The sequence below is a fragment of the Hippocampus guttulatus genome, chromosome 4 (assembly GCF_054856545.1).
Source record: "Hippocampus guttulatus isolate MCC_2025c chromosome 4, RoL_Hgut_1.0, whole genome shotgun sequence".
NCBI classification, from domain to species: Eukaryota; Metazoa; Chordata; class Actinopteri; order Syngnathiformes; family Syngnathidae; genus Hippocampus; species Hippocampus guttulatus.
The window spans coordinates 2,022,239-2,084,501 of NC_141264.1; the positions used below are offsets into that span (position 1 = coordinate 2,022,239).

At 45.1% G+C, this 62,263-nt stretch overlaps 1 protein-coding gene across 6 annotated transcripts; it reads left to right on the forward strand.

Annotated features, from left to right (window-relative positions):
* The first annotated feature begins 6,652 nt into the window (after positions 1-6,652).
* Positions 6,653-51,468, forward strand: znf276 (zinc finger protein 276). Of its 6 annotated transcripts, none has more exons than XM_086108614.1 (11): positions 6,653-7,170; positions 18,044-18,299; positions 18,564-18,861; positions 18,974-19,020; positions 19,130-19,504; positions 24,809-24,890; positions 26,545-26,655; positions 32,039-32,114; positions 33,944-34,061; positions 40,606-40,702; positions 50,907-51,468. In XM_086108614.1, the coding sequence occupies exons 2-11, from the start codon at positions 18,101-18,103 to the stop codon at positions 51,133-51,135; spliced, it is 1,632 nt and encodes a 543-aa protein (XP_085964740.1). In that variant the 5' UTR covers positions 6,653-7,170; positions 18,044-18,100; the 3' UTR covers positions 51,136-51,468. The 6 variants fall into 6 exon arrangements, with proteins under 6 accessions (XP_085964740.1, XP_085964737.1, XP_085964735.1 ...); XM_086108611.1 differs by having other exon boundaries at positions 6,655-7,170; positions 18,047-18,299; positions 40,603-40,702; XM_086108609.1 differs by having other exon boundaries at positions 6,656-7,170; positions 40,603-40,702.
* The last annotated feature ends 10,795 nt before the right edge of the window (positions 51,469-62,263 follow it).

The window sequence follows — 62,263 nt, forward strand, 5'->3', positions numbered from 1 at the left end:
AGCACCGGCTCGGGACACTTTGGCAGCACCAAGACCCTCCGACGGCTGCGCCAGGGGTTCTATTGGGGTCAGCATCGACGGGACGTAGAGGACTTCTGCCGGCGCTGTGATGAGTGTGCGGCCTACAAGGGACCTCAAGACCAATCGCACGCACCGCTTCAGCAACAGAGGGTTGGGGCGCCCATGGAGAGGGTTGCTGTGGACATTATGGGCCCTTTCCCCGTGACGGACAGAGGGAACCGTTACGTGCTATGTGCGATGGACTATTTTACTAAGTGGCCTGAGGCATACGCACTGCCAGACCAAGAGGCAGAGACAGTGGCGGATGCGCTACTGGAGGGCATGTTCTGTCGGTTTGGGACTGCAGATATCCTCCACAGTGACCAAGGTAGAAATTTTGAGTCCAAAGTTTTTGCTGCTCTTTGTAAACGCCTGGACATGCAGAAAACACGCACCACACCTTTGCATCCGCAGAGCGATGGTCTTGTGGAACGATTTAACCGCACCATGCAGCAGCAGCTCGCCATCCTCACCTCCAAACACCAACGTGATTGGGACCAGCACATTCCGCTGGTACTGATGGCTTATCGTTCGGCGGTCCAAAGTTCCACGAGCTGTACTCCTGCTCTGCTGATGCTGGGCCGGGAAATTCGGACACCGACAGAGATGGCGTTTGGAAGACCTCCCGGCAGCTCAGAGGACCAGCCGGGACTGGAGTATGCCCGCAAACTGCAGGATCGGCTGGAGGCAGCGCACGCGTTCGCACGGGACGAGCTGGAGAAAGCCGGTGCACGTCAAAAGCGGAACTATGACGTGCGCAGCAAGGGGCGGAACTTCCAGATTGGGGAACTGGTTTGGGTGTATACACCTAAAAGAAAAAAAGGGCGCTGCCCCAAGCTAGACAGCCATTGGGACGGTCCATGTAGGGTACTTGAGCGGGTGGGAGAGGTAGTTTATCGGGTGGCAGTCCCCCCCAGGGGCAGAAAGGTTGCCCTACATCGGGACAGGTTGGCCCCCTACCGGGGCAGCGGTGTTCCTGTATTTGAGGTGGGGTCCGCTTCATCCACCAGTTCAGAACATGTGGTGGATCCATGTTCCCCGGATCCCACCAATGTTGTCCCAAGCCAGCCAGCTGAAGGTGGTATCGACTCAGAGCCAGGCCGACCACAGAGGCTGAGGCGACGACCACGACGGCTGGAGGACTTTTTTTGTTGAACCCTCGGGGCGAGGGTTTCATAAAGGGGAGGGCAGTGTAATATCTGTTTCTTGTATTTGTGTGATGTCATAGGGAGGGGAGGAGCCAGGTTGGGGGGAATATTGGCTCCGGGAGTTAGTCTGAGTGGGGGAGCGCATGGGCGTGAGTTGTGGCTAACAGCAACTCCTTTGAATGCGTGTGTTTACTACTTATTTTGTTATTAAAAATGATTAATAGTATCAGCGACTGCGAGCATCCTTCTCTCCGCTACTGAAGGGCATTACAATATATAGGTGATATCTTCAACCCTAACACAAAGGGCAGGAAACTTCGACGCACACCCGCGCGACATTCTGTGAACGAAAATTTGCCACCCGCCTGACCTCGCCGGAGTTTCGCCGCGCCCGTCGGTCGAACGTGGCCCGGGTTGCAAGCGAAGTGGGTGAAAAGCTCACGCCCATCCTCGCCAAATGTCGTACAATGCCGCTGCAAAACACGGCCCGGGCGCGGCTGCTCCGAGCGGATCGCAATGCAGCTCTGATCAGGGGGATCTTGCGGGAAGCCGGGAGGGGCGCGGGTGTCAAGCAACGGGCTAATAAACCTCGTCGAATACACCCGCGACGGGCCGGTATAGAAGCGATGCTGCCAGTTTGTCCCCGCCGGAGCTCCTCCAAGCCAGGCAGGCCGAAAGTGGCGCGGGTTGACAACATAGGGTCCAAAACTTCAACGCACAACCAAGCGATCGTCCGGCTTTATGCAGCCTTGTACAAACTGTTTTTTCAAATTGTTCGCCCGAAACAGTTTTGTCACTCCCACAAGACAAACAAGCTATTTTTTTCAAATGGCAGTGGAACTGATGAAGGCCTTCCCCAGACATTCCGTGCATCCATTTTAGAACATTATTTGGCGATGGAAAATAAGAGAACAAGACAATCATCAGAAATACTGACCACAGCAGGTTTATTGGATGATGATCACCCATGCAAAAAATGTTTCATTGTGGCATCCAGAAATGATGACAAAGAAATATTTTGTTTCAAACGACTTCATGAAAATGAAGTGTTGATACCAGGGATGGATTCTGAAAACGTTTAGAAAATCATTTTTTATGATTTGTACCACAACGAAAAATCTCGTGTTATTCACTGCTCTGATGAAAATAAAATGTCAAGATAAAATTTCAATTCCATATTTTCACACTGTGAATTTTAAGTTTAATGTTCACTGATATTCCGTCATGTTGTAGTATTTGTTCTCACCATGCACTGTGGCATGCTCTCAATGGCAAAACCACCTGGAAAAGGTCCTCTGACAAAACGAGTGATTTTTACAATGGAAGAACACACAATTTATCTTGCATCGACATTGTCTTCATGATGCTTTGCATGCATCGTTGAAATTGGGTTGGTTCAAGTAAGAAAAAAAATTGAATTTTAAAAGCAACTTAGAGTTATCCTGATTGAAATTTCCTAACATATAATCTTGCGATGTTAGGGTTCTCTCCCCCCGCCCCCCTTTTGACGAGACCCAGTGCGAAAGGTGGTACCATGAGCAGTGTCTTGAGAAGCATTTGCATGAATTGAGAGGCCGAAAACTGGTGTTGCTTTTGTGAGTGTTGTTCTGGAAAAAAATTAATTCTCACTAAAAAATGACAGACATGTCAGATTAAGTTGCCTACACTGGTAAAGTTTTTTTTTTTGGCCATTGGTTGTGCGTTGGTCTCAGTGGCTATATGATGTGAAAAAATTACACCCCAAAAAATTGGTTTCGAACCGGAGCTGCGCCGTGCCGACGTCCCCGCCAGAGATGGAAATCGCTTTCAGGACCAGGGGGTCGCGGCGTGCGATCAAAGGGAAGAAAAACTTGGTAATCAAACAGCACGAAGGTCCGGGACCGAACGGATGCCACCCGCTTGGCCCCGCCGGAGCAGAGGTAAGATCGGGCGGCCCGAGCCCGAGCCCTACCCGAACCCGACCGCCCTAAAATGTCCCCCAATGCTTCGGGTTCGGGGAGCACGGCACCCGTACGGCGGAGAGTATCCAGGGTTACCAGTGAAGCGGAGGAACATCTCACGCCCACCCGCGCGAAATGTTGTACCGAGTTGTTTCTGCCCACGGCACCGCCGATGCTGCGCCGTTTCGGCGTGAGGGACGCTCCAAACGAGGAGTTTGGGTCGAATGTGAATTAAAGTCTTAGGTTTCGTGAGAGATCAGCACAAGAACCACACACAGACACCAAAAACGAAGAGGGGTTTTATTGCCAGAAAGTTGGACAGGTCGAGTGGTGAACAACTGAAAGCTAGTCAAAATGATCACGTTGAGGAGTGCAGAAATGCTGGAGCGTAACGGCGTGGCAGCAGCTAGCTCGGCTGGAAGGATCGCTGACGAAGTGACAATGGGTGGCTGTTCACGCTGTCTTTTATGGTGCAAGTGGCAGATGAGATGAAGACTCGCACGTGTGTAGGGGAGGCAGGTGCACTGATTCGAGAGGCGCCCAGCCCACACTGAAAAAGACACAAACAAAGGGAGGGGGGGGGGGCACCGTGGACACACAATGGTTTCGAACGCAAAGGGCAGAAAACGGCGGCTTCCAGCCGCGCGACGTTCCGCGAACGAATACTGAATCGTATTGAGACACGTTATCCGTGGCATCATAAACTCCACGAATTTAAGTCAACATCTCTCTGCTCCCAAATAAAACAATCATCCCTATTCAGTCAACTGTAAACGAAGAAGTCAAGTATGTGATTTTGTTTATGACCCTCTAAAAATAAGCAACAACATAAAATGTCCACTCTGTGAACATGAGCTGCAATCGAATCTAAAACCAAATACATGTGAAAGCAAACAAAATCGAAATACATCAATTTAGAATTCAAAAAAACGTCGTGTCCGCATCACACTTTTTGTTTTTTTTCTTTTTTTTTTTGCATCGACACGCCTCAAAATCCGTCTGATGTGAGCGTTTTTAAAGAATCTTGGCTCTTTTGACTTTTTTGGGGGGTTCTCGGGACGGAAAAATTTGACAATGAATTGACAACATTTGCTGCTCAGAGCTGATGCCACGTTGTGTCACTCTTGTGCTTACTGAAATGCGAGAGCCCTATTTGTCCATGCACGGCCAGCACTTTACGATAGCCTCTGCTGGTGAGAGTTAGCCATTGCAGCATCCCATATGATTTCCTGTGACCCTCTAAAAATAATAAGATAAAATGTGCATTGTGTGAACATGAGCTGCACTTGAAACTAAACCCAAATACAAGGAAAAGCAAAAAACAAAAATCTAAACGCGCCAATTCAAAAGATAAATGAATGCCACGCCACCATCACACTTTTTCATGATTATTATTATTATTATTATTAATATCACTGCACAGGCAAGGCTCAACATCCGCCTCATGTGAGCGTTTTTGTAAAAGATTTTCTTAATCGTGCTACTTTGGACTGGGTTTTTTTTGGGGGGATATTGGGACAGAGAAACTTTATTATGTATTGACAGTGTTTGCTCTTCATCTCTTTTTCAACCTGGTGGATGCCCTCTCTTTGGCTGAATATGACCTGATTTGTAGTCAGACGCCTTATGCATTGCGCCACGAACTCCACGAAATCAAACCACTATTTCTCTGTTCTCCTGTGGGGGAATTTTCCGCTCCCAAAAAGTTATTGTTACCTTTTCCAGTGTGGGACGGGCGCTTCTCTAATCAGTGCACCTGCCTCCCCGACACACCTGCGAGTCTTTAGCTCATCTGCCACTTGCAGCATAAAAGCCAGCCTGAAGAGCCACCCATTGTCACTTCGTCAGAGATCCTTCCTGCCGTGTCGACTACGCCGTACCGCTCCAGGATTCCTGCACACCTCGAATTGATCATTTTGACTAACCTTTCATTGTGACCATCTCGGCCTGTCTCGCTTACTGGCAATAAAACCCTTGTGTGCTTTTTGTGTCTGCGCGTGGTTTCTCTCTTCATCTCTCACGAAGCCGAACACTTTGCTTAACACCCGCGGCGCTCCCAGCGCTCCGCCCCAACATCCTCGTCGGAACAGCCTGAGCGCCGCAGCGGAGCAACTCCGGCTCGGCCGTGGGCAAAAACGGCTCGGTCCGAAATTTCATGCATTTCATGTGCACTATTCTTTGTTGATATAGAAGCAAATCCCACCACCTTTCGATTTCCCTGATAGCTCCGTGTCGCGGTCGGCTCGGAGAAGGCGGAATCTTGGTAGATGTAGCGCGGAATCCGGGTGGCGGTCACTGAGCCAGGTTTCAGTGAAGCAGAGCGCAGCAGAACGTTCAAAGGTTTTGTTGGTCTTTGTGAGGAGAAGAAGTTCATCTTATTTTGTTCAGTGGCTATGTCGGCGCTGTTGGACAGTCGGCGTTGGTGCGGCTGGATGGATGGCTGCTGAAGTTGAGGATGAGGAGCGTTGGCGCAGAGCGCCAATGCGTATTTGGAACCGTGAGTCGCCGCTTGGAATTGAAATGTATTTCCATGGGACAGGAGAAGTGAACCAATCTCTTTTTTCGCCAATGGATGCTACAGCTTCTTGTTGACTTTGAAACTTAGCTTGTAGCCGACGTGTGCACATTTTGAGCATGACGTCTCTGATCCACTGGTTAAAGGACACTTTGATTCTCTCCTCTTTCATCTCAAACTGCTTCAAACAACAAAGCGTGTGATGGAAAAGTGGTTAGAACTGCATGACTGTCCGTGTTTTGTTATGTGTTGTGTTTATTATTTTATTTTATGTTAACTGTTTTGTTAAGCGCTTTGTTACAGCTGCCGCTGTTGTGAAAGCGATATATAAATCAGCATGTATTGTATTGTATTGTTAAGCGGTTCGGAAAATGGATGGATGGATGGTTGGATGTATCTTGTTTGGCAGAGATCGTAGATTAGCAAGATGGATCGATGGGAGCGGGGTTCGAAATCCGCGCTGCCGGACCTTGACGAGCACGCCGGCTCGCTTCCCCCTCCTCCGGCGGCGTTTCCATGCTCCGTACAGCGCAGCCGCTCCGCTCGCGATTAGCTCCGAAAAACCTTGTGGATTTTCGTGAGCCGGTTGAAATAAGACCGAGCGTAGACTCCTCAATGCGCAGCAACTTTTCCCTCGTGTAAGTAAGCCGCGCAGGGTCGCCAAAAACTAACGAAAATGACAAAAACATGGATAATACTTGGGAGCGTGTGACCGAGGCTGCTATACCTGTCGGCGCCTGATGACGTATCTATCTCCACTTGAGAATGCTTTTTTTGTGCTGACAGCCAAGAAATTACTTATTTTATACGTTTATTAATTTCTTTTAACCCGACCAAATGACGTTTATGCATGAGTGGTGGCTCTTTTATTTTGAAGGTGGCCAACCCCGCTCGCTGGCGGCACACTACCGTAATGCAGAGCACTGGCAATCGCAGTGGCGGCACACTTGACTTCAATTTTGCGAGTGGAGGCTGGCTTGACCGCAGTGTTAGAAGGGACCCCGACTTCAAAGACCAGCTTCAGTCTGACATCGCTCGGCAATGGCGACCCCAATAGAGACGCAGACCGTGAATGGCAAAACATAATTTACAAGATGATAACCATATGTCTTTATTTATTATAAAATGAATTCAGTAAAAATTCAACGAAGAAGGTTTGCTGGAGGTTAAATGGGTTCAGATGAACCAGAAGAAAAAAGATATATGCCATATTTGTTGTTAATTAGCCTCGAACACTTTGAGTTGGGAACTGGGACAATCCGAGTAGCATAAATTCGACTTCACAGTTTCGGAGAATGCAGCATTATTTTTCCCCATCCCAAATTGCGTTGACTGGTTGTTTCAATAGATGTCACTATTCTCTAAACTGGTAGCGCGAAGTGTCGAAGAAGAAAACAGAATTTCCGGAATGTAATGTTTACAACTGGCAGTGCAGGAGAGATGACATTTTAGAGTGACAACCCCGAATCTACCGAATGAGATGTTACCTGAGCTTGGATTTTCCGAGGTAAGCCTTGATACGAGATGCATACGACAATGTTTACCGAGACGCAGTCGTCAACTGGGCATAATTAGGCAGAGCACATGTGAACATTGTTGTCACGTTACTTACGATTCCGAGTCAGTCTCCAAACTTAGCCGTTAGCTTTTTAATTGAAATGTACCCCACATTCATTAGGTTTATCGAAATACATTTATTGTATCATACCACACAAACGCCGTTGTTGAAAAATCCATTCGATTGCTAGTGATGGACCTTAACGAGATCACGACCAATGATCATGATCAATGTATGAAAAGTTCGCGAACCCCTTCATATTTTGGACAAAAGTGAACTGAACGTCGTGTATTTCTGCCTGATGAACGTTCGTGTGTATTCTGGCGTTTGTTTTTTGAACGGATGTTCATTTTTGTTCAAGTTTCTTTAGACCTTTAGGAGAAACCTCGTCTTAACACTGCGGTCAGGCCAGCCTCCACATGCATAATTGAAGTAAAGCCAGCCACCACAGCAATTGTTAAGACTGTGCATTACGATATTCCGCGGCCAGCGAGCGACCTTTCTACGACTGATCGACTCATGCAAGGGTAGGGAACTCTGTTATCTCGAGAGCCATGTCCTGCCTGTTTTATATCACTCCCTGCTCCAACACGCCTGATTCATTTATTCATAATTGTCTCAGGCGCCTCCAGAGCTTGCCGATGAGCTCATCATTTGAATCAGGAATGTTGGAAAAGGGAAGGATCTAAAACAGGCAAGATACTGCTCTCGAGGAACCGGAGATCCCTACCCCTGAACTAATGCATGCTCATCAGTGGTTTGAATTTAAATTTATATCATAAAACAACTTCTGACGTCAGGACATCATGAGTTCAAACAGGAAGTCTGAGAATTGCATCTAGAAAGTGTCTGTTGAGATAGAATGAGGACTTGATGTTAGCTCTACATCAATGACTAAAATTACACCTGCGATTAAAAAAAAAAAAAAACATTCAAAAGTGATTGTTCGTTGTCCCTTAACCAGACCAGTTCTGATATACACGGGACCAACCCATGTATCTGAACAAAATACTTTAATTAAGATCGTATGTTGCATTTCACAATAAAAGACCTCTGAAAGACCTGATTTGAAAACAAAAAAATCCAAATTTTATTTTTAATTATCTAGGAACCAGATCAGATATTGGCCACACTAGGCCATCCCATACATCCAACCAAAATACTTCCATTAATATCTGATATTCCACCCATCCATCCATTTTCTAATCGGCTGATCCTCACGAGGGTCGCGTGCATGCTCTATAAATAAACCAGAATCAAAACAACAAGCGCGCTGCACAGGTCCACGCACGTTTGTTTTGCCAGCCACGGCAGCGCAAGACACCGAAAACGGATACTTAAAGAGTTTATGAATGGAAAGTTTACATTTTAAAAAGTTGCCAGATTGCTCCACTGACAAGACCAAAGTTACCTGGATCATACAGGTATATGATGTATGCCACTGACGCGATTGTTACTTGTTTGGAACTATTTTGTGTGGAAGGTTACAGTGTTCCGTGTCCATATAAATAAAGCGGGTGGAGCTTCTCTGTGTTCGTCTGACAGTGACGGTGCGCTGAGGTGGTGACATGACAACGAAAGTTCAGCGGTGCAGTGGTAGCGACCTAGCGAAAATAAAACGTCTCCAGTGTTGTCATCGAACCAAGTGTAGTCATCCGAAATGATGTCTACACAAAACCGTAGAGAGACTTCCACGCAAGAAGGACCAACAGAATCACATAGCCTGACTGCTGTGTTCAAAGCAACGTTGAGAAAAACGAAGGATGCACCCATGGCTTAAAGACCAAGTGTGAAGTAAAATTGGCCAACCATGTTTTTGAGTAATATCAATGGCTGAACATTTATAAGCATATTTCCGTTATTTTTTTAAACACAACCCTTCCAGATTCTTTGTTTAACCCTTTGCAACGCCCTTGACAAAGAAAATGCTTTTCTTCGGCAATCTTCGGAAATGACGTCACATGGAGAGATGCGAGAGAAGTCCTTCCGTTGAACGGCATTGTTGCATTGCTTGTTGGTAAGATGCCACGGCAGTGTGTGGCGATGTGTTGTTCGCAATCGACAGAAAAGTTGTGCCAGTGGCCGAAGGATAGATTAAATGGACATCTTTTATTCGCACGAAGCGAATGAATTTTACGCCATCATTGACGAGTGTTCTCTGCCGTCTCCACTTCAAAGATGACTGCTTTCTCAACCGGTCTGCTTATGATCAAGGATTTGCAAAAAAGTAAGTGTGATTTTTGGATAGATGATGATGATTTTGTCAAAGCATAGCTGCCAACTCCTGTGGAATGAACAGAAGAAGGTAGCGACGTTAGCCGAAAGCTAACTCGAGAAGCTAGCAACGTTGAACAGAAGCTAGCGACGTTAGTTTTCGGCTCGAGGCAAACGAGCTGATGATTTTTTCAAAGCATGGCTGCCAACTCTTGTGGAATGAACAGTAGAAGGTAGCGACGTTAGCCGAAAGCTAACTCGAGAAGCTAGCAACGTTGAACAGGAGAAGCTAGCGATAGCGACGTTAGTTTTCGGCTCGAGGCAAACCCCGATATATGTTATTCATATCAGCGATGAGTCAGCGATGAGTAATAATGGCAGTCAGACAAATTGTTCTGGAAGTATATTTCAATAGGTTGGCAGCGCTGCTTTGTTGACGAATGAACATTGAATTGAATACAACTTTATTGTATTCATGACACATCCTCTTGGAAAACTGCCAATCATTTGTCACGCCTAATGCATTTTATGATTTATTTCATAATTTAAATATTTCATAATTAAATATTTGGTATTACTGCAGGTTATTACTCAATGCAACTGCTGTCCCAACAATTCACCTGCCTCCACCAGACCAGCAAGTTCAATATCCACCTGTCCAGCGTGCAGCAGCAGCTAAGCGAGACAGGAAGCGAACCGTAGTTGAGGCTATCAGCTCTGAGACGGCTGAGTGTGGGGGGCAGTTATTGCTGGAAGAATCCAGTTCAAACAGCCATCAAGATGATGAAGTTATACCACCACTTAGTGTGGATAAAAGTAAGTGATAATGATGATAAGGATGGCCATTAGTGATAAACATATACATACATTGATTATAAATATATTTATCTTTTCAATTTGTTCAGTGGTGCAGACATTGAAGTATTGTCCTCCATGCGAGAAATGTAAGAAGAGGGCAAATTACCGGTCCATTGGTTTGCAATGCAACTTGGGCCAACCAGAACCCAAAAGGAAAAAGGTCTGTATGCCACTGGTTGACAAACAGTTGAAGAGGAGAGTGACGTGGAAAAGGACAGTCGACACGTCCCGGACCAAGATGTGGAGTATATTGCAGGGGAAGACAGCGATGAAGATGAACCAAGTTCATCAGATAATGAAGTGACACATGTCAGCTTCGAAGAAATCTAGTAAGATTACCATAATTATTTTCATTGTAAATGCAATTAACACAAATGAACATTTACAACCACAAAACTGAAATTGGCCAAATTGACAAGAGCATATGTCATTTTAATTGCATTTTCAAGCTCTAATTACTCACATTTGTCTCATTGGTAATTGTGCATTATTGAAATATATTTGCAGGAGCAATGAAAGTGAAGACCTTCACAAGCAGCGGAAGTACTTGGTGTTCGAGTCCTCCCTGATCGCCCTCTTGGTCGTTTGTGTCCTTTGCAAAGGCAGAAGCGCCTGCTTCCGCTATGACAAAGGGACACTGGTGAAGATCCAGGCTGTTTGCACTGTTTGTGGAAACAAGCATCAGTGGTAAAGAAAACTGATATGCATGAAATGTAGACTATAGTGAAATGAGGGAACTTTGAGATATAAAGTTATTTCAACACAATTTGACAACTTTTCTAAAATAAGATAAGGCATTTTTTGTTCTATTCCAGAATAATTCTTGCTGCTATGCATTATAATGAAAATGCTGGCAGACCACAAAAAGTGACAAAGGAAGGAATACACTCCTACTGTATCGTTTATCCCAAATATAAGAGTGGTGGGTATTCTCTGAGAAAGATACTGGTGGATGCAACTTATGGTAAGTTATGAAATAAAAAGCAATTCCAGGCAAATGCATGACATACTGACTATAACCCATATGTCGTCAAAGTATTTATCATCCCAATATGTTTGTTTGTTTGTTTTTAGACTATGAGAATGACTGCCATTCAAAATAAGTCCAGAACTGGTGATGTGTGTGCCGACCCGCAATTCCTGACAGCAGCAGTGATTAGGCCGGACAAGTCAACTGTTATTGCCGAGCACCAGACTAGATTCCTCAGGAAATAAAAAAACTACATTCCCTGTATTCAGTTGTCCTCATTTGTTTATTTTTATTACAGTATTTTGTTATGATAGACACCATGTCCACATTAACCACTCTAAAACCAGTCCAAATCATAGTTCTGGAACATTTCTCTGTGAAACACAAACCCCTTTGAATATAACTGACTCCTCTCCTCCTGGTGGTGGAGAATGTGCCCTGATACAAGACACGGCGCATGCTGGGAGCACAACACGGTTGTCCTGACCAAGAAACTTCCAGCACCAGCGCACCAATTGTCTGTAGGCAATGTGCCTATACTTGGCATCCTGTGGCCCATCAAATGCCTTGCCTTTGTACTGCTGCTTGGAGGTCATCCATGCCTCCTGCAATCCATATGGGTCTAGGCACACAGCATTGAGTCCAGGATGGTCAGTGATGCAGTCCAGCACCTGATTGAAGTGTTCCTCGTCGACGTACAGTCACTAGTTCTTGAATTTCATGGCAGCAAACACATTCAACTGCTGTAGGCATTTGCTGGCATTTACCACAAGTACACCTGAAAAAGTACGGTTTCAGGAAGGGAAGGTCTTGCGCCGAACAGATCTTTACCCTTCGAAACATCATAGAGCAGTGCCAAGAACTTCAGATACCACTCATGATCAACTATATCGATTTCAAGAAAGCCTTTGACAGCATCCACCGGGAGTCACTGTGGCAGATTGTCCAGCTGTATGGTGTACCCCTCAAGTACATCAATATCTTCAGGTCATTGTACCACAACTCAACCTGTTGTGTCAAAACCAACAGTGGCACAACTGATGATTTTGACATTGTCACTGGTGTAAGACAGGGTTGCATTCTGTCACCCCTACTCATCATCATCATAATTGACTTTGTGGTGATGAAGTCCATCACAGGGGCAAAAGTTGGTATCAAGTGGGGAGGGAGCAGACTAGCTGACCTGGAATTTGCAGATGATTTGGCTCTGTTAAGTCACACCCAGCCCGCACTCCAGTAGTTGACCAACAATCTGCATGAGCACGGAGTTAAGGTCGGTTTACGAATTAGCCAGGAAAAGACCAAGGCCATGGCCGTCGGACAGCACCAACACCTTCAACCACTCACTCTACACCAACATGACAGAGTACATTGACAGCTTCACATATCTTGGGAGTAACATCTCAAATACAGGTGGTGTGGAGAAAGACGTCAACAGTTTGTAAACACTTTGTAAAGCTGCGGGAGTGTTCCAACGCCTCCACAACATCTGGTCATCGAAAGCCATCATTACGACCACCAAGCTACGCCTCTATATGTCAGTGGTTATCCAAACAGCGATTTGTGCCTGTGAGACATGGATGAAGACAGCCAACATTACCAACAAGTTAGATGTCTTCCATCGGCGTTGCCTGAGATCCATCCTGAGGATCTCATGGAGAGACCACATCACCAACGAGGAGGTGATGAAGAGGGCAGGATTGGCTGAACTGTCAGACATTGTCTCTGAAAGGAGAAGGAAAATGATCGGCCACGTACTCCGACTGCCAAGAGAGAGACCGGCAAGTGTGGCCATGGACTGGATGCCAGAGGGTGGAAAGAGGAAGAGAGGTAGGCCAAAGAAGACCTCAGTGAGATGGGTGTCAGCTGGCATGGAGCAAGAAGGGTGGCCAGTGACCGGAACAAATGGAGGAGACTCGTCACCCAATGTTCCAAATAGGAGCGGGTGGAACTAACTAACTAACTAACACCTGAAAAAAAAAAAAAAGTAAAATACTGAGCGATGACACCATGAGCATAAATTTTATTGAACAAGTGTATTGCTCACAGCTGTCACTGGGTGGTGCCACCGCACAATGGTTCACTTACATTACGGAATGTCCTGTCATACTTATTTTTCCATACTTATTTGTCATGTCCTTGTTTATGATGATACAAATGCAGCGTGTTATACCGGATACAAATTCCTTGTGTCTTCTACATACTTGGCCAATAAAGACGATTCTGATTCTATACCCATCAAACAATAATTCTGTTGTTTATGAAACCATTTCATTCAAAATATACAAATATATGGATGGAATACTGTACAAAAGTTCAAGAAAGTCATTAAAAAAAATCTCTCAACTGCAAGTCAAAAAATGATCTGCTAAAAAGAATACTCAAGTACAGAGTAGGCTAACTGCTTGAATCAAATACGGCCAGGGCTGAGTATGCATAGTTAGCAATTCAATGGACACCAAGAGTAGCCCAAGTGGAATTTGCAAATTTTGGGAGAGGGAGTGGGGGATGGAGCAGAACTGGAAAAAGCCAGGAGTCTAAGTTTAAACAATGTCATCAGATAGACAAAAACATAAAATTATGTGCACATGCCTGCATCTTCGAATCATAAAAATAATACCAGCCTATATCTTACCAATCTTGTAATCTCGATGGGTCTTGTCTCCATTCCATGTCAGGTCGTCTGGGCACATTGTTTGCATCCTGATTAGCATCTGGCTCGTACATGTAAGGTCCAACATGTAAAATTCCAACTTCCTCTTCTTCCTCCAACTCTTCAAAAACTTGGAAATCCTCACTTGAGCTCGATCGATCGCTTGTATCGCTGTTTGAATCATTGTTTGAAATGCTTTGCATTTCGGCCGTATGGAGACTTGCCATCACCGTTCTCCATGTGACTTATCACTTCCAGGTTCCGCCCCTTTCAGGCTGGAACTTCGGAAAATCGATAATTTTGTCAAATATACAACATATAAATGATTTTTTCATGCTTTATTTGGTGGACAATGTTTAAGTACTTTCATTGTGACCCTATTTGGCATTTCATGAAATTACCGGTACTTCACACTTGGCCTTTAATCCACTTGAGGCTGAGGACAAGTTTACCTTAGATGTGAACTTTATAATGTTATATTGCTCTGTTTTGATTCCATAAAAAGAGCTATTAAAGCAGTTGTTGTGTGACAAAATATTTTTTTCACTGTTGTTGATGGACAGAATATTGTGTGAGAGATTATGTGTGAATAACTGCTTCAAGTGAAAAATGTTCATGTAAAATTGAAAATCGAAATTGTTATTTCAGTAAATATTTGCATTTTGCACATAGAAAACTGATTCATGATTCCATATTGATGAGAGCATTAAAATGGGGAAAAATAGGACCAAAAAATATCAAAGGAAATTCAGAAACGACCAAAAATGCGCGAGTAATCACGATTAATTTTTAGTTCATTTGAGTTAATTATGACAGTTGCGTTTTTAATTAGATGAAATATTTACATCATTTGACAGCTCTAATATATACAGTATATAGATTAGAGCTGCTAAACGATTTAAATGTTTTGACAATTTTTTTTGTAAAATTTAAAAATTTACATCAAGTAATCGCCAAGACAGGCTATGGATACCGCCTCAGAAATGGAGCTACAATCAGTCACCTCCTCTACATGGATGACTTAAAGCTGTATGCTAAGAGCGAAAGGGACATAGACTCCTTGATCCACACAACCAGGATCTACAGCAGTGATATCGGGATGTCATTCGGGCTTGAGAAATGTAGTCGGATGGTGACTAAGTGAGGTAAGGTAATCCGCACTGAAGGGGTCTCACTCCCTGAAGGAACAATAGCAGACATTGAGGACAGCCACAAGTACGCCAACTTTTTAACCCTCGCACTGCTAGTCGTTTCTCTGTTGCCTTTAATAACCTTTGCGTACCCTTGTCGAACACAGAGGAACTCACCTCTTGGTTCAACTCATCATGCCGTGCCATCCTGGATTTGGTGGCTCCTTCAAAAACTGTGCTCCCAAAACCTAAACCCGAGCCATGGTTTAACGGCATTACCCGCGCAGTTAGGCAGGGGTGTCGCAAAGCCGAGCGCAAGTGGAAAAAAGACAAATTGCATGTCTCTTATCAAATTTGGAAAGACTGCTGGCGAAACTACCAGCTCACAGTAAAAGAGGCCAAAAGAGAATATCTGTCGGACTTTATTCGAGCTAACCGTCACAACCCACGCGCACTATTTAAAACGATAGATTCTGTACTCAAACCCCCTCTGCCTACTTGCTCGGATTCTTCACCCGAGATGTGCAACAGATTCCTTCAGTTTTTCATTGATAAGGTCTCTACAGCTAGGACTCCGGTCTCAAATACCGCATCTGACCCCTCTGTCCATGTTCCATGTTCAGCTGTGCTAAATTCTTTTGAAACTGTGTCCTTGGCGCTTTTGGAGGATGTAGTTCGCCAGACGAAGCCATCTGGCTCCCCTTGCGACTCTCTTCCCCCGCACTTCTTTCAGGAGGTTCTCCCGAGTGTTGGCGCATCGGTCTTGGATATCATCAACAGCAGCCTCTCTTCTGGTGTAGTTCCCCAACAGTTTAAACATGCTGTGGTGCACCCCTTGATCAAGAAACCTGGTCTTGATCCAGATGTGCTGTCAAGTTTCAGGCCCATTTCCAAGCTGCCTTTCATTTCTAAAATTCTGGAAAAAGTGGTGCACATGCAGTTGAAAATTTTCTTGGATGAACATAACATCTTGGAGGTCTTCCAGTCAGGTTTCAAGTCGATGCATAGCACGGAGTCAGCCCTGTTCCGCGTTTCTAATGACATCCTCCTGTCAAATGACTCTGGAGACCACGTGTGTCTAGTTTGATTGGACTTAACTGCAGCATTTGATACAGTGGATCACAGTATTCTGCTGACTCGTTTGCAGCACTTGGTGGGCATTGGCGGGAGTGCTCTTGAGTGGTTTAGGTCCTATTTAGCTGACAGAACCTTTTGTGTCAGCCTTGGCTGCTCTGAGTCACGCACTGCTCCCCTTTCATGTGGTGTTCCACAGGGCTCAATTCTGGGGCCTCTGCTGTTCTCACTGTATCTGCTCCCATTGGGTTCCATCTTACGGAAGCATGGTATTCCCTTCCACTGCTATGCAGATGACTGCCAGATCTATGTCCCACTGAGCAAGAAGGACACCTTCTCATTAAGGCCACTCCTATCCTGTTTGGAAGAAATCAAAACCTGGATGGCACAAAATTTCTTGAAATTCAATGAAAAGGAGACAGAGGTGATATTGTTTGGTCCCAGTGGCCCTTGTACATTCCATCCTGTAGACTTGGGCCCCCTGTCTCCTTATCTTAAGTCAACAGTCTCAAACTTGGGCCTTAAACTGGACAGTGATTTCAAACTCGATCGGCAAATTGGTGCCGTTGTTAAATCCAGCTTCTTTCACCTTAGACAGCTGGCCAAAATAAAACCTCTCCTCTCACATGAACACTTTGAGACAGTAATTCATGCCTTTGTCACATCCCGGCTCGATTACTGCAATGCCCTTTACTTTGGAGTCAGCCAGTCCTCCATTTAGCGCCTTCAGCTGGTCCAGAATGCCGCTGCTCGCCTCTCGACTGGTACTCGTAAGAGGGAGCACATAACTCCTATTCTGGCATCCCTTCACTGGCTCCCCATTCATTTTAGAGTTATTTTCAAGATCCTCTTATTTGTTTTCAAATCTCTGAATAATCTCGCGCCACTTTACCTCTCTGAGCTCATCCGCCCCTACACACCTGCCCGGCGCCTCAGGTCTGTGGACCAGACATTATTAGAAGTACCAAGAACTAAACTGAGGCTCAGAGTGGATCGAGCCTTTTCTGTTGCTGGTCCCTCTCTCTGGAATGACCTCCCACTGAACATTCGGCAAGCCTCCTCGCTGCCCATCTTCAAAACGCTCCTCAAAACTCACTTGTATTCTTTGGCATTCGACTCAGCATGACTTAGATTTGTTCTTGGTTTTACTGTTTGGTGCTTTCTACTATTATTGGTAGTACTGTTATTACCGATTTGTCTTACTGTTTATTGTGTCATGTTAAATTGCTCCATGTATAGCACTTTGTCTGCAGCGATGGCTGTTTGAAAGTGCTCTATAAATACTGTTGACTTGACTTGTGGACTTGACTTGACCTCGGTATACCACAAGCCAATGGCAACCTCGAACTGGCAACAAGGAAAGCGGCTCCGGCCAAATACCTCCAGCGGGTGAGGCAAGTCCTAAGAAGCCAGCTCAATGGCAAGAATAAGACCCGGGCAATAAACAGCTATGCCCTGCCAGTGATCAGATACCCTGCAGGAATAATAAGGTGGCCAAAGGAAGCGATTCAGACCACGGACGTTAAGACCCGAAAGCTCCTAACCATGCATGGAGGGTTCCATCCCAAATCCAGCACCCTGAGACTGTACGCAAGCCGAAAGGAAGGAGGCCGGGGACTAGTGAGTGTGAGAGCCACTGTCCAGGATGAAACATCCAAGCTCCATGAATACATCAAGGAGAAGGCTCAGGCACAAGGAGAAATAAAACACACACACATTTATATACTCACAATCCAAACTCCTCATGAGCATTCAACCCTGTGGTCCAAGGACAACTCCCAAGAAAAGGTTCAGCATTGAACAGCCCCATCACCAAAGCCAACCTTAGGTTGGGTCCCATTCACTTGACATTTTTGTTGTTATATTTTCTTTGAACTGAATTTTCCTCTTTAGAAAATTAATCATATTGTATTTTTGTATCAGCAGGGCCATCGGTGATTCCATCATCTACATCAACTGCTGAAAGTCTTGTTGTAGACCATGAAGAAGAAAAGTAGATGCCTAAAGTCATCCGAGCTATCACAGCATTCCGGGAGAGCCTGTGAGGGAAAGAGACCATGTGGAAGTCAAAGGAAAACTCAGAGAAACAGTCATGTGACTGCAGTAACATCTGGCCTGCGTCAGAGAGATGACACAACAGATTCTACCTACACTTTGACTGACAAGCACAAGCATTCAGGTGACAAGTCAAAATCCTCCAGTGAGTGGCTGATGGATTTTTAAGTTGAAAGCATTTTTTCATACAGTTTACTGCTTGGAAAGTTCGAGTGTCTATTGAAATATGCATTGTAACTGTGAGGGATGGTGATGGTGAAAGTTAAGCAATGCTATTATGAATACTTTATAGCATATTTAAACCATGTTTTGTAATGACACTTTTCACTGAACACGAGATGAATTTTCACCATATTTTTCCAACTGATGTTTGATTTCATCCCCAAAGGAATATCCACTGACATCTGCAGATTGTGCCATGGCAAGTTTTCTCCACGGAGTCTACTGCCTGCCTTCAACAAATGGCCTCAGGATTTTCCTGATATTGTTAATGCTGTTGAGCAGTCACCACCTGTATTCCATGTTGACTTTCAGCAACTGGTTGGAGTGCAGTTGGACCCTGACCCTCGATTATCGGAATTTGTTTGCAAGAAATGTCACAGCGAGTTCTATAAGTGCCACAATATTTTGGTCAGGTTTTTGCAGATGGTTAATCACCTGCCTCTTGGGAAAGACAATTCTAACAGGTGAGACTTTGTAAGCATTATATTTGGTGTCAGAATTTACTGTCGTTACTTTGATGTGTATTTTAATTTTCATTGTAAATGTACAATAATTATTTATGCTTTTTTTTCTCAGGCACAATCCAATGTTTTCGGACTCATTGATAAACAATGGGTCAACAAGTAAGACAAATCATCACCTGTATGTCCTTATTGTTAGAACCTCAAAGTTACTTTCACAATTTGCTCCAATCTGAGACATTTTTGTTGTTATATTTTCTTTTCCTTCCAGCTTCACAAACACTTTCCTCAGACACTGCATGCCTTCACAACCTTGTGTCATGGGCTCATCATCACGGAGAGGCTTGCAAATCTTGCCCTGATCTGAAGGAGGTTCTTGAGGGGCAGTGCTGGGGCTCGGTCAAAGCAGTGTGGTGTTGTGTTGCTGGGCACAGCTACACTATAGACACACAGAGCACTACCTCTGCCAGGTTTGGTCATGTGCTCAACTCAGGAGAGAGTGGAAATGGTGCCAGAGATATTTCAGCGGAGGTAGACTGTGACGGAAGGAGCACTGCAGTTACAGCAATCTGTAAGCAGACTAAACCAGGAGTCACTCCGCTGATTCAAAGTTCAGCACTGGCTGACTGGACCTGCAGCACTCAAGGTACAGTTACATTCACAGCTTTCACAATGAAATGTACAGCATTTTTCTTCACAGGTCACATTTTCAATCAATATATGGCACACACGCGTGCAAATGTCACTATGTGGCGACTGAAAAACAGTGATAATTTTACCGTTTACAGTTTACCATCAGCGAGTCCCAGACTTAACAAGGGAGAGAGAGAGAGAGAGAGTCCCAGACTCGCTGATCAGAAAAGTACGAGTCCCGTTATACATTTCGAGAGTCTCAAATTTCGAATTCTGAAATGGTCTACTTACTCAATTCATATCATATGACAATAACACAAACAACAACATATACATACAATTATAAATAAATGCTGCAAAAATTTAAATAATTCAGGAGCAGGCCTGAGAATTTCGGAAATTCACGGTAACCGTTTTTCGGTTCTGTTGGATTACCCAATGGGAAACCACGGTAACTCATTGTGGGTTCCGTAAACGTCCATCATGGAAACCCATTTTTCTATTTTGACTGATATTCATAATCAAGAATGCTGAAACTCAAAAGTATAATGTTTCATGGGTAAATGTTTGAAAACTATGCATTAACAATGAACATTCCATCAGCAGCTGTGTACTCCAGGTTTATTCAATAAAATAAATGCATCAAAATATGTTCTACTCATATGGCATCATGAATACAACATACCACAAAATCAGAGTATTTTTTCCAGTCACACACTGCAAAGATTAATTTACTGGTAATCATTAATCCAGGCAAGTATTGATGTGGCTTGACATCCTCTTCCCAAAACGATGCATGTGTAATCAACTATCAATTTGACGAAAGAATCTAACATCATTAGTTCTACCAACAGCATTACAACACGTTGTAACGAATGTTTTATTACTAAAGTTACCATTCTACAACCAGTAAACTATAGAATAACCAATACTGTTTCATAATATTTTTCATAGCGATTAGACTATACAGTGATCCCTCGCTATTTCGTGGTTCGTTTATCGCGACTTCAGTGCATCGTGGATTTTTTCAAACATATTCATAATTGGGTTTTTTTTTGAAGTCCGCAAAAAGTCCGCAAACGGACCGCGAGGATCAGCGAAAGTCAGCAAAACAACAGTGAGTCACATAGAGCAACATATACAGTACATGTGGGGTGGGGGGTCAGGGGGGGGGGGCTGAGAAGCCACAAAGTCATGTTGATTGGCTGTGCATCTTCTTTCTGTCTTAACAGGGGAGAGAGAGAGAGAGAGAGAGAGAGAGGAGGCTTATCAGAACAAAAGCAGGTCTCTTCCATCCTTAATTGTCTAATCATCCTTCATTGACGAATCATAAACACGTCTGCTGCACGGCCAGGGATCGCTGGTGTGTGTGTGTGCGCGCGCGTGTGTGTGTTGTCGGTATTTTGTTGTTGTTTGTTTTGACTGAGAAATTTCCTTGCGTCCCAAAAACGCACATTTGGAACTGTGCGTCCTGCGGGAAAATTGTGCGTCTAGGACACGGGACGCAAAGGTAACGAGATGGCTGCGACTGAAAAATAATTACAGGTTGTACACGTACAACAATCAGAAATCTCAAGTCGAATAACCATATTGATTATAAATATTGCCGCGTGGGGGAACATTTTTTGAGAGCACACGCACCTCTGGCTGGGTCCCATTAACTTGAATGAGAGCCGCAGCTGAAGAGCCTTGGCGTTCACCTCACATAACTGTTCTGGGCCCCGCCTCGAGAGTGGCAGCTTTAAATAAAGAGCCGATTAACAACACCACAGTGTTTGTCAAGTCCAATCAAATGTATTTGTATCACCTTTAATCACAAAATCATCTCAAAGAGCTTCACATACCCACAGTTGACAAATATTAACATCCCCTGATCTTAGCCCCTAGCAGGACAATGAAAAAAACAAAACAAAACAAATAAACTTCAAAAAGAGCCTGCAGATGACAGAATCATCCTCCCAGGATGACCACACTGTCATAGATTCTGAGTGGGCAACGTTTCACATAATACATTATTGTGCTTTACAATGTTAGTTATAATGACATTAGAGTCCATTTAACAACCTAAAATGCTGCATAAAGACTCCTTCAGAGAGGAAGGTCCTCCCTAAACCCAGCCCAGTTGGGTAATGAAGAAATTTTAATAGCACCGCTATAGCAATTTATGTGATCCACCCCAGTTCTTGTTCAGATCAACCAGAGCAGAATCCGCACAGTGACAGCCAATTGGATCTTCATCACCTGTCCAGGGGGAAGGACAAACAGAAGCAGCAGCGTGTCAAACAGGCCAATAGCAGTTGAACTAAATGCAAGACAGTACAAATGAGTGGGTTTTAAACATTTCTACGAAGGTCGCGGCTCTAATATCCAGGTGTTGGGCATTCCAGAGCACTGGAGCATGAATAAGATAAGAAAACCTTTATTAGTCTCGCAATGGAGAAATTCCCAATTCACAGCAGCAAATAGAATACACTTCACAGAATAGCGAATAGAAAACACTCTCGAACAGGGGGCACCCAAACTTTTAATTGCGCCCTAGGGTAATCAAAAAGTAATACTAACGGCTAAAACTATTTCATCCATCCATCCACCCATTTTCCGAACCGCTTGATCCTCACTAGGGTCGCGGGGGGTGCTGGAGCCCATCCCAGCCGTCTTCGGGCAGTAGGCGGGGACACCCTGAATCAGTTGCCAGCCAATCGCAGTAAAACTATTTCAATCATACTTTTGTTTAATGGAACACCCAAGGTGATAATTAGACCCATAGCAACGCACTTGACAACGAAAGTTGTTTGTCAATCTCCAGCAAGTGACATCACTTGAAGAATGCCAGGTCGCCAGTCAGCCGTTGTACTGCATTGTTGATTGGCCTGTTAACTGCTCTTTGCCATTGTTATAGCATTATTAGGCGAGTTGCACGAGTGATTGTCAATTGACAAGCTTATTCCTTTTGTCATGCTGTAGGACATGAGGCCAACTCAGCTTTTCTCACTTTGATTTAATGTTTTTCAGTTTATAGGTTTATACTTTTGCAGTTTGCAGCTTTGCAGGTTGAAAACCTAAAAAAAATGAAGATATGAAATGATGAATCTTTTAAAGCTAAGTCATTTGACTTCTTGAAATGTGTGTTTTAGTCTCAGTAAAATGTATCATCTGTCATGTTATCCAAAATGATCCGGACAAAATTGGACTCTCCAAATGTGGACTCAGATAAGAATTTGACACAAACAGTTTTTATTCAAAATTGCGCGAGACCGACAAAGTGCAACAAAATTCGCTGGTTACAATAACCAGGAAAACTGGACAAATCAAAAGCACACCCTGAGCTGGTTGCCAGTCACAGGGATGAGATTTTTCCGCTTTTTGGCGAAATTACGCTTTTTTTCCAGTCAAAATGGACCTATTTGATATTGTTCCAAATCCGTAAAAATAATACGCTAATTGGAGCGCTAATGAGAGAGAAGCGCTCCAGTTAGCATAAGGTTTTTAGCCTTCGAGAGCTAACTATGGCCATCGAGGACTACGAAGCGTCCCGTGGGTGTTTTTAGCATGATAACAAGTAAAGCATTCGAGGAAACGTTCGTTTATTTGAATGTCCGTCGAGCCATAAGCAATTTACTCTGAGCAGCTAATCGGATGCTACGGATCTAGCTTCAGTATCTACACACATAGACAGTGAGGTCCCTCTTGGCCAATCGGAGGCCAGGATGATGCTCGGTAAGCCAATGGCAGAACAGCTATGAGTATGTTGAGTCCAGGAAACTCGCAGCTGTGACCAAAATAAACATTGTTCACTATGTAAACCAGTGTGGTGGTTGCTGTTGCCTTTTTTCGAGCGAAGCAGGAGAGGTCGCTGTTGGATAAGACTTCATTGTAGTGAATGTCTTCGCGAGGCTGGAGCAGAGAAAATGATTTCGTATAACGCAACAGGGGGGTTTTCGTCGTATGGGGGGCAGGAGAATGGGAATTGTGTTAATACATGAAGATTTTTTCACATAAGGGGGTATTTTCGCCCATGTAGGTTTCGTTCTCGAGGAGTTTCACTGTAGTGTGTAAATTGAATACACTTCATCTTCAGCATGTTTCCCGCCCCCCATCCCGGCCACCCGCCCTTCCGCTTTTTTCATCACTTGCCACTCTCATCCCTGCAGTCAATCGCAGGGCACACAACCATTTGCGCTCACACTCACATCTAGGGACAATTTAAAGTGGTCAATCAGCCTGCCATGCATGTTTTTGGAATGTGGGAGGAAACCGGAGTACCCGGAGAAAACCCACGCAGGCACGGGGAGAACATGAAAACTCCACACAGGGAGGCCGGAGCTGGAATCGAACCCAGTACCTCTGCACTGTGAAGCCGATGTTCTTACCACTGGACCACCATGTACAGCATATATATACAGTCATCCCTCGTTTATCGCGGTTAATGGGGACCAAAACCACCCGCGATAAACGAAAATCTGTGAAGTAGAGACCAATTAACATATACAGTACATTAAAAAAATGCCTCACGTGGGCCTTTGCACTTGAGCAGAGCGCACTAACACACACACACACAGGCCAGCGATCCCACGCTGTACAGCAGACGTGTTTATGATTCGTCAATTAAGGATGATAGACAATTAAGGATGGAAGAGACCTGCTTTTGTTCTTATAAGCCTCCTTTTCTCTCTGTCTCTCTGTCTCTCTCTCTCTCCTCCTCTCAGCCACACACACACACACACACACACACGCAAGTACACGCACACACTAGCAGCATCGTTAACAACACTTAGACACTGATTAAAGATCAAAGAGTAACCCACGTGATCAGACAGAAAGAAGATGCACAGCCAATCAACATGACTTTACATCTTATCAGCCTCACCCCACATGTACTTTATATGTTGCTCTATGTGACTCACTGTTGTTTTGCTGACTTTCACTGCTTCTCGCTGAGCGTCAACGGACTTTTTGAGGACTTCTAAAAAACATATATATATACAGTTATATATATACAGTATATATGTATATATATATATATATTATGAATATGTTTGAAAAAATCCGCGATGCACCGAAGCCGCGATAAACGAACCGCGAAATAGCGAGGGATCACTGTAAATCAATAATAAAGAACACTATTAATGGCAAGAATCGGGAAAAAAATCCAAGAAATTACTGTATGTGCTTGCTTGTTGATGATTGTCTTTGAGACTTTTATTCTACCTTTGGTATAATGCACCCAGTCGGAACCTCCAGTTTTTCTTCATTAAATCTTAATCTCTTTGCACCAATTTGCATTCCTTAAGTACATAAATTGTGACTTTGTCTCGAGAATTTGCAGAGCCTGAGGATGCAGTTTCTCCAGCTGAAGAGCAGCAAGATGACAAGCAGGCAGATCGTGATCTATTTCACAGGTATGTTACAGTTTCCCTCACTTGTATCATTATACATATTTAGAATATAAACAGGATTGCAGCAACAATGCACAGCATAAGGTTGTACACCGTTAAAAAAACAACGACAAAACTAGTTTCCTTTTTTTTTTTTGCATACTATACCTGAAGGTACTCCTACAAATGGGTGCCACTAATTGTAAATGAGATTTTTCACACACAAATCAGACGAATTTGATAGTTCTTCCCGACCGACTTTGTCCATTACTTAAAAATAACAAATCTTGAGACTGCTGAACAGCCAATTCATGAGTTGAGAAACTCGGCGTGATGCAGTTACTGGTACTCTTAATCTCATCCCACTGTGAAAGGCTCTCTCACAGACACAATGTTTGAAATATTCTGATACCAAAAGATTTACGTGATTCATTTCCAAGTATTTGTATTTCTTCTGCACATACAGCGTATATACAGAGAAATATATTGCCCTACTCTCAAATTGTTACTTTTTTTGCATACTTTTCCCACTTGTTCAAGGTAATCAAGGTACATATCGATCAAAGATAGCCAAGTAAACATCAGTGAATCAATGATTTATTTTGAATGTTTGAAAATAACAAAAACAGAAAAGAACCTTGTGGCAAGTGTCTCATATGTTTGTCTTTTTAACTCCACGAGGTTGAAAAACAAAACTTCACCATGTGTGTGCTGGGTTTTGGGCTGATGCGCTTGTGCTAGTGTGTGACTGATAAATATGAGTGAGTGTCTGTGCTAAAAGACAACCCGTCGTGCGAGCTGTCACACCAGTCTGATTTGTGCCGCACATGTAAAATAAAAGTGTTGACTTTGATTGACGTGTCTCTGATGTTTGCGACTGAGTGGTGACCAATCAATCTCAATCAAAATAATCGTGATTACTTTTTCCATAATCGTCCAGCCCTAATGTCTGATTTTCAATGGTTAATTTTCATTAAATGTGTATTTTTTCTTACGTTCGTCAGATCCAAGTTATTTCTGTAACCACTGTTTTTTTTTTTTTTTTTTAATTAACCCAGGGCCACCAACAAATTTGTCAACACAAGTATTTATTTTGTGTATATTATTTAGGTTAGGCACATTTTGGACCGAACAAGTGTTAAGTGTTGGAGTTTTTTTACCCCTCAGATTTTACCTCCAAAAGTTTTTATTACTGCTGACCCACAATTGCAGAATTCACTGGCCACTCTACACCCCATCGGTTGGCTGAATCCACATGTTGAACCTCCCTTTGCCGAGACCTCCCTGAACCCACTCAGAGGGCAGCTATGGGTTCACTGGGCATGTCAGGCAATTGTATATGGGCTGAAAGCATCCCCAACAAACTTCAAGGAAGACCCAGGATTGACCCATGTGTGACCTTTGGTGAAAAGCTCTGTAAGCTCCTTCCAGATTGCCTTCTCATTCCTCAGCCGAATTTTATCATTGGCTGCTAGGAATAGCGAGCATGTAGATTAGAACCTCGGCTCAACGGTCTCATGAGGCTTGAAGGGTTCTCCAGTTAAGCGGATTGTCCGTTTAAATTGAAACAAACTTTTTTTTTTCGTGGCAGAAAATACCTCTCAGAGTATGAGATGTTTGTTCCTGCAAAGTGACTGTCGATAGTATCGCAGGAGGTAAATCCAATTCTCCCTTGCAGAGCGACTGGGCCCAAAAAGCAACGACACATTCCAAATACCTCAGAAGAACGTAAAATAAAAAAGAAGCCTGGACCTAAACCTGGCTGGAAGAGAAAGTTCAAGCCTAAAGGGTAAATGCATCCCATGTTTTACAATTTCTTCAACACACGCACACGTGTATACACACACACACACACACACACACACACATTTATTAATATGTATACGTTTGGGTTTCACAGAATTCCAGCTTTTATTTCATCCTATTTACCGCTAGATGTGTTAAACAACTCAGGATAGAGCACTTTTTATTTGAATCCACCCACTTTTCAACTGAAAGTATTGGAACAGATATTATAAACTTAAAATGAAAAACATTTTATGTTTCGTGGCACAACCCCTCGTTGCAAATAAAGGGGTGTTCACACGGCACACATTTGCTCCGGCGCGGCACCGATGTATTTTGTTGCGATATATTTTACACCGGAGCAAATTTTGTGGAGCGTTCACACGTACAAAGCCGCTGAGCATGTCAGACCGTGTGAACTTGCGTTCACACGGCAGTTTCTGCAGCGGAGCAAAACAACAGAAAACAAATTAGCTGTTGTGTTGGTTCTTTTTAAAACTTTTACACAACTCAAGCGACTACTGTACAGGCATGTCCTTCTCCTTCTCGGTCTCCGTGCCTTCTGCTCGAGAGTGACCGCCCCCGAAAATGTAAATCAACGATGACTTCAATGACACTCAGAAAAGCAAACATGTAATGCGCCAAACAGAAAATCAAGAGAGGAAATCACAAAATAAATTATATGGGGGCAGGGGGTTGTGAACACACAACAAAGGAACAAACTACACAAACAACTCCGAGACAGTCCAGTCTCCTACAAAAGGAAAGATGACGTTTGGGGACTATCCCCCCGTTCTAGTTGAGATGGTATAACCGAAGACGTGCTTGCTACTGTTACCAGCCAAGTCTTGTGTCGTTATTAAACAAACACACAAGCAACGCATTCTCGCCGTACGTAATCAACTCTTCACGAGCATTTGCTCGGGAGCAATTTTAACCCAGTTGCGTTCACACGTGCAAATTTACATCGGTGCTGCTTTGGAAACAAGCATTTGCTCTGGAGCAAATTTTTAAACCACCTCCCTGAGGTGGATCAAATTTGCTCCGGTGTAAGCTGTTTTCCGGGGCTACGCCGGAGCTAATTTGCACATGTGGCACGTCGGCGTAGAACCGAAGCAAATATTGCCGTGTGAACACCCCTTAACTCATTGAATACCACCCCTTTTCACTGGAGCAACCCCCTCAATCCCTCACATTTTACTGAATTTTGACTGATTTGCAAGGCCCACAGAATTTTCTGTTCTATGGCTATATATACATGCAACCTGTCAAGCCTTCTTTCAGCAGAAAAAAAAGTTTGTTTCTATCTTTCTCCGTTCGTTGGCAATCAGCATTAGAAAACTGCTAAGTTTTATGGAAAAGGCAGATTTTCTGCAGAAATCCAGAGAAAATGAGGTTTTTGGAAAAGCATGCATTTCAAGCATCATTTCATGTTTTACACTCTTTTTTGCTTTTGTGACAGCTCAAATACCTCAATAATGTGTTCCTCCTACAAAAGAGCATTACAAATAATGTTTTTGTAGCAAAATAATTTATTTGCACACAAAACTATTGAACTATGAACAAAAGTGCAAATTGAACGATTAACGAAAGTGCAGCTGTGGAGAGGATGGTTTTTGGCTTCCATCCAGTTTGTCACCAAATCGATTCATCCCACTACGTCCAGATGCACGACCTATAAATTATAGAAACATAAAAAGTTGCAAATATGTCTTGCTGCAGAGTGAGGTACAATAATTTTATTTACCTTTCTTTCCACCACCAAAGCAAGGAGTCATCATCTTTTTGCTTCTGGTTGGATTATCTGTAATTTATAGAAGTATGTACAATTACCACACTTTTATTTTTCAATTTTTTTATTGTTGCTTTCCACTTACATTTCAACATCTCTCACACACACATACATGCTCGCACACTGCTATTTACACCATTCATTCCACGTTGCTCAGCATCCAATTTGAAATGAAATGAAATATGAATTTAACACTCGTGGTTTTAGCAGAGCTGAGCGGACCAAATGTGTCCTGTTTTTTTTTTTTTTTAAACCTATGGCGACATGCAAGTCAGCGCATATTTTCATCCACATCTACGAGACGCATCAACCGTACATAAATGATTAGCGTTACTGGCAACTTTATAGTACAGCGGGGAATGTAGCGGTGCATAAGAGTGACTGATGAGGCATAAGAAGTGATGAAGTTTTGAATGGTAACTTGCAAGCTAGTCAACAGTTACCTCCTCGTTCCAGCGGCTCTGCCGAGAACTCTCAGCTGCTTTCCGTTATGTCGGACAGATCGGGATCCAAATCGCTCTCCAATTCATCGTCTTCGCCGTCGTCATTACGAGACGATTCCAGCGAATCGCTGACGTGTGCCCAGCGTCGGCCATGCGAAGCAATGCGGCCTCTTTGCCGTCATCGCTGGAAGTCGCCGGGGAGACGATTTGTGGTCCCTGACGTGGAGCATGTTCATCTTCATCAGATGAACTCGAAACTCGGCGTGAGCTATGCGCGCCATGTTTGCGCAGGCTGACGTTCGTTTGACGGGTGCTGCTTTCGATTACGTGACCGAAGCGTCATCAAAACACCATCTCCTTTGTTGTTTAGTTTCGAGGATGCTTTTATACCGAAAAAAACAATCCTTTTTAATTAGTTGTTTCCTTTTCTCTGTCGTTGCTAGTTGCTAATGTTCCAATCCACTATCCATATACGCGCCTCCTCCACTATACGCCCTTTCTACTACTTCTGCGGCGTGATCCTGGTGGATTTTTGCACCACTGCCACCCGATGGCCATTTCTTTGCTATTTAACATTGCCGTCAAGCCTAATCCTTTGGTGAGAAGTTGCATCAGACTCTCTTGCACCCTCCCCCATGAAAAAACATGATTGACGTATTAATACGTCATGGGGACGGAGCGGCTATGCGCTAATTGACGTATTTATACGTCAAAGGGTGAAAATGAGTGCATCAAATCCACGGCCCATTGACTTTACGAGGCTGTTTCCTCAGCCTTCACACACGTTATTTTACACCACAATTGTAACGTTCTACTTCCACCCATCCATGTTCCAAGCCTGCTTCTCCTATTTCATGTCTTTGACGTGCTACTCCATCATTTTTCAAACAATTCTCACCATTCAAACTTCAACATTTCCAAAAATTCATGATTTTTTTTTTCATTAAAAATTGACAGTTTGGCCAAAATGTCACATTTTTCTCCCAGAAATGTACCATTCATTCCCATTTACACGTTTACATTGTTCCAATTTGAAATTCAAATCATTCCGCTCATTCAATTCACCTATACCCCCCCCCAAAAAAATCTCCATTTAAAAACAAAAAATTTAAAAGTATACAGTATATATTTTTATGTTTTCCTATTTTTTCTACTTTTTTGGACTGATTTAAACATTCTAATTTTGAACTGTTCATCTTATTGCCTAACGATGTTAAAAATTTCCACTTACCAAAAATTCAGCAATTTACAAAGTTAAATTCCCCTCCCCCAAAATGTTCCTGCTCCAATTTCTATATTTTTTGACCGTTCTAAGTTTAGACTGTTCATCTTATCCCTTTCGATGCCAAAAATGTCCACTTACCAAACATTTTCCTGATACAAATGACCACAAAATTTTCAAAAATTATTTTTTTTCTCCCCAGTCTGCATTTTTTTGACCGATTCAAACATTCCACTTTTAAAATGATCAGTTTATCCCTACCGATGCCCAAAATTCTATCTTTTCTCCCTCAAATTACACACAAAAAATTCAAACATTACATTTGGGGGCCGATTCAAACCGTTCCAACTTTAAACTGTTCAATGTATCTCTACCATCACCCAAAATTGCCGCTCACCAAAAAGTCAACCTTTTTCCCTTCACAATACTAACAAAAACAAAAAAATTGATTTTTTTTCTTCTCAAATTTTTTTTTGGACCGAGTCAAATTATTCCAACTTTAAACTGTTTCGTTTATCCCAACCAAAGCCAAAAATCCCCACTTCTAAAAATATTCATAATTTACCACTTTTTTATTTCCTCCTCTAGTTTCTACATTGTTTGACCAAGTCAACCCATTCCTAATTTAAACTGTTCATCTTCTCGTGTGCCAGCGTCCCCAGTGGAATGGCCATATGTGTCAGCTTCTGGACCGAACCGAGCCATTTTTTTTAGATTACAGAAATGCAGGCTCAGACAAAGTGCGATAAAAAAAAAATATATATTTGCAGAAAAGTGCACCGACAAAGTACAAACAAATCTTTGAAAACACTTGAAGCACTACAGCGAGCAAGGTCAATAATCCGACAAGAGACAAGGCGGCCCTTAAATACATGGCAGGCTTAATTGCTAAACGTGGAACAGGAGTGCCTGATGCAGGGAAATGCCCTTCACTCCAGCTGAGGCTGAAAACAAAACAGACAGACATGACAATATTTGTCAAAATATTAGGTACACCCCGGATTCTCCTCCTGATGCGTCCTCAATTGGGTCTCCATACTGGCCGAAATATTCGGTACATCCTCAATTTTTGTCCCTTGGCATCCCCAACAGGGCTGCCATATTGGCCAAAATATGAGACGCGCCCCGGATTCACCTCCCTCGGTGCCCCCGATGGGGCGACCATATCGGCCAAATCATTAGGCACAACCCGGATTCTCCTCCTAAATGTCTCCAATGGGGCAGCCATGTTGGCCAACATCATCATGTCCACCACGAATCGTCAACCCGAGGCGCCGCCAGTGGGATGGCTATATCAGCCAAAATATTAGGTACACCCTGGATTTTTGTCCTTAGGTGTCCCCAATGGAGTGGCCATACTGGCCAAAATATTAGGTCCACACAGAATTCTCCACCTGATTAGTTCCCAATGGGGTGGCTACTTTGGCCAAAATTTTCTGTGCATCCAGATTCTTTGCCCAGGCATCCCCAGTGGAGCGGGGGGCCATATGGGACAAAATATAAGATACACTGCAAACACTTTTGTGGAGGCATCCCCAATAGGATGGACATATTGGCCAACATATTGTATCATCATTCCTGTCATTACCACTACGACTAGTAGTACAACAACAACATACTAGTGCTTGTACTGCTGCTACTACTCCTACTCCTACTACTACAACTACTGCTGCTAAATTCAGCTTCCAACACTAAAATACGGATTATCTATGAACAAGTTACCAACAAAGCCACAGAGCCACTGTACATGAACTCTTTTAAATCATTGATATTTAGGATCTACAATGTTACTGGGAATCAAACGGCCATAAGTTCCATATTCAAGAGGTTTCCCCCTCACACCTCCGCATTTGTGAACCATTGGCAAACAACAGTTAGGTTTTTACAGTGCTATTGATTCAAACATTTTTTTTTTGTATTCGGTATGCAGGGAGGAGCTGCCTAACATCTACAAGTGTCTGTATCAAGGCTGCATTGCTGTCTATAGAGCTCCTGATGGTTTAAAGGTCAGATCCATGACTACTTCTGGCTGTCTGTCACTGAACTCTATTTCTATGCCGTTCCTCATAACCAAAAAGGAAACACATCATCTTCGTTTAACCATAAGTCAGTCATCTTTTACAATTCGAAAGTAGGAATACTTGTGAATCAGTTTCACCAGCTGCTGTGCAATGAAACAAATGTGACCCTCCGGCACAAAATCATCTAAAGTTGCTCCAGTCGTGTTTTAAGATACTGCCCTTAAAGCACTGATTATGTGAAAATTATTTTCAGATATTTGATTCAAGCATCAGAAAACTAACCAAAGATCACTTCTCAGTTGGAATTGATGTGAATATACACAATGCCTCAATGAGGCTGTGGACTAAAATTCTGGAGTCTAACTCAAAGCCAGTTGCACAGATGAATATCAAATGTGGCATCATCCAAGAAGATGCTGTGTTCCCACTGCTGTTCTGCATAGGTCTGAATCCACTCAGTCAGATCATAACCAAGAGTGGTTTTGGGTCCCGGTTCAAAAGTGGAACAACGGCCAACCATCACCTCTACATGTATGACATCAAGCTGTATGCTTAGAACGAGTGTGACATTGACCAGCTGATTCACCTCACCGTGCAACAACGTCCAACTGTGTAAGGTCTAAGTACTTTTTGCACAAATTGCTATCCTCTAACCAGGAGCATAACGTCAAAATTCACGGCAGGCAAACACCTGGTCATGGCACCAAGACGAAAACAAACAATGGATCAACAGTACCTTGCCATTATGGTGCTTCTAACAGGACATTCTCAGACCTATGTGGTTGCTAAACTTAGAGTGTCATCAGCAGGTTGCAACAAAGATAATGAGAGACTGGAAGAGGCACAGAAAGATGTGGAAGTGGAAACCGGATGATGAATGCCAATCAATTCCAGGCACATTTAAGGGAGGTGAGAGGAAGCCAAGTGTCACGGCAGACCATTCCAAACCGTTTACATCAGCGTGGTCTGCGTGCTAGAAGACCTGCAAGGATACCCGACCACACCACCGGGCACAGGCGACATCATCTTGCATGGGCCAGGGAGCATTTACGCTTGAAGAGGGACCAGTGGGCCTCAGTGCCGTTCTCTGATGAAAGTCAATTCATGTTGAGCAGAAATGATGGCCACCATCGATGTTGGAGACATCAAGGAGAGCGCTATGCATCAGTCAATGTTGTCACCAGATGAGCCCTTTGCGACTGGTATAGTGACAAGCCCATACTACCTGAATAACATTATCAATCTAGTGATTGTGCCCTTACATGAACAACACTGGCCTAATTTCATCTTCATGGACGACAATGCTCCAGCTCATTGTGTTCGCCTCATCAGGGAATGGCTATTGGAGACTGGTGTACCTCAAATGGAATGGCCTGCACTTTCTCCAGACCTGAATCCTAATGAAAACCTGTGGGATCAAGCGAATCGCCGTGTAGAAGCTCAAAACTCTGCACACCAGAACCTGCCATGCCTCAGCAGACAATAAGTCGACTTGTGAACAGCATGAGGCGTCATTGTCAAGCTGCAATTGATGCTCATGGGCACATGACGAGTTATTGAGATATTGAAGTTATCTATCTAGTTATCTCAAAAAAGTGTGTGTGCATGTGCGTGTGTGTGTATTTCAGTGCATATATAACGGCCTTCAATTATATGACAATACACAGATTATACAAAATCAAATGTGTTTTGATTTGGACCACAAGTGCTGATACAAACACTTCATTCACAGTGACGACTCTTGGAGTCACAGAGACAGTGGTCGGATTGTATATTGAAGGAAGTCTTTTTTTCACCCCGATATTGTCCTCCAGAAGCATGTCAAAGAGCATCATGAAGAGGTAAAGGAGCGACCCTGTCCGCATCCTGGATGCAATAAAGTCTTCACCATTGACCGTTACTTGCAACGACATGTAAAGCTGATCCACACAGGTATGTTTTATTACACCAATTTGGTCAACCTTCAAAAGTCTGCACAGTGGTTCACAGCAAGAATTTATGTTCATATTTTTACAGTGGAACCTCAAGTTATGAAAGACCATTTTTTACAAACTTCTCAGGTTTCACACAAATATGTTGTTGAAAAACTGCCTCAGTTTTAGTAGATACAGAGATGAGCACGTCAGTAAATTTTGCCGGTCCGTCATCCGGCAGCGGACACCCGGCTGTCAGTGCCATCATTATTTCAAGCCGAACCAAACACCTTGATTTTCAGTCAGTCACTCGGTCATCGTTACTTTAACTGTGCTTGTGTCATCGCGAAATGACAGTTCGTCACTGTCACTGTCAGCTTTTTTAGGACCAAGAGCCAGTCTGTCACTCCGTCATCATTGTTTTAACCACGCTGCCGTCAGCGCTAAATTACATATAACACACGTAGGACAGCGGCCCTTGAGGGTTGGACACCTTGATGCTGATTACAGGCTGTGCATTGTAGCAATGTCAGTCCCTCCTAAAAATAATCCTCTCCAAACCGGTGCAGATAACTTCTAACCCTGGAATGTAACCCTTAAATGTTGTTCTCACCAGTCTTCGGAGGCTGTGGTCTAGCGGGTTCCAATTATTTTTTACTTGTTATGCATTTTTCTGCTGTCTTCCTTGCTAAAATAGCCAGCACGGCTGGACAGTGTTCAGGTGTATGTTTAGTAAACGTGTCTCGAACATGCACAAGATCACTCTAATCCATCTGTCTCTTTTTCACACACTTATGAAATGCCCCTTACCAAAAAAATTTACAAAAGAACAACTACAGGAGTGTATATACGGAGGATAGAGAGTAAACACAATATATAATACCGTATTGTAAATTATTACCTCATTTAATGCTCGTGCCAACTCCATTTTCATAAGCCAACCATTTAGCAGTGTCCATGGCTTACCTCGAGAAATGTTTTTTTTAATGCACTTGCTTGAAAGACAAATGTTTGAAATAAACTTTTTGTTTTGATGAACAGAGGCATATCTTTGTCTTGATCAGTTCCATGTCTAAATAGCTATAGAAAACAATATTGTATGGGCCTTCGAAGACAGGTCAAAATTCTCCAAAATAACTGGCCTTCAGGGACTTGGCTCTGCGACAAATGGCTGGCATTAAATGGTTGACAAAATGATAAATACAAAACAAGAAACAGAATCTCCAAATCAATATACAAAATACGTATTATCCATCCATCTTCTACCGCTTATCCGGGGCCGGGTCGCGGGGGCAACAGCTTTAGCAGGGAAGCCCAGACTTCCCTCTCCCTAGCTACTTCTTCCAGCTATCCCCGGGGGATCCCGAGGCGTTCCCAGGCCAGCTTGGTGACATAGTCACTCCTGCGTGTCCTGGGTCTTCCTCGGGGTCTCCTCCCGGTGGGACATGCCCGGAACACCTCACCAGGGAGGCGTTCAGGAGGCATCCGAATCAGATGCCCAAGCCACCTCATCTGGCTCCTCTCGATGTGGAGGAGAAGAGGCTCGACTCTGAGCCCCTCCCGGATGAGCGAGCTTCTCACCTTATCTCTAAGGGAGAACCCGGACAGCCTGCGGAGAAAACTCATTTCGGCCGCTTGTATCCGGGATCTCGTTCTTTCGGTCACGACCCATAGCTCGTGACCATAGATGAGGTTTGGAACGTAGATCGACCGGTAAATTGAGAGCTTCACCCTTTGGCTCAGCTCCTTCTTCACCACGACAGACCGATACAACGTCCGCATCACAGCAGACGCTGCATCGATCTCTCGCTCCCTCCTGCCCTCACTCGTGAACAAGACCCCAAGATACTTAAACTCCTCCACTTGGGGCAAGATCTCTCCCCCGACCCGGAGGGGGCACTCCACCCTTTTCCGACTGAGGACCATGGTTTCAAATTTGGAGGTGCTGATTTTCATCCCAATCGCTTCACACTCGGCTGCAAAACGCTCCAGTGAGAGTTGGAGAGCCCTGTTTGAAGGAGCCAACAGCACCACATCATCTGCAAAAAGCAGGGATGCAATACTGAGGCCACCAAAACGGACCCCCTCAACGCTTCGGCTGCGCCTAGAAATTCTGTCCATAAAGATTATGAACAGAATCGGCGACAAAGGGCAGCCATGGCAGAGTCCTACCCCCACTGGAAACGATTCCGACTTACTGCCGGCAATGCAAACCAAACTCTGACATCGGTGGTATAGTGACCGAATAGCCCGTATCAGGGGGTTCGGTACGCCATACCCACGAAGCACCCCCCACAGAACTCCCCGAGGGACACGGTCAAACGCCTTCTCCAAGTCCACAAAACACATGTAGACTGGTTGGGCGAATTCCCACATAACCTCGAGGACCCTGCTAAGGGTGTAGAGCTGGTCCACTGTTCCACGGCCGGGACGAAAACCACACTGCTCCTCCTCAATCTGAGGCTCGACTTCCTGACGGACCCTCCTCTCCAGCACCCCTGAATAGACCTTACCAGGGAGGCTGAGGAGTGTGATCCCTCTGTAGTTGGAACACACCCTCCGGTCCCCCTTTTTAAAAAGAGGGACTACCACCCCGGTCTGCCAATCCAGAGGCACTCTCCCCGTTGACCACGCGATGTTGCAGAGGCGTGTCAACCAGGACAGACCCACAACATCCAGATCCTTGAGGAACTCCGGGCGGATCTCATCCACCCCTGGGGCCTTGCCACCGAGGAGCTTTTTAACCACATCGGTGACTTCAACCACAGAGATAGGAGAGCCCACCTCAGGGTCCTCAGACTCTGCTTCCTCCAAGGAAGACGTGTTGGTGGCTTTGAGGAGGTCTTCGAAGTACTCTGCCCACCGGTTCACAACGTCCCGAGTCGAAGTCAGCAGTGCCCCATCCCCACTGTACACAGTGTTAGTGGTGCACTGCTTCCCCCTCCTGAGACGTCGGATGGTGGACCAGAATTTCCTCGAAGCTGTCCGGAAGTCGGCTTCCATGGCCCCACCGAACTCTTCCCACGCTCGGGTTTTTGCCTCGGCGACCACCGAAGCTGCGTTCCGCTTGGCCAGTCGATACCCGTCAGCTGCCTCTGGGGTCCCACAGGCCATAAAGGCTCGATAGGACTCCTTCTTCAGCTTGACGGCATCCCTTACTGCTGGTGTCCACCAGCGAGTACGAGGGTTGCCGCCACGACAGGCACCAACCACCTTACGGCCACAACTCAGATTGGCCGCCTCAACAATAGAGGCACGGAACATGGTCCATTCGGACTCAATGTCCCCCGTCTCCCCCGGAACATGGGAAAAGCTCTGTCGGAGGTGGGAGTTGAAACTCCTTCTGACAGGGGATTCCGCCAGACGCTCCCAACAAACCCTCACAATACGTTTGGGTCTGCCAGGACGGACCGGCATCTTCCCCCACCATCGGAGCCTACTCACCACCAGGTGGTGATCAGTTGACAGCTCAGCCCCTCTCTTCACCCGAGTGTCCAAAACATGCGGCCGCAAATCCGATGATACAACCACAAGGTCGATCATCGAACTACGGCCCAGGGTGTCCTGGTGCCAAGTGCACATATGGACACCCTTATGTTTGAACAAGGTGTTCGTTATGGACAGTCCGTGACGAGCACAGAAGTCCAATAACAAAACACCACTCGAGTTCTGATCACAGGGGCCGTTCCTCCCAATCACACCCCTCCAGGTCTCACTGTCATTGCCCACGTGAGCATTGAAGTTCCCCAGTAGAACAAGGGAGTCCCCAGCAGGAGTACTCTCCAGCACATCCTCCAAGGACTCCAAAAAGGGTGGGTATGCTGAGCTGCTGTTTGGTGCATATGCACAAACAACAGTCAGGACCCGTCCCCTCACCCGAAGGCGGAGGGAAGCAACCCTCTCGTCTACCGGTGTGAACCCCAATGTACAGGCACTGAGCCGGGGGGCAATGAGCATGCCCACACCTGCTCTGCGCCTCTCACCATGAGCAACTCCAGAGTGGAAGAGAGTCCAACCCCTCTCGAGAGAACTAGTACCAGAACCCAGGCTGTGTGTGGAGGCAAGTCCGACTATATCCAGTCGGAACTTCTCTGCCTCACACACCAGCTCGGGCTCCTTCCCTGCCAGAGAGGTGACATTCCATGTCCCAAGAGCTAGCTTCTGCAGCCGAGGATCAGACCGCCAGGGTCCCCGCCTTTGGCTGCCGCCCAGCTCGCATTGCACCCGACCCCTTTGACCCCTCCCACGGGTGGTGAGACCATGAGAAGGGGGACCCACGTTGCCTCTTCGGGCTGAGCCCGACCGGGCCCCATGGGTGTAGGCCCGGCCACCAGGCGCTCGCCAACGAGCCCCACCTCCAGGCCTGGCTCCAGAGGGGGGCCCCGGTGACCCGCGTCCGGGCAAGGGAAACTGAGTGCCATCAATTTTATTTATCATAAGGGGCTTTGTGAGCCGTGCTTTGTCTGGTCCCTCACCTAGGACCTGTTTGCCATGGGTGACCCTGCCAGGGGCATAAAGCCCCAGACAACTTAGCTCCTAGGATCATTGGGACACACAAACCCCTCCACCACGGTAAGGTGACGGCTCACGGAGAGGTATTACCCAAATGCATATAAATAAATCCATCCATCCATTTTCTGATCTACTTTATCCTCACAAGGGTTGCGGGGGTGATGGAGCCTATCCCAGCTGTCTTCGGGCAGTAGGCAGGGGACACCCTAACGCGGTTGCCAGCCAATCGCAGGGCACACAGAGACGAACAACCATCCGCGCTCACACTCACACCTAGGGACAATTTAGAGTGTTCAATCAGCCTGCCATGCATGTTTTTGGAATGTGGGAGGAAACCGGAGCACCCGGAGAAAACCTATGCAGGCCTGGGGAGAACATGCAAACTCTACACAGGGAGGCCGGAGCTGGAATCGGACACGGTACCTCTGCACTGTGAGGTCGCGGTTCTAACCAACGGGCCACCTCCCTCTGAAAGAAATTATTCCAAATGTACTCAACTTGAAATACAAAAAATGATTTGAAATGGAAACAAATTAAAGGTTCCACAGCATCACGCACCATCAGCTTTGGAGTTCCACAGCAACTTTCTTTGATGTTTAAATCACATTACATTTCTATCACTGATATCCAGGTGGGTGAGCCGTTTCTTCACCATTGTAGTCTCATCTTCAACCAGCAAGCAGTCACTTTTCCAGACCAGAGCTGGAAATTAACCTCTGCACTGTGAGGTTGACACGCTAACTACTGGACCACTGGGCCGCCCATATAAATAAATGAGTACTAACTACTAATTGACTACTAAATCCTATGTTACAGTAATACACGCACCAGCTCATCTGAAAAGTTGTGAGGCATAACAATGTTATTTGACTTTAATTTCATCACACTGGAAACAAAGCATATGTTGACATTTAGGATGATAGTAATAACTGGGACACACAGACGGTGCATTTGTGTCAAGATCTTAAACGCGGATGTAATTAAAAATGTATTACTCTAATTTTCATTGACAAATAACGATAAGCGAAGATTTTGTGCCTTTACATGATTTGTTTTGATCAGTCATGATGCATATGTTGGTGATAAACTGAAGCAAATTGCATGTATTTAAGAAGTATGAGGTTGTTATTGATGTTTTGTAAAATTGCAAAAGAAAATTGTAAAATTAATTAAATAGGGTCCAGTGATTAGCGCGTCAACCTCACAATGCAGAAGTACTGGGTTCAATCCCAGCTCCGGCCTCCCAGTGTGGAGTTTGTATGTTCTCCCTGGGCCTGCGTGGGTTTTCTCCGGGGGCTCCGGTTTCCTCCCACATTCCAAAAACATGCATGGCAGGCTGATTGAACACTCCAAATTGTCCCTAGGTGTGAGTGTGAGTGTGGATGGTTGTTCCTCTCTGTGTGCTCTGCGATTGGCTGGCAACCGGTTCAGGGTGTCCCCCACCTACTGCCCGAAGACAGCTGGGATAGGCTCCAGCACCCCTCACGACCCTTATAAGAATAAAGCGGATCGGAAAATCAATTAATGAATGAATAATTAAATAGTCTATAAGCAATGTTCTAATGTACTTGTATTGCTTTGCATTCAAACAAGGGTGAGAAAACAACTTATTGTGGATGGATGGATGGTCTGAACTTGGCTGTTGATGAAACACAGTGTTTAGCACAGTGCTTCTTAACCTGGGTTCGATTGAACCCGAGATGTTCGCTGAATGAGTCTCAGGGCTTCAACGGAGCCTCTGCCATGGAGGTTAAGACACACCCGACTCAACATGTCAATTAGTTATGACATGCCTGCTTGGCCATCACTGTCTGGTTCATTTTGTGCACAATTAAAAAATGTATACAGTATGTTACTCTGACACTAATTGTGTTTACTTTTTACAGTTCTCAAAAAATGTGTTTTTCATGTCTTGAATTTGTAAAATAAAAATCACATTTTTATTTTTCACTAATGAAGGGTTCGGTGAATGCATATGAACTGGTCGGGTTTGGTACCTCTAACAAGGTTAAGAACCACTGATTTAGCGTATCTTGTCTGTTTTTCAGAAGAGAGGAACTACATCTGTGACCAGTGTGGACAAACTTTTAAACAGAGGAAACATCTTTTAGTTCACCAAATGAGACATTCAGGTGTAAAACCTCTGCAGTAAGTACCATATTGAAAATGTTGCCCTAAATATAGTCTTGGTGTTAAACACTTGCATCTCCTGAAGAAATATTACCCATTGATTGAGAATAATTAAGGTGATTATACAACTTTCTTTACTGCAGTTACACATTCACAGTCCAGATTTACCAATCATTTGCTCGATATATGATTTCCTTTAATAACTAGAGTTACCATGCTTTGAAGTTGTATTTCGGTTGGCATTTGTTGATTTGTTAGCAAGGTTATGTCAGTGTTTCACTAAAATAAAAAAGAATCTATCGATAGATATGTAGGGTCAGGCAAACTGATCGGACACATTTGTAGGTTAAATAAAAGGCAAATACAGTAAAGAAACCAAAAAAGTGTATTTATTTTCCAAATGTACATGTGGGGGCCCGGGGTAGAATAGGTCCCGGGGTAGAATAGGTCCCTGGCACCCCCTTGCTGTTCGTAAGAGGCGACAAATGGGGCGAGTCGTTTGCCGCGAGTTGCGACCCGTGGGGTGGGAGGAGCTTCTTAGTCTTGGTCGGCAATCTTCCTCCGGGAGTAAACCCAGAGGCCAAATCCGGAGTTGGAGTCCCTAAGGCGGTGCGTTGTGAAACTCTCTCAGCGTCCCGGCAACTCCTGCGACGACGTCGATGCCAAGCTGCTTGGGCCCCGCCCTTCCCTTGGACAACATCAACGGCGTGGAGAGGGGGTATCTAGCGCATGGGCAACGCCAGGTCCTCCATACACACCTGCCCAGGCTTGTGCCCTGGAGAGAAAACTCCAGCGTCATTGTGTGACGACACAACACGAGGAGTGGCAGATACCAGTGATAAGTCAGTGCTTAATTGGCGTAGAGCTAGGCGCTAGGGGTCACTCCTGACAGTGGGAGGGGGCCTCGTACCCCCACTGGGTAGCTACCGCCCGCTTCAAGCCGGGCAGCCCCCGGACAGTAAGGTGCTACCCCGCCACAGTTCACTTTCCTTACTGGGTGCGTAGGGATTAGGACAGGGAATAGTTTGAAAGGTGGACTGTAAAACCGATGCACCAGGAAACAACAAAAGAAACACAACAAGGAGCAAGCCCTTGTTAAAACTTGCAACATGGAATGTCAGGACAATGACAACCGGTCTGACGTCAGACCTAATGGACATCAGCGATGCCCACAAGACAGCAGTGATCAACAACGAGCTGCTGAGACTCAGCATTGACATTGCTGCGCTGCACGAAATCCGCCTCGCCGAAACTGGATCTCTCCGGGAGAAAGACTACACCTTCTACTGGTGCGGGAAAGCTGCCGATGAGACCAGAGAGCACGCGTTGGTTTCGCTGTCAAGAACTCCCTGCTGAGCATGATAGAGCCTGGTGGAGAAGGGACTGAGAGGATTCTCACCTTGCGACTTCACACTACAGTCTGCACTGTCACCCTGTTCAGCGTCTACGCCCCTACTCTATACTCCACGCAGGAGGCGAAAAACAAGTTTTATGACCAGCTGTCGGCAGCGATCCAGAAAGTTCCACCCACCGACCAACTTGTTCTTCTTGGGGACTTCAACGCCCGCGTTGGATCCGACCACACATCATGGCCCAGTTGCCTCGGCCCTTGGGGATTGGGTGACATGAACAACAACGGCCAACGTCTCCTGGAACTGTGCACACTTCAAGACCTGTGTGTCACCAACAGCTTCTTCCAGAGCAAACCGCAGCACAAGGTGTCGTGGCGCCACCCCCGCTCAAAGCGCTGGCACCAACTGGACCTCATCTTCACCCGCCGCAAGCAGCTAAGCAGCATTCTCACCACACGCTCCTACCACTGCGCTGACTGCGACACAGACCACTCCTTGGTCTGCTGCAAGATCCAACTCCAGCCCAAGAAGCTGCACCGAGCCAAGCCACCAAGCAAGCCCCGCATCGACACAGCCAAGGCAAACCATGTGGACACGGTGGAGGCACTCGCCCGGCACCTGAAAGATGCCCTGGAGAAGAAACCACCAGAAGGAAACGCGGAACAGAGGTGGGACCTCTCCGCAACACCATCCACGACATTGCCTATTCCATCTTCGGCAAGAGAACAAGGAAAAGCCAGGACTGGTCTGAGGCAAACGTGACGGAACTCAGTGCCGTAATGGAAGCGAAGCGCACAGCACTGAAGCATCACCAGCATCCCTCCCCGTCCACACTGCAGGCTCTCCGAGCTACCAGAAGTCAAGTCCAGGCTACAGCGAGGCGCTGCGCCAACAAGTACTGGATGGATCTCTATGACGGGATCAAGAAGGCCATAGGTCCTTCACACAGCAAGACAGCGCCCCTCAAGACGAAGACAGGCAAGACTACCACAGGCAAGAGCAAGCAGATGGAGTGGTGAGTAGAGCACTACTCAGACCTCTACAGCAAAGAAACCACCATCTCCGATGCCACCCTAGAGTCTGTTGAGCGCCTGCCCGTCATGGAGGGGCTAGACGAGTTACCAAGCCTTGAGGAGCTCAGCAAAGCCATCGACAGCCTGCCCATCGGGAAAGCTCCTGGCCTTGACGGTATCCCAGCAGAGGTGATCAAGACCGGCAAAGAACCTCTGCTGCACCACCTACACAACCTACTCTGCCAGTGCTGGGAAGACGGTGAGGTACCTCAAGACATGTGTGACTGTAACATCATCACCCTCTAGAAGAACAAAGGTGACCGCAGTGACTGCAACAACTACAGAGGCATCTCCTTACTGAACATCGTGGGGAAACTCTTCGTCCGAGTGGTCCTGAACAGACTCCAGAAGCTCGCTGACAGGGTGTACCCCGAATCACAGTGTGGCTTCAGGTCGGAACGATCCACCATCGACATGATTTTCTAGCTCCGCCAGCTCCAGGAGAAATGCAGAGAGCAGAACCAGTCATTGTATGTTGCCTTCATTGACCTGACCAAGGCCTTGGACCTTGTGAGCCGCGACGGCCTCTTCAAAGTCCTTGACAGGATTGGTTGCCCGGGGAGGCTGCTGAGCATCATTCGTTCCTTCCACTCCGGAAGGTGTCCGGAAGGGTGTCGTCCAGTTTGACGGCGTAACATCTTCCTCTTTCGAAGTGAAAAGCGGTGTTAAGCAGGGATGTGTACTTGCTCCGACCCTCTTCGGCATCTACTTCGTACATGCTCAAGCACGCTTTCGGGAACTCCACTGAGGGTGTCTACCTCCATACTCGCTCTGACGGCGGCCTCTACAACATGGCGAGGCTGAGGGCCAAGACCAAGAGCCGCAAAGTCCTGATCAGAGACATGCTGTTTGCGGACGATGCTGCTGTCACTGCCCACAAGGAAGAACATCTTCAGCATCTCATGGATCGTTTCTAGAGGGTGTGCAGCGACTTTCAGCTGACCATCAGTCTCAAGAAGACCAACATCTTGAGTCAGGACACGGAGAGCCAACCCACCATCTCCATTAACAACTACCAGCTGGATGTGGTCAAGGAGCTTACCGTATTTTCACGACTATAAGGCGCCATTAAAAGTCAAAAATTTTCTCCAAAATGGACAGGACGCCTTATGATGCGGAGCGTCTTGTCTATGCACTGAGTTCCAAAACCTGACTGACAGCCGACACGCTGTTTATATAGAGAAAAGGCGGAAGTGACTGTGGACAGGCATGCGGCAAAGAAGTCGGCCAATCAGTGAAGGGTGGGCGTGTATATATACATATATGGAGAGAAAGAGAGCGAAAATGCAGACGTGAGTGACAGGCATGCGGGGAAGCAGTCCGCCAATGTGTGAAGGGTGGGCGTGTAAGTGGACGCTAAAGGGACGCTACAAGCACACCTGTATAGAGTGTGGCTATGTGCATTGTTGCAAAACAACTTCGGTTTTGGTTTCTAAGAACCCCCGAAAATAAATTCTACAAAGAGACACGCCTACGAAGCTCAGTTCAAACTTCAAGCCATCGGTTATGCTTTTGGCATGCGTGCCCATCTCACAGCAGCGGTGAAAAACCAAGTCAAGCAAATTAACTCTGAGCTTGCCGTTATTCCCGAAGGCTTGACTAAAGAACTCCAACCGCTGGACATCGGCATCAACCGGGCGTTCAAAGTAAAGTTGCGAATGGCATGGGAACAATGAATGATCGATGGCAAACACAACTTTACAAAGAGTGAGAGGCAGCGCCGGGCGAGTTACGCCACAATTTGCGAATGGATTGTGGCTGCTTGTACGAACGTGTCTGCTTGCACTGTTGTTCGAGTTTTTGGCAAAGCCGGCATCATTTCTGTGGAGCCACATGGTAATGAGAGTGACTGACAACGAGAGGGAACACGGCGTTTTTGATGGATTACCGGTACTTGCACAATTGTTCAATTCTGATACAGAGGATGAGGACTTTGATGGATTTCTCGGTGATGATTGATCGAAAAACGTGAGTACATTGTACGATGGCTAAATAAAATACAACGGAACTCAGTTTTCCGTTGCCTTTTTAAAAACGTGTTTTTAGCTTGTATCTGTATGTCTTGGCATGCTACCGTATGCTAGAAGCTAACGTGTTTTTAGCATGCGCGCATGCATGCCGTATGTTTAAGGTGGCGTATGTTTTACCACTTTAAAATTGCGCCCAATAATACAGTGCGTTTTGTCTATGTGTAAAATACAGAAATAGCACCCATTAATGAGACTGCGCCCAACCATACGGTGCGTCGAATGGTCGTGAAAATACGGTACTTACCTTGGCTCCACGGTGACAGACTCGGTTGACTTGGACCCTGAACTGAACAGAAGGATCGGCCGAGCCACCACAACTCTTGCCTGGCTCACCAAACGCGTGTGGGAGAACAGCAAGTTGACGACCAACACCAGGATGGCAGTCTACAGGGCCTGTGTTCTCAGCACCCTACTGTATGGCAGCGAGTCCTGGACCCTGTATGCACGCCAAGAAGAGAGGCTCAACACCTTCCACATGCGAAACCTCAGGCGAATCCTTGGTATCAAGTGGTCCGACTTCATCACCAACAAAGACGTCTTGGAACGTGCCAACATCCCCAGCATGTACACCCTCCTCCGTCAGCGTCGCCTTCGGTGGCTCGGCCACGTCCGCAGGATGGAGGACGGTAGGATCCCCAAAGATCTGCTCTATGGAGAACTCGCAGTTGGAAGGAGAACACAGGGCCGCCCACAGCTTCGTTTCAAAGACGTTTGCAAGAGGGACTTGAAGGCTGTTGAGTTAGATGTGAAGGGATGGGAGTCACTGGCCCAGAACCGCCCAAAGTGGAAACAGGAACTGGCACGTGGTCTGTGCCGAGGGGAGGAGAAGATGAGAGCATCGGCAGAAGACAAGAGAGCCAGGAGAAAGAACAGCCAGTACAAACAAGCGCCCCCCTCCAACTTTGTGTTCAGGTGCATCCACTGCAACAGGGACTGTCACTCCCGGATCGGCCTCTTTAGCCATACCAGACGGTGCTCCCAATCAGGCACAAACAGATAATCACACTGTGATTGAAATGCCAATGAACATGTAAAGCCATTCTGTTTTATTATGTTTTAAAAATTAAGTGGATCTGGCGGTGCAAGGTCGGCCGGTTGACTTTCATTTCAATGCAGATCAAGTAGCTCTGAAGTGGGTAACCCATAACAAGATGGTGTTTCGAGCTGGTACGGGATCATGTCTACCAAGATTGAAGTGCAAACGGGAACACTCGTTGTGTTGCAGTTAAAAATTAGTTTGTCTTGCTAAACTTTCCACAATGAAAGCGCGATGCTCACCAGTCCAATTCATGGCTGCAACTGAAAAAGAAATGAAAAACAATGGAATTATAAAGAAACACAGCAAAATGGCATTACAGTGTATGAAAAAAATGGCATTATATGTACTTTTCGAAAATAGAAACACTTTCTTTACTTTATTTGCCTTTTATTTAACCTACAAATGTGTCAGCTCATTTTGACTGACCCTGTACATATAGGTCGGGGGTCGGCAACACGCAGCTCCAGAGCCGCATGCGACATCTAGTGGCTCCCTGGAGCTTTATAAAACATGTTTGAAAATGGAAAAATATTTTGATAGTAGGCTAATATAGCTCAAATAGATACAGATACATGTTGAAGCTCCGAAAAAGGAGAGCTGTGGTGTTGTTTTTTTAAAAACATACACTTTAGTTCTGCTTTTAACAGTCTCGACAAACACAGACACGTCTGCGTCCGACTCCGTGCCTTCTCTCTTCTCGTTCGACTCGAGAGGCGTTTCGGATTGTTGGCCTGCTGCATGATCACTTGAGTTTGAGGGCACAAACTAATGGCCAGACTTTCTTCTTCAGGCTTTACTTGTATACAGCAGAATTCGTTGTTCCATCTTTTTGTTCTTTTTGGACAGCAAAGTTTTTCACCTAGGAACTCTACCATGGATGCTATTTTTGGCCAGTGTCTTTCTTATGGTAGAGTGATGAACACTTGTCCGAAATTAGGTCAGCGAGGTCTGGAGTTCTTTGTATGTTGTTCTAGGTTATTTTCCAATCTCCTGGATGAGTCGTCGTCACACTCTTGGAGTAATTTTAGCTGGTTGACCATGCCCGAGAATGTTTGGCAGTGTTCCAAGTTTTCTCCATTTGTGAATAATGACAGTGAGAGTAGTTCGCTGGAGCCCCAGAGTCTTGGAAATGGCTTTGTAACCTTGTCCAGACTGATAGATTTCAATAACTTGAATGATATTAAAAAGGGTTTGATGATTTGAAACCTTTGTGTGGATAGATATGCCCCTCCACCCCCCACACACCAAAAAAAACCCCTGAAATTAGGAGGGGGGCAAATACTTTTTCACAGCACTGTATACAACTAACCTTTACTGGTCTTTATGTTTTAATCTATATTTTCGAAAATTATTTTTTTAGATGGATGCTCTAATCATCAAAATGATTAAAATGTTTGTTTTAATATTTCACTTGTCCCCCTCCGTTAGCCGTCACCTTACCGTGGAGGGGTTTGTGTGTCCCAATGATCCTAGGAGCTAAGTTGTCTGGGGCTTTATGCCCCTGGCAGAGTCACCCATGGCAAACAGGTTCTAGGTGAGGGACAAGACAAAGCACGGCTCAAAGACCCCTTATGATGAGTAAAATTAATGGATCCCAGTTTCCCTTGCCCGGACGCGGGTCACCGGGGCCCCCCTCTGGAGCCAGGCCTGGAGGTGGGGCTCGTTGGCGAGCGCCTGGTGGCCGTGCCTACACCCATGGGGCCCGGCCGGGCTCAGCCCGAGGAGGCAACGTGGGTCCCCCTTCTCATGGGCTCACCACCCATGGGAGGGGCCAAAGGGGTCGGGTGCAATGTGAGCTGGGCAGCAGCCAAAGGCGGGGACCCTGGCGGTCTGATCATCGGCTGCAGAAGCTACCTCTAGGGACGTGGAATGTCACCTCTCTTGCAGGGAAGGAGCCCAAGCTGGTGTGCGATGTAGAGAAGTTCCGACTGGATATAGTCGGACTTGCCTCCACACATAGCCTGGGTTCTGGTACAAGTTCTCTCGAGAGGGGTTGGACCTGCTTCCATTCTGGAGTTACTCACGGTGAGAGGCGCAGAGCAAGTGTGGACATACTCATTGCCCCCCGGCTCAGTGCCTGTACATTGGGGTTCACACCGGTAGACGAGAGGGTTGCCTCCCTCCGCCTTCGGGTGGGGGGACGGGTCCTGACCATTGTTTGTGCAAATGCACCAAACAGCAGCTCAGCGTACCCACCCTTTTTGGAGTCCTTGGAGGGTGTGCTGGAGAGTATTCCGGCGGGGGACTCCCTTGTTCTGCTGGGAGACTTCAATGCTCACGTGGGCAATGATGGTGAGACCTGGAAGGGCCTGATTGGGAGGAACGTATGTTTTGGACACTCGGGTGAAGAGAGGGGCGGAGCTGTCAACTGATCACCACCCGGTGGTGAGTAGGCGCCGATGGTGGGGGAAGATGCCGGTCTGTCCTGGCAGACCCAAACGTATTGTGAGGGTTTGTTGGGAACGTCTGGCGGAATCCCCTGTCAGAAAGAGTTTCAACTCCCACCTCCGGCAGAGCTTTTCCCATGTCCCTGGGGAGGCGGGGGACATTGAGTCCAAATGGACCATGTTCAGTGCCTCTATTGTTGAGGCAGCCAATCTGAGTTGTGGCCGTAAGGTGGTTGGTGCCTGTCGGGGCGGCAACCCCCGCACTCGCTGGTGGACACCAGCAGTAAGGGATGCCGTCAAGCTGAAAAAGGAGTCCTATCGGGCCTTTATGGCCTGTGGGACCCCAGAGGCAGCTGACGGGTATCGACTGGCTAAGCGGAAGCTTCGGTGGTCGCCGAGGCAAAAACCCGGGCGTGGGAAGAGTTCGGTGAGGCCATGGAAGCCGACTTCCGGACGGCTTCGAGGAAATTCTGGTCCACCATCCGACGTCTCAGGAGGGGCAAGCAGTGCACCACTAACACTGTGTACGGTGGGGATTGGGGCGCTGCTGACTTCGATTCGGGACGTTGTGAACCGGTGGGCAGAGTACTTCGAAGACCTCCTCAACTCCACCAACACGCCTTCCTCAGAGGAAGCAGCGTCTGAGGATCCTGAGGTGGGCTCTCCTATCTCTGTGGTTGAAGTCACCGATGTGGTTAAAAAGCTCCTCGGTGGAAAGGCCCCAGGGGTGGATGAGATCCGCCCGGAGTTCCTCAAGGCTCTGGATGCTGTGGGGCTGTCCTGGTTGACACGCCTCTGCAGCATCGCGTGGTCATCGGGGAGAGTGCCTCTGGATTGGCAGACCGGGGTTGTGGTCCCTCTTTTTAAAAAGGGGCCACAACCCTTCTTCGACTTGCCTCCACACATGCCTCGGGAAGTTGAGCCTCGGATTGAGGAGGAGCAGTGTGGTTTTCGTCCTGGGTGTGGAACTGTGGACCAGCTCTACACCCTTAGCAGGGTCCTCGAGGGTACGTGGGAACTTGCCCAACCATGTGTTTTGTGGACTTGGAGAAGGCATTTGACCGTGTCCCTCAGGGAGTTCTGTGGGGAGTGCTTTGGGAGTACGGGGTACCGAGCCTCCTGATACGAGCTGTTCGGTCCCTATACTGCCGATGTCAGAGTTTGGTTCGCATTGCCGGCAATAAGTCGGAATCGTTTAGTGAGGGTTGGACTCCGCCAAGGCTGCCCTCTGTCCCCGATTCTGTTCATCACGTTGATGGACAGGATTTCTAGGCGCAGCCGAAGCGTTGAGGGGGTCCGTTTTAGTGGCCTCAGTATTGCATCTCTGCTTTTTGCAGATGATGTGGTACTGTTGGCTCCTTCAAGCAGGGCTCTCCAACTCTCACTGGAGCGTTTCACAGCTGAGTGTGAAGCGGTCGGGATGAGGATCAGCACCTCCAAATCTGAAACCATGGTCCTCAGTCGGAAAAGGGTGGAGTGCCCTCTCCGGGTCGGGGAGGAGATCTTGCCCCAAGTGGAGGAGTTTAAGTATCTTGGGGTCTTGTACACGAGTGAGGGCAGGAGGGAGCGAGAAATCGACAGGCGGATCGGTGCAGCGTCTGCTGTGATGCGGACGTTGTATTGGTCTGTCGTGGTAAAGAAGGAGCTGAGCGAAAGGGCGAAGCTCTCAATTTACCAGTCGATCTACGTCCCAACCCTCATCTATGGTCACGAGCTATGGGTCGTGACCGAAAGAACGAGATCCCGGATACAAGCGGCCAAAATGAGTTTTCTCCGCAGGGTGTCCGGGCTCTCCCTTAGAGATAAGGTGAGAAGCTCGGTCATCCGGGAGGGGCTCACAGTAGAGCCGCTTCTCCTCCACATCGAGAGGACCAGATGAGGTGGCTCAGGCATCTAATTAGGATGCCTCCTGGACGCCTCCCTGGTGAGGTGAGGTGTTCCGGGCATGTCCCACTGGCAGGAGACCCCGAGGACGACTCAGGACACGCTGGAGAGACTATGTCACCCAGCTGGCATGGGAACGCCTCGGGATCTGCCAGGAAGAGCTCGAAGAAGTGGCTGGGGAGAGGGAAGTCTGGACTTCCCTCCTAAAGCTGCTGCCCCCGCGACCTGACTCCGGATAAGCGGTGGAAAATGGATGGATGGATATTTCACTTGTCTGTCATGAATCTCAATGAGTTTCACGTTTTGAATATCAATCCTGAAATCCGGAAGTTTTTCTTTGTTGTTTTAATTTTGTGAGATTCATTTGTAGCAGCAATTCTAGAATTTTGTGTGTCTATAAAAGACTTGATCATTTTTAAAAGTACAAGCATTTCATTGATCACATGTTTTCTTGCAGATGTGAGATTTGTGGCTTCCAGTGCCGTCAGCGGGCGTCGTTGAAATATCACATGACTAAACACAAGGCAGAGGCTGACTTGGAGTTTGCCTGCTTGATATGCAGCAAGCGCTTTGAAAAAGCCCATAATCTCAACGTTCACATGTCTATGGTCCACCCGCTGACTCAAACCAAGGTGCAGAAAGGAGGCAACCAGCATAAGCCACACACCGCAATCTCCAGCCATTAGAACATCATCATGAGTGGGGAGTCAATGCCACAAGAACAAGGCAGATGATGTCAGGAAGATTCACAACTCATGAAGTACTCGGGCCAAAGGGCCATACTCATGAGTATGGAGTTTTGGTTGGTTTAAATTGGACTGATGCTGTCGCTCAGAATTTCAATTTTGACAATGTCTATTTACCTCTACGATAATTTTCCAACCATGTATTCCGCTTTTTCAGCTTATCAGATCGGCAAGAAGCTATTCATGTAGTAGTGTTGACTGAGATCAGATGCATCTGTATATGCACTGTATGGTCTGTACAAAAAGATGTGAAAGTAAAATGCAGATTTCTTACTCTTGCAGTGGTTTTTTTGTTCCTTTTTTTTTAGGTCCCTAATATGTTTGTAGAAATGATTACAGTGAAATGATTATTGTGAAACTCCTCTGCAAATCATGTTTGCGGCAAGAATTTTTTCACAACAGGGGGTTTTGCACCGTAGTAAATTTTATCTCAGATGTAAATACACACACACACACAAAAAAAAACGTATAGATGTACTCTTTATTCCAATACTGTACGTAGTGCATAAATATGAGCATACACTCATTTGATATTGTTTGACATTAACATACAATTGTTTTATATTAATCACTCCACTTTGTCTGTTGCTTTAAAAAAGTCATGTATCCTCTTTTATAAAAAAGGAAGTTTCAATATCTATAATTTGATTTCAAACTTTACTTCTATAAAATGCACCTGAAGCATAACAGTACTGTCATAGATGGAAGTCCTCCGGATTTTTCAAATTTTTATGAAAATCTCTCCGGAGAATTGAGGAAAATTTGCCTAAAATTAATCCGGATATGAGTTGACAACATTGAACGAAGACGCGTTTGAGTTCGTTGTTTTGCTTTCACAAGCTTAGCCATGTTGAGACACTAACCCTCGTAACAGTAAAGAGATTTTCGTCTCTTTATAAACACACTTGCTAAACCTCAGTGGAACGAATAAAAGACACCGTGGACAAGACAGTTGTCGTAAAAAATATATTTTGGACAAAAAGGGAAACACACAGATTGGCAGAAAAACGTGTCCGTCCGACTTCGAGTGTCGTCTCGGCTAGTTTAGCTTAGCTGTTGTCGTGTGTGACGTCGGGTGTGTGTCGTCGTTGCGTCGGCGGTGATTGGTTGAAATCAAAAGACGTGCTTGCGTACATGTTCGCGCTGAAGCACGCACAGCAGGGAGCAGCGGACTATCTAGCTGAGGCTCGCTGAGCTTGAGTGGCGTCGCCACAACAGTAATACCCTCGCCTCGCATTCTCATGGCCTCGCCATTTCTCTGAGATTTCGAAATTTCGTCGAGAACGGAAGCCAAAAGGGTGCACGTGTGCACACAAAAGGAAGATTAGTCATTGAATGTCGAGTATTTGAATAGTGTTTTGTGTAAACTGATTCATGCGTGATCGGCCAGGTGTGTGTGCGCGCGTGTGTGTGTGCGCGCGTGTGTGTGTGTGTGTGTGTGTCCATCCATCCATCCATTTTCCGAACCGCTTGATCCTCACTAGGGTCGCGGGGGGTGCTGGAGCCTATCCCAGCCGTCTTCGGGCAGTGTGTGTGTGTGTGTGTGTGTGTGTGTGTGTGTGTGTGTGTGTGTGTGTGTGTATTTATTTATTTATTTTTCCGGGATTTTCAGAAAGGTCCACTTTCGTCTCTGTGTAATGAATAATATGTTACTGTATACAGTACTGCAACACCTTATGAATAAGTAATTAATAAATGATACAAAACGAAATGGTTCCGGTATGACAGCGAAAGGGTACGCTGCAAACGCGTGGAGCTCCCGGCCGTATGAGCAAAAAACGGAGAAAAAAACCGACAAAAGAACAGAGGCTGCGACCCGAACATAGGATAAGATGGATATGAACAAAGCTCTGTCTGGAAAGGGAAAGGAGAAGAAGAAGAAGAGCGAGAAACAGACTGAAAACACACACAACGAAGATGAAGGGGGATCGGCGTTGGCGGCTACTGCTAACATAGCATTAGCTTGCGACATCGACAATCAATCTGGCTGGGCGTCGGCATTGCAGGCTAATCTACAGAGCGGACTCGGAGAAATAAGAGCCAAAATGGACACGGGACAACACCATTTAGACGTCAAGTTGGACAGAATCGTCAAACAAATGGAGGAGATGAAACACGGACTTGAAAACTTGCGGGAGGAAACTAACAGAAAGCTTGAATCCGTGAATGCTGACATCCGGGTGCAAAGGAAGGATATTGAGATGCTGGAAGAAAGAGCAGGTGAAGTGGAGGACTGGAGTACAGAGGTACAGGAAATTCTCACTGTCTCACTCGAACAACAAAGGAAGCTCCAACAGAAAGTGGCCGACTTGGAAGGAAGGTCGAGGAGGAACAACATCCGAATTTGGGGACTGAGAGAGGGGGTCGAGGGAGATTCCACAACCGACTATGTTGATAAGCTTATCCATAAAGAGCTGGGAATCTCCGCTCCAAAACCATTATGAACAAACCACCACGAGCGATGATAGTAAACTTCCTGAGATTCAACATCAAAGAAAACGTACTCAAGACGGCCTGGCGAACGCCGCTTCAAGTGGAGGGAAACAGAGTGACCTTTGACCATGACTACGCGACAGAAGTGGCAGCTAAACGTCGAGAATATGCCGGAAGGGGGAGCAACTCTGAGTCGAAATAATTAGAAATCTGTTGACAGGCTCTGAATGTTCGGGTGTAAACGAAGGATATATAGAGCAATGTAATTTGATTGATAGGCGGGGTTTCTTTTCCCAAAACAATCCACTGAAGAAGGTTAAAGAATGTTTAGAAATCTACAAAGCTCCGGCCGGGAGCTCTTGAACTGAATTGTTGGACTTTTGCAGTGAGCTTGGGAAATCAGCACTGGAGATGATCTCTGCCACTAGGGGGGCCCTCTCACTAGGAGAGGCTTTACCCCCCACCCACCAACAGGAGAAAGGGGATATGAAAAGGGAATCCCTTAATGCTTTGGAAGTTCAATTTTTGATTGATGATGACAATTTTTTATGTTTTACGGTTACAGTGTTTAGTATGTATGTTGTGATCTGTGACATGGGGGTAAATACAGGATATTCCAAAAAGAATGATGGTTCAACATAGAGACATTAAGGTGGTGTCATTAAATGCGAATGGCATGAACAACCCAGTAAAGAGGGGGAAGGTGTTGACAAAATTAAGAAAGGAGGAGATGCAGGTCATTTTTTTACAAGAAACACACCTGACGCCACAAGAACATGAAAAATTGAAAAGGTATGGGTACGCTAATCCATACTATAGTTCATTTAAAGAATGCCATAGGAGAGGGGTGGCTATATTAATGAAAAACTCAGTCAAATTTGAAATCGACAAAGAGATAAAAGATAGAGAAGGGCGGTATATAGTGGTCAAGGGGACGATGGAAGGCGAGAAGCTCACATTAATCAATGTATATGCTCCACCAGATAGTGAAAGGAACTTTTTTGAAGTCCTTTTCAATGTCATGGCTGTGGAAATGAATGGGATCTTGATATGCGGAGGGGACTTCAATGTGGTGCTCAACCATGACTTAGATACAACAAACACAAGGAAGTCTAGGATACATATAACCAAGTGCATCAACACACAAATAAAACAACTAGGGATAATCGATGTATGGAGGGATGCACACGCGTTACATAGAGACTACACACATTACTCTCATCCACATGCAACCTATGCTAGAATAGACTACTTTTTCATGAAGATGGAGGATAGACACAGGGTGGAAGAATGCAGAATTGGTGTCACAGATTTGTCAGACCACAGCGCTGTGTATATGACAGTGAAATTGACCAGTAGAAGGAAATCTACAATATGGAGGTTGAATGTAGGTTTATTGAATGATAAGGAATTGGTACAAGAAATAAAGGGAGATATAGTCAAATATAGGGAAGAAAATGGCAATGAGGAAGTTAACCCAAATATTGTGTGGGATGCTCTGAAAGCAGTAATAAGAGGAAAACTTATAGCACAAGCAATACGGCTTAAAAGGATAAGACAAGAATCATATCAAACTTAACAAGACAACTGAAGGAACTTGAAGATCAGCATAAAAGAACAAATAACACAGAGGTACTTATGAAGGTCACAGACACTAAAAAGGAAGTAGATCGAATATTATTAACGGAGGTGGAAAAAAGAGCATGGTTTGTGAAACAGGTTTACTATGAAGGTGGGTCCAGGGCAAGTAAATTACTGGCACCAAGGTTAAGGGTACAACAAGCGTTAAACACAATTCATAACATTAGGTGCCCCAGAACGAATGAATTATTAAAAGAACCAAAGGAAATAGAGGAAGCATTTCAGCAGTATTATAAGACTTTATATACACAACCGGATGCAGCAGATGAAGAGAGTATCACAACATTTTTAGAGGGCCTGGAATTACCATCAATAGGGGAAGGAGATAATGAATCCCTGAACTCTGAAATTACTGCAGAAGAATTGGAGATCGCAATCAGCGGAACGAAAAATTGTAAAGCTTCGGGTAGTGATGGCTTCCCCTCAGAGTTTTACAAGATATTTAGACAGGAACTACGTCCCCTTTTGATATCTTCACTAAGATATACTATGAAGGAGGGCAAGATTCCACCGTCATGGAAAGAGGCAATCGTCTCTATAATCCCCAAAGAGGGCAAAAATAAAGAGTTATGTAGTAGCTACAGACCAATATCCATACTTAACGTCAATTATAAGATCTATACCTCGATGATCTGATAGCATACGTAACACAACCAGAAGAGAGCTTCCCGAAACTGATGGAACAACTGGAAGAATATGAACGTTACTCAGGATATAGACTTAATGTGACAAAAACGCAGATACTAGCACTTAACTACACACCATCAAAGTTGATGCAAGTGTAACCCAGCCTTGATAAGACTGTTATTTTATTGTTAGTTCTGTAGGGTGATATTTGTTTGTGATACTGCTGTTTCCGAGGGACAATGCACGCACCGCAGCGCTGGGAGCGAGGACCCGTTAGCGAGAGAGACAGAACATTCTCACACTTTCCCAGGCGGGTCGAAACGAAAGAACGATAAATGAAAACTTGTCCTTGAACCTCTACCTGTACAAGATAGTAAAGTTAAATCCTGTGGCAATCTTTCTTTTTTTTTTCTTCCCAAGGCAAGAGAAGGGTTTAGAAGAGATAACGTTCCTGGCTGTTTTTTTTTTTGGGACTCATAGACCATCAAAAGATTGGACTACGTAGTCTAGAGATTGGATGCCACGTGGGACGTTGGTGAAGGACATCTTGGACCTCAAAGCCACCCGTCCCCTGGAGGGTGGTAGGACAGTTGAAAGGATTTCCCCTTTTTTTTTGTTGAATCTGAGATCTCAGTCGTTTTTTTTATGGGTCAGATCTGATACCAAAAAAACAACTGATAAGAACTGATAACAATTTAACTTAAGATAAGATAAGATAAGATATCCTTTATTTGTCCCGCAATGGGCAAATTACAATCAGAATTCAGAAAGGAAAAACGCTGGGTAGGGAGAGGGAAAAAAAACCACGCTCGAACTATCCTCTTCCGAGGATAATTTAAGTCCAGGATAAAAAAGACCCTAGCACATGAATAAGCATTAGACAGTTACAACAAGTCACAAGACATAACATGTATAAGGGGGGGATGAATGGGAAGGGGGGAGGGGGGGTAGGGTAGGGTAACCGTGACCCGGCCGAAATGACCAGCTGCACGGATTCACACGAGCGCTCTGCATGTCGAACCATGTCACGGGGGAAAAAGAATCGGAGCGATGAAGACGGTGATAACAAGAATGTGTATGCGCGTGTGGTTGTCCAGTTATGTATGTGTATGCGTGTGCAGGTCATAGCTGCTTCGTCGAGGTCTGCTCATCATGAAGACAGTCCCGGCTTATCAGTCCATGGCCGAGAAGGAGGGGGGTTGGTGGTGGGGGGCCCTAGACTCCATGCGTATTTCCATCCAGGGGAAAGGCCAGATAGCGTTGTTTGTTTTGGAGAGACGGCCGCCAACAATTCCAGACAGCCTTGAGTCCTTGGTCTGTATCTCTCACTGGCGCCGATCAGCCAATCCTCAATTCCTTTTCGAAGCGAAAATTCCAACGTCTCCATGGTATTATCAATCGCGCGGAGTCGCTCCAAACCGCAACAATATTGCGGTTGAGCTCAGTCACCGCTTGAGTCTGAGTGTTGGACATTCGCACCAAGCCATCCAGAGTGACCGGCAGCTTCTTCACTTCCAATAGAGCTGCTCCCGTCGGTTGAATATTGCGACAGAACAGCAAGCTGCCAACACCAAACAGCAGCACCAAACAGCAGCAACTTACTGTATGTTTTTTCCTTGTTCATCTTTATGCATTCTGGTTCAGTTTCCCATCTACTCCTATTGTAAATATTCACTCAATATATTTACAATAGGAGTATATATATTTTTTTATAAAAACCTCAGTCAGTGTGTCTTCTTCCTGTTGGAGGTTTCCCCTTGACTCTAACTAGAGTCTGCTGTTGCCAATCTCACTGTGACCTTAAGTAGTACACCCTAACTCAAATAGATTTGATAAATTGACACACTTTCCTTTGACTGACAACTTAATAGAAGGGTGCCACTAGTAGCTGCACCTAGGGTGGCTACAAAGGGAAAATACAAAGTAAAATGGGACAGTGAGACGGTAAAATACCTAGGTGTGTATGTCACGAAAAGCATGGACAAACTGTTTGAAACGAACTACACAAAGATTAATCAAGCCATCAAAGCAGACCTTGGGAGATGGTCAACACATGTCCTAGACTTAAGCTCTAGAATAGAAATGGTCAAAATGAACATTCTGCCGAGATTGCTATACCTCTATCAGTCGCTACCTATACCCATACCACAGAAACAATTTATAGAATGGGATAAACTGACCTCAAGATTTATCTGGGGGGGTAAGCGACCGAGGATCAGACTGATGACACTACAGTTGCCCAAGGAGAAGGGAGGATTGGCGGTACCGAATTTAAAGGATTACTACTGTGCAGCACAACTCAGAGCAGTAGCATGTTGGTGTGACGGAGAGTATAGAGCAAAATGGAAAGAAATTGAAGTGATGGCCGAGGGATACCTGACTCAAACACTGCTGGGGGACAGAAGATTATTTCGGGAAAAGGAGGGCTTGATAGATCAAATAAAAAAATTCACTTTAAATATGTGGTTCACCATAGTAAAAGAAAATAAATTAGAAAAGGAGGTGAAAATCCTCAGGTGGCTATCACACGATGAGGACTTTCAACCAGGGAAAGATTATGGTTTCGAAAGATGGGAAAGAAAAGGTATCACAGCGATAAGTACGATGATAGAAAAGGGGGAGATGCCGACCTTCCAAAAAATGAAAGAAATGTTTGATCTAGAAAGGAGCGACCTCTTCCGGTATCTACAAGTTAGAGACTACTATACAAAAGAAATAAAAATGGGTACGACAACTGAAAGACATGATGTAATACAGGTAATGATGGATGCATATAACGGGGGCAAGAGTAACGAGATTTCATCCCTTTACAAAGGGCTCCTGTTGAACAAGGGGAATTTGACTCTGTATGTAAAAGAGAAATGGAAAAAGGAAGTCCAAACCGAGATAACGGAGGAAGAATGGTTAAATATGTGCAGGATACAACAATCAACAACCGCTTCGAGATGTTGGCGGGAGTTTGGTTGGAAAAATATCATGAGATTTTTTATAACCCCAGAGATGACCGGGAAATACAAACAAGGGCAGAGTGAGTATTGGCGGTTATGTGGACAGGAAAGAACTGTAGATCATGCACACATATTTTGGAAATGTCAAAGGCTGAAAGGTTATTGGGAAGAGGTTTGGAGAGAACTGAAGATGTTCGGCTATGAAATACCAAAGACCGGCTTAGTGATGTATCTGGGCAATGTAAATCAAGGAAGTGTACTAACGAGAGACGAGTACTTGGTAAAAGTGTTGCTGGCTGCCAGCAAGAAAGCCATAACAAGAACATGGTTTCAAACTGACCCGCCAACAAAGAACCTATGGCTAGAAATAGTGGGAGAAATATTTGAGTTGGAAAGATTCACATACATATTAAGGGTCCAAGTAGGGAAGTTTCAAATGAGATGGGAAAAATGTGAGGAGTACAAAAACAAATGAATGAGGGAATGACACCACAAATCGGGAGAGGTCACTATAGATTACGGATATAAATCCAACAAAAGGGACACTTGTCACTGTTGATCACAATATTCTGCTATTTTTATTTGTATGTGTGTTGTTTTTTTCTTTCCTTTTCTTTTTTTTTCCCCTAATATGTTTGTACGTCATTTGTTGTTTCCTATGTTAAGGCCGTCACAGCCATACATGGACGTTGTTGTGGAAACTAAACACGGGTGGAAATGTACGACGTCCTCTGTATTCATATGTTCAGATTTGTATGGTCCTATGTGTGGTTGAAATAATAAAGATGCAAGTTACAAAAAAAAAATGATACAAAACTAAAAAAAAAAACACCCAAAAATCAATTACATTTTTTGGGTATGTTGTAAAGCAGGGGTGTCAAACTCATTTCACATTGTGGGCCACATATGGCCTCGGAAGATGTCAAGTGGGCCGGATTGTTAAAATTATACCATACACTGCTATAAATAACCAAAGTAATATGTCTCTCCTTCGTTTTGGTCTAAAGAAGCACAACAACATTAGGAAAATGTTGAAATTGAATGAACATATCTTTTACAAAACATTTCATGAAGCACCTTAAGATTTCCTTAGACAAATGTGCACTTTACTTTTATCATTCACATATATGCATTGCAACCAATCCCACTGATTGTACAAAGGCACAAAACTTTAACAAGTAATTGGTATTGAAAAATATAGTAATGCATTTTAAGATTAAACGAGATTTATAAAGAAAGGCATTTTTAAACCATTTACACATGCGCATCTAAAATCTAAATTTAATTCCTACCTACACCTTACAAACTAAGGAGAGTGCTCTTAAATGTTTAAAGAATAAAGTATTCACATGTCCTTGATAGCGTCTGCTGTGTTGGGTCTGTCTCAGTGACAGACTGAAACTGCTGTTGTCTTCTTCTCTGATCAAAACAACGTTGTCTTTTACTCTGATCAAAACAGTGTGCCCCCTAGCGCATACTTCACTAATTTCACCTTATTAAAAATATTCCTCCCGTGTTTTATGCATTTTTTTCACTTTTCAATGATCCTGTGGGCCTGATCGAACCTCCTTGGGGTCGGTTCCGGCCCGCGGGCCGTATGTTTGACATCTTTGTTGTAAAGCAACATTCAAATTTTCTATCCATTCGTGAAAAAATAATTGATAGAAAATAAAAGTATTGATTTGTTAATTTTTAGCTTTTAAATTGAAATTTAAATCAACGATTTTTTAAATCAAACAATCCTAATCCCAAAGACACTTCATACTGTACTGTACTGTATAGCCAATGTACAGTTGTGCACAAAGAGAAAAAAAGGGTAAGAAATCACGAAATTTACGATCAGCATTCACTTTCACTTACATCAATTTCTTGGATAATGTATTTTATCTTGATCACTTTTACCCTCTCTTCCAGCGACCGGGCTCTTCTTGTCTTAGCTGCTTGGCATCCAAAGGTCCATTTTGTAGCCATTTTAGCAATGCAACGAAATACTTCCTGGACTACTGAGCATGTGTAAACCAGTGTGGTGGTTGCTGTTGCAGTTTCGGAGGGAAGCAGTAGAAGTCGCTGTTGGCTGAGGTTGGATTAGATTTATGCGGAAGGCTTGTTTTCGTTGTAGTGAATCTCGTCGTGAGGCAAGAGCAGAGAAAAAGATTTCGTATAGAAACAGGGAGCTTTTTCGTTGTGGGGGGGAGCAGAAAAGTGGGAATGGCTTTCATGCATGAAAGGTTTTTCACACTCGGTATTATTTTTGTCTATGGTTAGCTTACTGCTTGATGACTCCATCCAGCAAATAATGCACCATGAAGCTTTGAACCATGTCCAAACCAATTGGCTGGAAAGCCTCAATGATTCATTACGCTTTATTTCGCCAGATTCGAACATTCTTTTATAATACGGCACAAAAGGTATTTTGAGATTTCCACCGTACAGCTGGCGTCAGTAGTGAGCTAATGTGAATAAGCATCGAGTAATGAACCATGAGCTGAAGTAAAACCTCAGTGATGCAGGAGGCATCATTTTGCCAGTCACGACAAACGTCTTCCTCTGTGTATGTTCACATTGACAGGCGTCTAAAGGAACGAATGAGGTTGAGCTTCAGTGTCCCCCGCAATGCACCCAGCGTCCACTCAGCGTACGAGTAAAGGTTAACTATCATCTGCACGAGTGAGAATCTGTCTCAGTGAGATGTTTAAGGCTAAACTCACATGTCTGTGTACAGCACAGGTGTCAAACTCAAGGCCCGAGGGCAGATCTGGCCCACCACATCATTTTATGTGGCCCGCGAAAGCAAATCAAACATGTCAGCTTCCATGATTGATGCTTGCTAAAATCTTGCAAAATTTTGAATTCTCATATGTAATAAATAACATATATGGCAAGCATTTTCTTGTGACCAAAGTCCTCATCACAGTCACTTCAACAATTGTTGAATAAACCATTATTCTTGACTTCTTCATATGGTTTGACAGTCATAATGGCTCTCCAAGGGAAACGGTGACTCCAATGTGGCCCGCAACAAAAATGAGTTTGACACCCCTGGTGTCAACAGCAAAAACACAATTTCTTTGACTACAACTTTTCATTTTGCAGGGAGAAATTATCATTTCCCCCACAACTACAATTTTAATTTTGCTCTGACAACAAAATTCATTTCCACACCTACAAGTTGTTTAGAAATGTATTTTTCACATAAAATTATATATATTTCTTTTACAAATACATTTTTGCTACAGATATACAATTACTGTATTTCTTACATCTTCAAGTTGTTTTTGCAACAATTACAAATTTCTTTGGTGCAAGTACAAGTTACTTTTGCACTGCATTTACCAAGAAACATTTGCTCCCTTAAAAAGGTGGAGGCTCTCATAGCCAAAAATTAGTTTGAATTTCTACAACATTCACTTGATTTTGAT

Coding starts and splice junctions, on each gene's coding strand:
- znf276 (XM_086108611.1), top strand. CDS start 18,101: ATGAAGAAGAAAAGTAGATGCCTAAAGTCATCCGAGCTATCACAGCAT. Junction 19,021..19,129: donor GATAAACAATGGGTCAACAA/GTAAGACAAATC, acceptor TTTTCCTTCCAG/CTTCACAAACACTTTCCTCA. Junction 24,891..26,544: donor GATCGTGATCTATTTCACAG/GTATGTTACAGT, acceptor TCTCCCTTGCAG/AGCGACTGGGCCCAAAAAGC.